Below are 72,089 nucleotides of genomic sequence, written 5' to 3' on the forward strand. Positions count from 1 at the left end.
GTGTGTGTGTGTGTGTGTGTGTGTGTGTGTGTGTGTGTGTGTGAGCGTGCAGACACAAGGGGGCGTGTCTCCATTCCACCTGCTGCTTCCAGTCCAGATGATTTGGTGCATTTCAAGCTTATTTCTGTTGTTTCTGTTCTGTTATTGCAACCCTCCCCCCTTCCCCTCCCTGTCACTTGCACTCGGCTCATGTGTGTGTGTGTGTGTGTGTGTCTGTGTGTGTGTGTGTGTGTGTGTTGTGTTCACTAGGCCCCCTCCCCAGTGAACCCCAGTGCGCTGGACCGCACAGCAGCCTGGCTATTGAATATGAATGTGCAGTATTTAGACCATGAGGGGACGGAGCGCGAGTCACTGAGAAACAGAGGGGATCTGACTCAGGTGGAGAAGGTAACCGGCCTCTTCATCCGACCTCTGACCTTTACCAACACCTCCTTTCACAACCCACCTCAAGCTTCAGCCCTGATGCTCCCACTCTCCTCTCCTTCCTCCCTGTCCCACCATGAGCTCCCGCACACACCTCCCTCCCCTCTGCACCTAATCGTCTGCTAAATTTATTGCCACTTTCTGCCTTTTCCTCCAAGCCCGACGTCCTTAGACGTATCCAAATTTTCACTTAGTCATAATATGCACATTTATGACATAAATTGAGGTAAATAGGATATATTGTGCGTCAGTCTGGCTCTGCATGTGACCCCATATTGCCTCAATCTCAACCCACTTTCCTGAAATTGCCTTTTTTTTTGTGATGTTCGGGCTTTTTTTGTTTTGTTTCTGGGATGTTTGTTTCCTGCAGTGAACCAATCCGCTGCAGGAAAGTCGCAGCAACAGCAACGTTGGCAGAGAGTCGGCAACGCAGTCAAGATAATTGCCGAACACAAAGAAGAATACCGGCGTGGTCGTGAAGCGAATATCAGGATCGTTTTCACCGTCGATTCATCTGCTGATTATCTTTAACTATTGGTCTCCAGAACTGAGATATCATCCGTCATTTAAAAAAATAACTGCAGCTCTCGATCAATTAATCCACGAGTCATTACATCCGGACGTCTCGGCTAACGATGCACTTCCTGTCCCGTCTCCTGCAGAGAGGAGTGAGGCTCATTTAGAGAGACGAGCTTTAACCCTTTTACTTCATTAAAAAGGAAAATGTCCCTCGGGCTTGAATAACTCGGCACGCCCTCGCAGCGATCCCTCGTCTTCCTCGCCATCTTTGGAATGAACTTAAAGCCCAGAGTGTGTGTGTGTGTGTGTGTGTGTGTGTGTGTGTGTGTGTGTGTGTGTGTGTGAGCTGCATTGATGTGAGAGATGAAGACAGAAAGAGTTCCTTCGCTGCTTCCTCCTTTCCTTCCTCCTCTACAACCGTTCACCCTCAGCTTCGCTTCCTTGCTTTTGATTGGCTGCCAAATGCACGCCATTTTTTTTTCATCCATAATGAATACAAGCCTGTCATGCTAACATATCTTATGCTGTATGGGAGCCAGCAGCCAGAGAAGGCAATGACTTCTTAACAGAGAAGCCTTTACAGCCGTCCTCAAATAGCAGAGCAGCGACCAGAGAAGGACTGGGAACCAGTCCGCCTCCCACTGGGAACCAGTACGTCTCTACGTCTCCCACTGGGAACCAGTCCGTCTCCCACTAGGAACCAGTACGCCTCCCACTGGGAACCAGTACATCTCCCACTGGGAACCAGAACGCCTCCCACTGGGAACCAGTACATCTCCCACTGGGAACCAGAACGCCTCCCACTGGGAACCAGTCCGTCGCCCACTGGGAACCAGTACGCCTCCCACTGGGAACCAGTCCGTCTCTACGTCTCCCACTGGGAACCAGTACGCCTCCCACTAGGAACCAGTACGCCTCCCACTGGGAACCAGTACATCTCCCACTGGGAACCAGAACGCCTCCCACTGGGAACCAGTCCGTCACCCACTGGGAACCAGAACGTCTCCTACTGGGAACCAGTCCGTCTCCCACTGGGAACCAGAACGCCTCCCACTGGGAACCAGAACGCCTCCCACTGGGAACCAGTCCGTCGCCCACTGGGAACCAGAACGTCTCCCACTGGGAACCAGTACATCTCCCACTGGGAACCAGAACGCCTCCCACTGGGAACCAGTACATCTCCCACTGGGAACCAGAACGCCTCCCACTGGGAACCAGTCCGTCTCCAACTGGGAACCAGAACGTCTCCTACTGGGAACCAGTCCGTCTCCTACTTTGAACCAGTCCGTCTCCCACTGGGAACCAGAACGCCTCCCACTGGGAACCAGTACATCTCCTACTGGGAACCAGTACGTCTCCCACTGGGAACCAGTACATCTCCTACTGGGAACCAGTACGCCTCCCACTGGGAACCAGTCCGTCTCCTACTTTGAACCAGTCCGTCTCCCACTGGGAACCAGAACGCCTCCCACTGGGAACCAGTACATCTCCTACTGGGAACCAGAACGTCTCCCACTGGGAACCAGAACGCCTCCCACTGGGAACCAGTACGCCTCCCACTGGGAACCAGTACGCCTCCCACTGGGAACCAGAACGTCTCCTACTGGGAACCAGTACGTCTCCCACTGGGAACCAGTACATCTCCCAATGGGAACCAGAACGTCTCCCACTGGGAACCAGTACGCCTCCGACTGGGAACCAGTCCGGCTCAGACGCAGGCTGCAGGAGCTTGTACATGTATTCTCCATGTATTCAGGGCTCATGTGTCTTATAGGAAGGAGGAGGAGTCATGTGGCTGAACAAGAACAAGAATAAGACTATTTTAATTTATTATAATAAAAAGAAAATCCCATATGCTGTTTTCCAGTTGGATGCCACTGAATATAAAAGAGCTTCATTGCATAGCATGAAACATGCATGAAACACAGCCAGGCAAGGTTGTTGGGCCATGACCTTTTATTCACGTTTTTTTTTTAGGATTAATGTCATTCTTTCGGGAAAAGATGTGTGATTTTTATCTATACTTTATTGCGAAATAATACAAGGTTTATAATTGCACAATAATATTGTATTGCAGAAAAACATTTATTTATTTGGAAAAGAAACAAAACACCCTATAAACCAATAAAATGATTAATGCTTATAATACAAATGTGATTAACGGAGCATCCATGTAATGATCATGGCTTCAGAAGGAGGCAGAGGTTACGTGGTTTAGACGCCTCTCTTCAACACTACATGGCGTTAGGTCATATATAGACATTTAAATGATCTACATTCAATAGTTTTATAGTTATTTGTTTTACGTGACCTCCTGCAGGCCGCCATCTGGCTGCAGACTGAGAGGTATTGTGCGTTAGAGAGAGAGAGAGAGAGAGAGAGACAAAGGCGGTTACAAATCCAGTAAATGTCATTTCCTTCTCCAGAGATGTGGTGACAAGAGGAGAGCGTTATTAGAGAAAGACGGAGGAGTCGGGCAGAGAGGAGAGGAGCCGATAACAAATGTGTTTGAGGTCGCCGCTCTAAAGACGGGAGGAAAAACAGATGTCCTAGTGGTGAGCGGGAGAATGACGGGGAGGGAATAAGTGGTAGGAGACGAGGAAAGATGGACGAGCCCGGCAGCACCCTGGATGTGAGGGACTGAGTCTGACTCCTCAGGGTGCTCTGATGCTCCCCATCAGGTGTAGCGCTCAGAGAAACAGGCCACAGTTTAGACAATATATATATTAATACAACATCAGTCTGGACTACTGATTGAATGATTCATACTTTATATATAATATAATAACGGAGGCTATTGACACGCTCCAGAAATCAGCCAGAAATAGGAAGAAACTATCAGGTCAGGATGAAGCTGAATGGGATGCGGCCTTTTTCTCCCAGACCACGGGGATGTGATCACACCTCACACACCTTGAGATTTCAGTGGATCCTTAAGAAGCATCATCAGTCTCTAAACTAAAGTCCTTACCCTCCGCCACCCTCTGTGTTCGGTGTTGATTAGCGTATCCAGACGTGCTAAACGTTGTTAGCGTTGTCTTTGTTAGCATGTTGTTGTCTTTTAGCTCAAGGCACGCAGCTCTAGCGACACGCTGACTCAGCACAGGATCCCTCGCCGCTATCAGAATCAGGTTTTTTATCCCGAAGAGATTCGATTTCCGCTGAAGAGAAAGTCCTCCAGAGGCTCTCAGAGGTCAGATCAGAGTCCTTCTTCACTGGATGCATCCCTCCCTTCTCTCTTCTCCCTCCTCTTTGACTCCTCTCTCCATCCTGAACTTCCTCTCTTTTCTTTCTTTCTGCCAGTTTAACCTCTCAGCCCAAAAACAGCTGGACTTCTATTTCTACCATTTGCAATGAAACCGTTGATAGAAATGTTTGATTGGAAAGAAAACATATATATTTTTTATAGGGCAGCTGCACAGGTCTAGTATGAAAGTGCCGTAATAAAGACGGCGTGTAAATGAAGCGTGTGATTCCCTTCGATACTGGAGACAGAAACGAGCCTCTCAGGAACAACGGGACCTAATCTAAGGAGAGATTTCCTTCTAGTTCTTGTCAGCGCCGGTAATGGATGAGGGGACCCTGCTGATGGGGTCGATGATGATGATGATGATGGTGGTGATGGCGGCGATGTCTCCTCACCTCTCGCCGTCTCTTTGTTCAGTACCAGCAGGAGATCGCCGTGCTGCAGGAGAAGCTGCGGGCGTCGGTGCAGAAGCTGGAGGAGTACGAGGCCCGGCTGAAGGGCCAGGACGACCAGGCCCAGAAGGTGCTGATGGAGTACCAGGCCCGGCTGGAGGAGTCGGAGGAGCGCCTGCGCCGACAGCAGGACGACAAGGACCTGCAGATGAAGGGCATCATCAGCAGGTGAGGGGAGGCGGAGGAGGAGCAGAGGGGGCGGGTCGAGGTGGTTCCGTCCTTCAGAGTTTGACTGACAGCTCCTGTCTGCAGGTTGATGTCGGTGGAGGAGGAGCTGAAGAAGGATCACTCGGACATGCAGGCCGTGGTCGACTCCAAGCAGAAGATCATCGACGCGCAGGTCAGCTCGCTCTTCCTCATTTACACCGAACATCCGCGCTTTGTCTGAGCGTGCAAATGTGCGTTTGCTGTCACTTGCTTGAGGAAACAAAGGGTCAAAGAAATGTTTAATTCATAGCGTCTCAGCTCTGGCATTGACGAGCTTGAATGGCTCTCTCTCTCTTATGAAACATACATTTACAAATGTGTCATGTAGTTCTCTGTTGACGTGCAGCTCTTCAGTAATCCACGCAGTTCTTATTCATATAAAACTGTGTTTTAAGAAACAAAAAATGTTTTGCAAGGAATTCTGAATGTTGAGAGCACTTCTAAACTCGTGGGAGTAATTGTTGAAGTCAAAATGTACATTATATGCATGCAAACCCACAATTAAGACGCGTGCATCTCCAGAGGTTATCGTCAACACGACGGTGCTGCAGCAGCACGGTGACACAAACAGACTCAGGTGATTAATCTCCCTCACGCCGTCATTAATGAGGCTTTGCTTCTGCAAACAAACACAGCGGCCGACACGTCGTGGCTTTCAGAGGGAAGCAGAAAGCTCATTATGAAGACGGGTTATATGATTAACACAGTGAGCCTCCTGCAGGAAGCACTGGCTCTAATAATGAGATATCATATATAACAATAAGAGACTTCAGACGGCACATCGCTTGTTTTTCTCTTTGGTTCGGAAATGTAGGCGTGGCCACGGACGTCTTTGTGTAAAACACTTCTTTGACTTCTAGAGATTAAAATAAACGTACGTTTAATGTATGTTCAGTTCAAACATAAATGTCCCCATGTACCAGATTATAGTTTGAACTAATTTGCATCTGTAGTCCCTTGGCAGGTCATAACAAACATAATACAATATGCATATAATAATATGTTATATTCTGCCTTTTGGTGTGAAAACGTAGAATGTGTCGCCATGTCTTCGTCTTCCAGCATCATCATCATCAGAGTGTTTTAGAGAAGTTGCTGTTAAAGGAACGCGGCAACACTACGTGAAATTCTTCTTTTGTTTACTTCCTGGTGACATTTTTATGAATGAAACTTGCCGTATATGGTCATTTGGGGGCGGGGCTGACAATGTTGAGTCCCGACCTCGAGACCAGGTGAGGATTTCAGGTTGAAGCGAGCGACTTACAACAAGTTTTTAAGTTAAAAAAGTACAAGAGGTTCAGGATAAGAACACAAATATGTTCCTATGGATTCTAAAGTGTGTTTCTCTTAATGTGTGTGTGTGTGTGTGTGTGTGTGTGTGTGTGCAGGAGAAGCGCATCGCCTCCCTGGACGCGGCCAACGCCCGGCTGATGAGCGCCCTGACGCAGCTGAAGGAGCGCTACAGCATGCAGACCCGCAACGGCATCTCTCCCACCAACCCCACCAAGCTGCAGATCACGGAGAACGGCGAGTTCAGGAACAGCAGCAACTGCTAGGCGCGCTCGCCGCTCGCCGCCCGGCCCGGCGTGCAGAGGCTCGGCGGGGAGGACGCTCACGCGCCCGGTGGCGTGCGTTTTTTTAAAAAGCCGACGTAGGACTTTGTTTTTTGGGAAGACATTTTCAAGTTTTTGTTTCTTTCTGGGACACCGGTGCAGGAGCGGGGCCAACCGGAAGAGGCGGGACTTAAGCGTGACAGACGGGGATCACCAGATGGCCTTCGTTACGAGAGCTTGTACATATGAAACTCAGAGCTGTCCGTCAAGTCACAAGCCCCGCCCACGCCCGACAAACCGCCGCATAACCACACAGTGACTCTTCTCCCTCTTGACCACCGGGTGGACGTGGACCCACGTAAACAACAACAACAACAACCAGAGGATTACTTTGCTTTATTTGAAAGTCATTGTTTATAAAGAACCAAATAGGAGCTAAAAGAAAATAGATATTTTTTTGTCCCACATGATCTTTACGTCCCTCCTCCTCGGGTGTGTTCCCGATAAGCCCCGCCCCCCCTGACCTCCATCCCTATGTCGTGCACTTTGAGAGAAGCTATTGGTACATGAATCGCCTTAAGGAAGGAACACACCTGGACTTTACCCCGCAGCTCCCCGATTTCTGCAAAAACAAAAGAAGAAAAAAAAAGGCACAACTTATACTGTGGATTTGTAAAGGATACAAACATAAAAATTGTACACACATAAATGTATTATGAACACTAAAGTAAAAAGATTCTACGTGATGCTATATTAATGAGATTTAATATAGATGTATGCATTTCTTTTTCTTCTATAGAGTGTACACACATATCTATATTTGATAGTCTCAAATATAAAAGCAGCCCTTTATTTAGTGAGTGAGATCTCGTTTTTATTTTTTAAGACTGGCGCGTGCCGCTTGCTTCAGAGCCGATCCCGCCGCCATTACCCATGATGCTCAGCTCTTTCCGCGCAGCAACCATTACCCAAGATGCACCGCGTGAGAGAAACCTCTGTCCGCTCGTTCTCAGCTTGCACAACTTGCACAAGTCAAGTGATCTGCTGTTCTCCCGAAAGACACCGATCAACTACACCCAGATTTTACTTTTGAGTCGTGCGCGCGTGTGCGTGTGCGTGTGTGTGTGTGTGTATGCGTGCGTGTGTGATCTTCACTCTAGTAGCACAATAGTTATTGAGAGGCGTGCGCTCACTCATCCTTTACACTGGACTGGTGAGCCGTTTTAAAAATGGCCTCCTTTGGTTGCAACATCTTCTCTCTCCCCTGCTCTGTGTTGCCGCGGTGATGAAGCTGCATCCAGACTGTGACTCTGCTAAAGCTAGTGGCATCATCTCTCTCTCTTTTAACTCGCCTTCATCCCTCGTTACTTTCCCGAATGTGAAGGCGCCAGCCGGCCGATCTCCCCCTCGCGTCGCTCCCGCCTCGGCATCTGTATTTTGTATATTTTTGTATTTGTTTTGTTCTTAATGCATCAAAGTGTGAGGCTCTGCATGCTCCATCCTCGCTCGTGTCCTTAACGCCTTTTGTTTTCATTTTGCTTCCAATGCGAAGGTGACGATGATGATGATGAATGCTTTGCTGCAGACATATATATATATATATATACGTATATATATATACATATATATACGTATATATATATACAGTAAAATATATGATAACCGAGTGCATCAAGAGGCTGGACAGCCTGGGAACGTGTAAATAAAATGCTCACACTATTTTTACCTAATGTTAACAGAGCTTTTTGTAAATGTATCTCGTGCTCAAACTCTGCTGTATCATTATGGATATTGTAAATACAAAAATAGCTCAGTCGGTCATCTGTCCTCATTGGGTAGAACTATACAATTAAATGAACCTTTCAGTGTTCTCCCGGTTACAGATATTGTTTGTTTATTTGTATTTAGAGTGTAATATCACGAGCCCCCCAAAAAAATGTCCGTCGGAGTTGTGAAGTTGAGGAGACGCCAGCGGCCGGCGCTCCGTCCGTCTGCGGCGCTTTGCACTTTCACGTCCGGCGGTCGGTGTTCTTCATCCGCTCCTTCTGCTTTTAGCCGCTTTCAGGTGTTAATATTTGGCGTTGCTCTCTCAGATGAACGCAGCTGTTTATCTTTCTCTCCTGCTGGAAAAGAGAGGAGAATTATAGATATAGATATCGATATATGACTCCTCCTCTTATCGAGGCGTTCGGTCCTGAAACAATATCGTACGACTGCAGAGATTCAAGTGAGGCGGTGTCACTTTTGACAGAGAAATAATACAAGAATTTGTTCTTAATAGGCAATAAAACAGACTATTGCTCAACTCAAGAGGCTGCGGCCTTAGCTTCTGGTGGCTACTGTAAGCTAGTGCTAGCTTCTGGTGGCTACTGTAAGCTAATGCTAGCTTCTTGTGGCTACTGTTAACTAATGCTAGCTTCTGGTGGCTATTGTTAGCTAATGCTAGCTTCTGGTGGCTACTGATAACTAATGCTAGCTTCTGGTGGCTACTGTTAGCTAATGCTAGCTTCTGGGGACTACTTTTAGCTAACGCTAGCTTCTGGTGGCTACTGTTAACTAATGCTAGCTTCTGGTGGCTACTGTTAGCTAATGCTAGCTTCTGGGGACTACTTTTAGCTAATCCTAGCTTCTGGTGACTACTGTTAACTAATGTTAGCTTCTGGTGACTACTGTTAGCTAATGCTAGCTTATGGTGACTACTGTTAGCTAATGCTAGCTTCTGGTGACTACTGTTAACTAATGCTAGCTTCTGGTGACTACTGTTAACTAATGTTAGCTTCTGGAGGCTACTGTTAGATCATGCTAGCTCAAAAGCTACTTTACTCTCTTTTGTGCTATTGTTCCACATTTAGTTTGAACATTTAGTGATGGATTGTTCATCAAAGGTTTCATCGTCTCGCTTCCAGCTTCAGTGCGACAGTAAACTGACGACGTCGTCATGAATGTGTTCGTCAAGAGGAAGTCGATTTCTCCCACATCCGTTTTTTGTTTTTATTTTTTACCAGTCAGAAAAACCAGGAGCTCACTTTCCAAACCGTCAAGACAAAAGATCAATCAAAAATATAAATCTATAAATAAAGTAAAAGATGTTGTATGTTTTCTATTATCTTGTAGAAAAAATACTTTTGTAAGTATGTTGAAAGTATAAAGTATTTGCTGGATTCTGCTTCCTTTGACGACAGTGACAAAACAATAATGTACAGAGGAACTTGTGTTGACAAAATGTGGCTGTGCAATTTATGTACATTTGCAACTAGACCTATTAAAGTTTTATTTAGCTATTTTAAAACCCTGTGTCGTCTCGTGTCCGTCTCTCCGGGACGTTTAGCTGTGATGAAACGTGAACGAAGCATGAGGATGAATCACACGTTCATCGAGAGAGACCGTGTGCTCAGACTCGGGGTCCAAAGGGTGTGATGGAGGGATGTGATGGAGCCTGGCCTACATACTGGTCCTTTGTTACTCCCCAAAATGTCTCTCTCACATCGCTGGAGCTGCATTGAGATAAAACAGAAGTTGTATACGATCAAATGGAGGCGGACCCTCGTGTGTGTGGTTTTAAAGGAGACGCTCCTGCGCTGCTAATTGCTCCCTGTGAGGCGCTCTTATTTATTTAGCCGAGGGGAACCGGCTCCCTGGCGCTTTTAGGACGTCGGCTCTCCGAGGCTTCCACACGTGACTCCGACAGCTTGTAAACAAAGCCACGTATTTAAGGAACAGCGTGTGACATTCAGGGGGATTTAATTGTCAGCGATGGAATACAATATTCATGTTTTAATCAGTGCATAATCACCTGAAACTAAGGATCGCAGTGTTTTCGTTATTTAAAAAAAAGCCATTTATACCTTCCTAAGGAGCATTGAGGATTATTACGCTACAGTAGACTTGAGAGGATTACTTTGCTTTATTTTAAAGTCATTGTTTGTAAAGAACCAAACCGGAACTGAAGGAAATATATATTTTTAGACCCAAATTATCTCTTTTGACTCACATGCACATGTGCAGGAGCGACTCGAGAGAAGACCCACTACTCGGCCTCTGATTGGCTACAGCCTGCTACGCGCTAACATTAGCCTAGATGCTACAGCTAATACAGGCGCGTGCTGGCAGATAGTGTCCACAAAAATATCATATTATGTATGTCAAACAATGTAATGCATATTATTCCACAAAAATAGTCCTAGCAAAGTATAACATAAAAATGTCATACAAAACTTTGTAAAAAAAAAGCTATGACAGTATGTCAACAAGTCGTAAAATATAATAATAGCTTAGTACGTCATCCAAAAAGTCATAAAAATTAATTACAAAGTATAAGTATGCCATAAAATATCACACAATCTAATAACAAACTTGGAGCTTTCCAAGTCCCAGTGGGTCTAAAGTCTAACTTTTATATTGGATGAAGCCTTCTTTGTTTCAGATAAGATTCTCAACTGTGGCTGAAATTACAGCAAACACAACGACGTCCGTCAACATAACACCACAATATTTCATTTGTGTTTGTCACACCTGTGCCATCATGTCATCTTTAATACTCTTCAGAAGCGCTGCATTAAATGTAGACGTGTTCAACACGTCACAGTAAACTAATTATGGAAATGTGTTCGAGTTCGTCGGCGTACTTCTCAAGTGTTCACCTCTCTTCTATGTAACAATAATAATAATAATAATTTAGTGGACTAAACTTGTGACTGTAAACAGAAGTGTTTTCTACGAACATGCAGAACAACAAGAGGAACAAAGTGCCTCTAATGAGGAGACGAGTTGGTCCTGTAATGAGTCCACAGGGATCCGTGAGACTCAGTGACGCTACACACACACACACACACACACACACACACACACACACACACACTTACAGGATGAACGGTACAACACACACATGTATGAAAGAAGAACATAGAAAGTAAAAAGAATCAACAAATGCCTTCAGTTCAAAGAGCAAGAGATCTTTTATTTTTTTGCAGTGCGATCAATACATTAAAATATAAATGTACTTTATATTAACGAATGCATCCTGCAGAACATGTTGGATTGTTTATTTTTGTGTAACACACCACACTTAATGATTGGTCTGCATGAGACGCATTAGTTTATTAATCTTGGTGTAAAAACAAAACAAACGACACAATTTAAACATCGTTCAGCGAGTGAGTGCGGCGTAAATAATGAGCCGACAGTGTGGATGAGTTTATTATTACAAACGCTGTCTGGACCACGGTTATAGAAACAATGCATCTGATTGAATTGTGCCATGCAATGTCATTTCCCCCCAAAAAAACACGATCGCAATGATGGCCACGAAGTAAACGCCTAAAAATGTGATCGCTGGAGGTCTGAGGGCATCCAACGCTTGTCCACTTAGCTCGTCGCTAACGGGTGGAAGGAGGTGCTAACACAAATAAATAAATAAATACGGTACAGCACACACACACACACACTCACACGACTACGCCGATGATGTCACCCTCGTGTCCGATTCTGTGCAAATGTAACAGTTCAGAGAGCGCAGACACTGAGGAGTGAGGACACACTCGCTGAGGAAGGACACACTCGCTGAGGAAGGACACACTCGCTGAGGAAGGACACACTCGCTGAGGAAGGACACACTCGCTGAGGAAGGACACACTCGCTGAGGAAGGACACACTCACTGAGGAAGGACACACTCACTGAGGAAGGACACACTCACTGAGGTCACACTCACTGAGGAAGGACACACTCACTGAGGAAGGACACACTCACTGAGGAAGGACACACTCACTGAGGAAGGACACACTCTCTGAGGAAGGACACACTCACTGAGGAAGGACACACTCACTGAGGAAGGACACACTCACTGAGGAAGGACACACTCTCTGAGGAAGGACACACTCACTGAGGTCACACTCACTGAGGAAGGACACACTCACTGAGGAAGGACACACTCACTGAGGTCACACACTCTGAGGAAGGACACACTCACTGAGGTCACACTCACTGAGGAAGGACACACTCACTGAGGAAGGACACACTCACTGAGGAAGGACACACTCACTGAGGACACACTCACACTCCCGTAGACTCGTTCTCTGATGTGTGTAACCGCGTTGAAAGTGAAGCGTCTTACATTATCCCTAAAAGAGAAAAGCGTAAGTGTGACGTGTCGCCAAGAAGAGAAAGGTGAAGAGAAGCAAATAGCTGCCCTGAAGAATCAGTAAGTATTAAAGCCGCCATATCTTCCTCCTGACTGGACCGCGTTGCTCTTATAAGACCGACCTCCTCACAGCTCATGTTCTATCCTCCTCCTGCAAGTCAGCCAGCAGGGCTAAACGAGCCCCGCTCTCCTCCTGCAGAGGAGCGATGGCCGTCGAACCCCCGCTCCCGTGGAGACGGCTGAAGGCAGAGCTCGGGTGAGCGCTCGCTCCTCAGTTCTCCAGGTTGGCCCTGAGCGTGCGGGGCTTGAGTCTCTGGTGCAGCCGGTAGTCCTGGCTGCTCGCCCTGCGCGGGCCGGCCGGCGAGCCCAGCGGAGGGTTGGCGTTGGCGTTGGCGTTGGCGAGGCCGGGCGTCTGGGTCTTGGCTCCTCGCGGCATGGCCCGGCTGCAGCTCACGGAGCGCCTCTCCTCCACGCCCGACGTCTGGGCCTCCAGCTGGGCCTCGCACAGCGCCAGCAGGGACGCGACCTGCTCCCTGTGCGGCTGGGATTTGAACCGCCGACGGGCCAGGTGGAAAAAGGATTCCACGAATGCTTGCAGTCCCATACCTGCAAAGCAGAGAGAGGGAGCGTGAGGAAGGACATTTAAATGGAAATAGTTTGTCAGGCTCCTGTTTCCAGAGTTTGAGCTCACTGGTGATGTCGCTTAAACCTAGCAGACAAAAAGGAGGGGTTACTATTCTCATCTGGAGCCGCGACTCCTCAACAGGTTCTCAGGGTCCCGGGTTATTCAAAACAACTCAGATATTGATATGCTGCAAATACACATTAATAACTGGATGCTTTTGCCACCAAGAGAAGAAGAGTTTCCTCCAGAAAAGCCATTGAACTGCTGCCGCTATAGAAGGGTAAAGAAAAGGATTTAATAGTTTTACTTATCTTAATTTCATAACTTTCAGATCTCGGCTGAATACGAAAAGGTCAGAGTGACTGAAGGTCAAAGAATGAAATAAGAAAGTGTTCAGAAAACAACAAAAGCTGAGTTTTTCCCTCAAAAGGTCTCCTCCATATCTTCCGCTCTGTTATTGTCGTGCAGAAGACTAATGGAAGGAGGACCGACATCCATCACCGGCCTGCAGATTAAAACCCAACGGCGTTATAATCAGCTGGTGTCTGAGTCGCTCGCCGGTTCGACAGTTTTAGTCCCTTTTTAAATGTTTGATGTCTTCGTGACGGACGATACGGTTCATCTCCTCTTATCAAAAACAGATCACAGGACAGCAACCACCCGTAAAAACATAATCATTTGATAATGCGCGTCCCTACAGATCATAACAGACCCGTTCTCCCTGAATACGTTTGAGCTCTAAATTCGGCCCCCGGCCTCCTCAGTGCAGACCCTTCCATCGCGGCCCATGTGATCTCCATCCTCCCAAACATTCCTCACGAGGTGCAGCGTCTGAATAATTCACGCCGGACGCTCTCCTCCGCTGCCACGTTGTGATCTCGACTCACTTCAGAGGGAATCTGACAAAGTGACAAGCAATTATCTCCAAGCACGTCGCTCACAGTCTCAAGGATACCCGGCTGTCTGTGCTCCACATGCAGTGTGTGTGTGTGTGTGTGTGTGTGTGTGTGTGTGTGTGTGTGTGTGTGTGTGTGTGTGTGTGTTACCTGCTTCTCGAGACTCGGGCGTCGTTCCTGACCAACGGCGTGTGATGTCTATGTAGAGGATGTCCACTGACGCCATGGAGAAGTTGCTGTTGCTCAGCTTACAGGTCCTGAAAGCAACCAGAAGGTCCCGTCAGTCAATATGTCAACATGCTTTATTAAAAAGGTATTCTGTATTGTTTTTTACTAAAAAGGAAGGGGGAATACGTCTTTTACGCTGGTGAGACGTCATGATGATTGACAGCTGGATCGGGAATTGAACGTAAGGAAATGTAACTTTAACTTTCCCAACTTTGATCGTCTGTTTCAAACATGTACTGTGTATAAAATATATGTATACACCGGATATATACACAGTATATAAAATATATCTAGACACCGTTTATATACAGTATATAAAAGATCTTTATGCACCGTTTATATACAGTATATAAAAGATCTTTATGTCTATTTATATATGATATATAGATCTTTATACACCGTTTATATACAGTATATAAAAGATCTTTATGTCTATTTATATATGATATATAGATCTTTATGCACCGTTTATATACAGTATATAAAAGATCTTTATGTCTATTTATATATGATATATAGATCTTTATACACCGTTTATATACAGTATATAAAAGGTCTTTATGTACTATTTATATGTAGAAATATAGATCTTTATACACCGTTTATATACAGTATATAAAAGATATTTATGTACTGTTTGTATACTGTATATAAAAGATCTTTATGTACTATTTGCATACTGTATATAAAAGATCTTTATGTACTATTTATATATGATATATAGATCTTTATCTACTATTTAATAGATATATAGATCTTTATACACTGTTTATATACAGTATATACAAATATTTGTATACACCGTATATATACACAGTATATAAAAGACTATGTACCATTTGTATACTGCATGTAAAAGATATTTATGTACTGTTTATAGACTGTATGAAGATCTTTTATATACAGTACATATACTGTATATAAAGATCTGTATGTACTGTATATCAAATATATTTAGGTACCGTTTATATACAGTATATAATAGTGCAGTTTTAAAACCATGAATCACGCGTCCGTGTCATAAAATATGTAAATTTGATCATCAATGTATTTTCTGTTGGTGTTTAAAAAGTGCGTTCCCCTTTAAGAGCATTGAATGAGCTCTGATGTCGTCCTTCTTCTTCGTGAATTGGTTCTTTGGCCGCTTGGTGAAGCGTGTTCACCAGGAAGTGAAGGCGACCGCGTACCTGATGAAGGTGCGGAAGGCCGTGGGGCCGAGCCGCATGTTGCCCTTGACCCCGAGGAAGCGGATGAACAGGGCGGCGATGCGCTCCACCAGCCGCAGGTGGTTGAACTGCTTGTTGTACTTGGGGTAGACCTGCTTCAGGCACAGCGAGGGCAGCGCGCCGTCGTCCGGGTTCCTCTCCTGAGGCTCCGCCTCCATGGGGATCTCCTCTCCGTGGTCCAGCCCACCCGGCCTCAGATGGGACCTACGTCCAGGAAACGACGGGACAAGAATACATGATCCGAGTTTGGATACTTGGATGTGCAGAGTTTAGGATTTAGTGCCATCTAGAGGTGAGATTGTAGACTGCAAACAAACTGAAACACAAAAGGCCCTCTTCCATTTCCTTCCCACGGATCCACCTAAATCCTACACACCTTTAAGTAAAACAAAGGAGCAGCACTGGGACTCTCTATTGAAAAGCTCCACTGGATCTCTGCAGTTTTTCTTCCGTAAAGGACGTTATTATTTAATGGAGAAAAGAGCCGCGTTGCCAACTCCACTGCGACTGCTGATGCAGGCGAACGCTCTGCTTTTAGAGGTTAATTGTCGACGTCACGTTTGATGCTCTGAATGCCGATGAGGCAGAAATTCAAAAGCACTCATATCAGGTGCTTAAATCGGCCCAAAGGTGGTCGAGAGAGTTCAGCTCGGTTTCTGAATATTCAACGCAAAGGGTCGGACTGTGATGCCCTCTGGAGCGACGGCACTTTTACCTCATTCACAATCATTACAAAAGCAACAGCTGGGGGAAGAAAAAGAAAGCATGAATACATACAGTATGTTTTCTGAATTTGAATCATTCCGTATATATAAAAAAAAAAAAAAGGTACTTAAAGCAGTTTCAGTCTTCACAAAATGTTTCCAAAGACGACGGAAACAACTACTTGAAACGTACGCTTGTTAACTTGCACATTGCTCCATCTCTCCCTGCAGGTTCATGTGTGTTGTTGTTGTTGTTGTTGTTGTTGTGGGCGTGCACACACTGAGCTTGACTGACATCTCCCTCCCTCTCCTGCAAGCGTTGTTTCACACAACCGAGGACGCCTTCATCGTTTCTATTACTTCCCCGACGGGCCGCGACCTGAAATGATTCCCGACCCCAGAGCGGAGGCCTCATCAGCGGGAACGAGTGACAGCAGCCGAGTGTGTGTCTGTGTGTGTGTGTGTGTGTGTGTGGGGCCTTTAAAAAGACACACAAAGCAGCAAGTCGAGGGGATTCAGTGCGGCTGACGTTTACGAGGCAGTTTCTTCCTCCGTGAATTAGTAAGCAGTGTGAATGTTTAACACAATCAATCACCGGCCAGCAGCCAGCAGGACGCCGCCCACGTGCGCTCAGACGGGACGGGCCCGGCTGAGAACGGACAGCTGACAGCCAGGCAGACGCTGACGGGAACGCCGGCAGACATTCCCAGCAGAGAGAAGCGAGAGAGAGAATGATGAGGGGGTAAAAGGTGAAGACTGGCAGGTTATTAAAAAGACACACAGAGGCCTGGTGCCAAATGTTAGCGGAGTGAGGCCTAATTTAGCTGTCGTTACCCGGCGTAAAGGCAATGCCTGTCCTCCTGGTGAAGCTTCTGCACACAGACAGGCTTCGAGACGTGTCAACCAAAAGAAATCAAAAAGGCGTCTGCACATTTATCTCCATTTCAGAAATCTGAATTCATTGCCAGAGCTTTTCCTCCCACAGAAACACACACGAGTCTCCCACGGGTAACAACACACATGTTTCATTCTGTGTGTTTACATGATTTAAAAGCTAAACTTGTCTCTCTTGTTCCTCACCGCTCGACCACAAGATAGCGGAGCATTCAATAAATAAGAGACCAATATCTTCAGAGACCAAAAGAGAGCGGATATTGACCTTATAGTCACCAGAAACACGATCATAATGATAAGTAACTCTCCATATCCCCTTAAAAAGATGTTTCCACGGCCTCAAAGTGTGTCAAAGCTTCCTCCCCTTCCTCCTCCTCAGCATGCATGGTTTTCTTTATGCAGACGATGCTTCAGTAATCATTTCCCTCGCACCCTATTTTAAGGAAGCGGTCGCCGGTGAGCATCATCTCTGTGTCGACGCCCCGCTCACAGCTCTCATGATGGCTCAAAAATCACCGCAGAGGCATCGTGCTCAGGATTAATGAGCCGGGAGCGACACTCGCTTCACACTCCTCCTAATTCCCCGTTTACCTCGATCCCCACGTTGTGTTTACTTATCTCTCTTGTGGAAGTCTCATTGTAACACATAGAATATAATAGCATATTGTGTTGTGCGTCTGGTCCGTCCTCAGCTTCTTAGCGGCGGGTATCTGCCATCAGAGCGCTGAACACATGACTGAACTGAAACTGAATCTGTACATGCATGGCAGCGGACATCATGTCCTCTCTGCTTCTGATGCTGAATGGTTCATAATGTTCGTCTCCGTTTCTTATTTCCATTCATCAGCGGCTGGAGTTTGACTTTGAGCAGCGATCACATTAATCTGAGCTTTCTTCTCTTTTTACGTTTTCACGCTGAAACCTTTAGCTTCGGCTTCGCGTACATGTACACAAGTACTACAAGGAAGTACTCTGACTGGAGTATTACCATGTATGCTTTTACTCCACTGCATCCAGGGGAATATTGTATGTTCAATAATATTTTGTATTGTCCGAAGATTGTCCAAAGATTAGAGAAAATAAACACATAAGTATAGCTGAACATCTTCAGAAGTATCCATGTATATTCTCTACTGGACTAAACTACCAAACTGATTATTTTAATTACATTACAGCAAATAGTTCAAACTACAACAGAATAATCTGAATTAATCGAATAATTCCATAAATAATACTATATCAGTAAGTTTTGATGCTTCAAAATAAACCTCCTGATATTTGTATTTGACTTTTACTCCTAACAGAGTATTTCCCTTGTTGTGGTCTTGCTGCCACGTACTTTACACACAAACGGCTTCACTTCAACCGGATCAGATCCAACATGGCAGCCGGGGCGTCAACATGCGTGTCTTCCAGCGCCGGCCTTTGTGTTCGTGTAAACACGCCGTGGAGCTCAATGATTAATGAGATCCGCCGTCGTCGGCTACAGTGATGATTGCATTTTTTGGAGCATATCCAATCTAACGGCTAATTCAATAAATATTAGCACTAGCTCGTTGGGACGTAATTAGCATATCACACACCCTGAAGCCACAAAACTCCCTATCTGCAAAGCTAGCAGCAAACTTCCTGCCAATGAATACTGAAGCTGTGTGTTGGCGCTGCAGTTTGATTGCATCTGTCTATAGTGTGTGTGTGTGTGTGTGTGTGTGTGTGTGTGTGTGTGTGTGTGTGTGTGTGTGTGTGTGTTCATACCACGGGACTGTTCTGTGATAATGTGTGTTCTCTAGGAAGTTTAGAAGTTTAGCAGACGCTGATTGAGTTTCACCTCGAGCCTGAAACCGTTTTCTATCTGCAGCCATTGATGCTTATTAATAATAATCAGTGTTTATTATTATTTAAAAGTCTTACCATCAGTAACCACACATACATACACTTGCTATTTAGCTCAATGTAATCTAAATGACCACCTTGCTATTCATTGTATATCAAATAAACTTCCTATTATGCAATGTTAGGACTAATAGCTGATTAACATTGTTTCCTTAAATGTTTACTTTATGGTTACGTCACTGTAGCTCAACTTATACTGATATTTTGTGCCTAAATGTAGATGTTGAAAAGTATTTATCCGTCCATACAAGAACACAAAAGGATCTTTCTATTATTATTATTATCGTGAAAATTTACTTTTCAGTGCTTTCTGGTAACAATTTATTTAATGCAGACGCTGTTTCAACTTATCGTTATGGATTTTTTATTTTATTTCATCATTAATACCTACATTTCTGTAATAACCTAATAATAGCACCAGTGATTTATTGTCCTAGCATTAATTTTCATTGTGAATTAAAAATTCTGAAAGGTGCCCATCGCAAATGTTGTGATATCTTAAGAATTGTATAAAATATAGATATTTGTGATAAAAAATTTTAAAAAAAAAATCACATGAATGATTAATTGGTTAATTATTAACAAAAATATTTAAAACTTAACTTTTCTGCTTATCGACTAATTCAAGCTATACAACTGTGTACAAATGCAAGAATACAGATATATAAAAAGTACGAGGGACATTAGATTAAAGGATTAGGGATCTCTAAAAGAACATAGATGGGAATTAGCGTTGAGAATTCTAAATGCGTGCACTGCATTACACGGCGTTGTCTTTCATGTACGAGATGTGGGTCTGCCGATTCCAGCCGGATGGAAACACAGCATGGCGGGAGGCACGAGGATTAAACGCATTACACCGACGTGCTACCGGTCATGAATGAAACCGCTAAGTGGGTATTATCCCCGAGAAGATATCCCCGTCACTCGCAGAACAAAGCAGATCAAATATCTGATAAAGAAGATAATCTGGAGAGGGAAGACGTGAGGGAAGGAGGGGAGACATGCGGAATAGAAACAGTAAATCCTCTTGTCATGGAAGAAAAACAGATTAAAGAGGCCCTGAATGGCGGAGGAGATTTACCGCCAGGCGCCACACCGGGCCGGTCGGCCAGAGAGAGGGAGCCACTCGCACAAGTGAGTTTCCACTTCGAGCTCAGCCGAATTATATTTTTCCCATTTACCCGGCTTATGGAGAGCCGTGGAGTGGTGAGGAGGGGACGGGCAGAGTGAGCTATCATGTCCTTAAAAGTGGACTCTTAAGCCCAGCAGACAAAGAGAGGACGGTGCGAGAGCTTCACACTGTTTAAATGTGTGTGTGTGTGTAAGTGTGTGTGTGTGTGTGTGTTTACATTGAAGGTTTCTTGCGGCCGGGGTCCATGAGGCGCAGCGTGTCTCTGATCACGCCCACTTTCACCTCCTCGTCCACCGGGCTGGGAACGTATTCAAAGACTCCTGGTGCCATCTGAGACAAACACATGTACATTACAGCACTGCAGTAATAATAATAATAAAAATAACAATAATAAAACTATGGCATTACTGGTGTTGACGTTCACTCGTACCTCTTGTTCGTGCTCTATTTTCATACTGGGGTTGGAGTTGACCTCTAGTAACACTGGCTTCAGGTTTTTCATCAGCAGGATGTCAAAACCTAATATCTAAGACACAAACACGTCCTTATTACACACTTTGTGCTGATATTTTAGAAGAAAGCAGACTGTGTAACAAAAAGCTATTATCTTTATCTGTTCATGCCACAAATGTTTATGAATTAGTATCTGATTTATGCAGAAAGAGGTCGCCTTTCTCTTTTGACATTCATTTATTTATATAAATACATATTTAAACAGTTTAATGTCTGGTTGGTTTTATCAATGCATAAAACATGATTGGACAATAAATAAAAGTCTGAAATGCGACTCGACGATTCAGATTTTCAGGTGATTATACGAAAAAGAAAATAGTTATTATTATGATCCATTTCTGCCAATGGATCCCCCAAAATGAGACATGCTGTTCTTTTTGTACGTGCAGAAGGAGCTCGAGATAAAAAATACTATCAGTTCCTGTTTAGCACCGACAACAAGGATCCATTTAAAAAGTAGAAAAGTGTGTTGAACAAGTCAAAAGTCAGCTTTAATGTCAATTCTTCCACATGTGCAAACATAGAGAAGATAATAAAGTGCAAATAGGTCAAAAAAGAACACACAGACAACATATATATATTTTTTAAACGGTCACCGGCGACCCACCTGGAAGCACGTGGGTCCCGGTTTCCCGGGTGGGATGTCCGCCTGATAGTGGACTCTCAGTTCCGGCACCACGGCGATGGCGGTCTTGATCACGAGAGCGATGATGTCCGACCACACCTTCTTGATGTCCACGCCTTTGGCCGCCAGCCGGTACAGCACGCTGGACAGGGTGCGCTTGCTGCCGGTGCTCTGGCTGTCCGAGTGGACGAAGTTGCCGCTGTGCACGTTGAGGGAGTAGTTGGTCAGGTGCATGAAGACGTGGCTCAGATTCTTCTGGCTCGGCTCCTGCAGTCAGGTGAGATGAAATCATCCTTTATTAGTCCCGCGGTGGGGAAGTACAGCCGGTAAAGTGCACACAAGATACACGTAATATAAGAAACAAGTAATATCAATATAAATAAACGGTAATACAACAGTAAATAATCCACAATAGCTATATTATATATACAGACAGAATAAAGAAGTATTTCAAAATATATTTATATTGCACCAGTCAGGGTTCAGACACATTCTGACCAAATTTCCATGACTTTTCCCCAAATTTCCATGACTTTTAGCCAAATTTCCATGACTTTTAGCCAAATGTCCATGACTTTTAGCCAAATGTCCATGACTTTTAGCCAAATGTCCATGACTTTAGGCCAAATTTTCATGACTTTTGACCAAATTTCCATGACTTTTAGCCAAATTTCCATGACTTTTAGCCAAATTTTCATGACTTTTGACCAAATTTTCATGACTTTTAGCCAAATTTCCATGACTTTTCCCCAAATTTCCATGACTTTTGACCAAATTTTCATGACTTTTGACCACATTTCCATGAGCGTAAGAACCCTGACCAGTAAACCTGCATGCTAAAATACTGCATGCTATGAAGGTACAGGTACATGTTTCACATCGCCGCGGCTACCTGGTAGGGCTCGGTGCAAAAGCGTGTCAGGCCCTCCTTGGCAATGTAGATCTCCAGCGGCTCCAGGGACTTCAGCAGCACATAGAGGCGGATGTCAAACTTCAGCTTGTCAATGAGCAGCGGCTTCTGGATGTACTCCTGGACCACGGCCTGCTTGGCCTGAGAACCCACCATGGGCTTCAGGTCCCCGGGGTCACGGATGAGGTAGATGCCGTCGCCCTGAGAGCCGCCGTCCGGCTTCACGATGAAGGTGGGGTTCAACGTTGCATTGCTCTCCTTCACCATGCGGATCTACAGCAGTGGAGGGAGAGAGAGAGAGGAGGATGATGATGATGATGACGATGATGGGAACAAAAAGATCACGGACTTATCGGCAGGGTTCATGCACATTCTGACCCGTGGATTCCATGACTTTTCCATGACTTTAAACCAAATGTCCATGACAAACATTTAGTGAAATCTGGGTGTAAACAGTAAAAAGTGAGTAAATGTAGTATTTAAACTAACAATGAGAACACAAAGCATACAGTAAACCTTAAATGACACAAATGAATGAGACAATAGTTTGATGAACACATGATGTTCACATGATATAACACATTTACATGACTTTTACTAAACTTTTGGGGTTTTATGTATTTTCAAGGACTTTTCCAGGCCTGGAAATAACCATTTTAAAACCAACCAACGCGGCTATTCTTCATACTCATAGCTGTCAAAGCTATCATCATTTTACAAAGGCCGAATTAAATGATTGATCTGGATTATTACAGTCCCACAAGCGTTTGATTTATTGATCCCTGTCAGGGTGCGAAAAGAGAATTTTAAATAATATGGGAAGGAAAGAAAATGTGCCGACCCCAGCTTTAACAATTCATCAAAGGTCCTTAAAAAAAGATCAGATTCTTCTTTTACAGGTGTTATATAATGCAGTCGATGTTTGAAATAGTTCATCTTGTGAATTTACACATTGCACATTAATGTGTTCACAGCAGATTGGCGAGAGAGAAGAACATGAAACGAAACTGTGTCTTCCATTATTAGTTGAACCATTGAGGAGTCACTGATGTGCAATACGGCTAAAAAGTAGTTTAGTTTGATTTCCTGTAACACTCATTTGTGTTGCCTGCTGTAAACTAGATTGGACCGTTAGCAGTGACATTCTGGCGCCCCCTGCTGGACATCATACATTACTGTATACATGATTTACTTAAATATAATTTCTTCACCATCTGCCCTTTTGATTGCATTAGAAAGTTGATTTAATGATCCCAATAAAAGCGCACTGACATGCCAGTGACTATATTTGACAGTAAATATTTATCTACCTGCCAAAATTGATTAAAAAATTAACCAACATACATTTTAAACAGTGAATTCCTTGTCCTCCTAAATTGATAAAGAAAGCGTTCATCCATTTGTGCATTTTCCGTTCATTTAAGACTTAAATGGCCCATTTGGGAACTGACTAACATGCTTTAGCCCATCAGGGAAAAGCAGCTGAGGGATTCCTCAAGACTTCCCAGGCGTATGTGCCGGCACTGAGTCGCGTCTTTTCTTTCCAAGTGAATCCTACTAGATTCACCCATGTGTTAAGAGCGTTAGATGACCATAAAGGGTCATATTCATGAACACGGCACAGTCTGTTGTTTCCCCTCAAGGAGAGCGAGCAATGGAGCGAGCGCATGAATGACAAGTTACAGGCGACCCTTTTAAACACCGTGAGCAGCTATAGAGAGGAAACAAGAGCGCTGGAGCTGAAAGACACCTCTGTGTTGTTATTGCTCAAATGTGAAAATTAAGAGGAAGCAAGATAGCAAACAGACACACTGGCTTTACTTTTCAGAGCCGTCTTTACCACCAATAGACATAGTGGAGACACAATCTGCTGAAAAGGGAAAAGGAAAGACCGGTGCTGGTTTGTGATAGCAGGAAAACTACAGATAGCGATGAAAACTGCCTCCTATTTAGGAGTTACAGGTCCAGGACCAGACTGTAATGCATGTTGATTTACTAGCATGGCCGACTGGGGCACTTAAATGTTATCAGTAACACCTGCTCTCACGCTGCTGTGTCTTTTTAAGCTCACGTTAGCCTTCTTAGTGTTGTTATCTTTTCTTAGTATCGTTTTATCCGTTGCATGATTTATGTGTTTTTTTGTCTGCAACTTTTTTACGCTGCCGTCCCGACCTCCATTTATCATGTCAATGAAAAAGTTAAACCATTTCTCCTCTTATGCTTTTATACAACGGCTTTTTTTTTCCAGGCATACACTGAAATCTAATCTTTTGTCATCTTATTCTTATGACCCATGCAACATTTTCTGAACGGCATATAGTATTGAATGTTTGGAAGATCTCCTGGTATCAAAACGCTTCTGTTACCTGGGTGGAAAACTGCTGGCACTCCTCCGGCAGGATCCAGGAGCGGGGGTAGAAGTCGTACTCCTCTGGGAACAGCTCCTGCATCGTCCTCACGGCCCGACTCAGGTTGATCTTCCTCAGCATTTCAATCATACCTGCGAATGCACGACGCACCGTTTCAGGCACAATGAATAAAAGATATATAAGATATCAATAAAAACGCACTTGGGAGACAGTCAAAGGAAGGTTTATTGCTATGGAGAAGCAAATAATCTGTAGACGGACTAGAAGGAAAGCAAATATACACAACCTTATAAGGAGATATTACTCAATATGACATATAATATGCACGTGGACTGATAGTGCAAGATAAATGCAAGACAGGAGACTCCAGGATGTGCATTTCTTACTAGTGCAATAATCTCTAGAGTCTTCAAAGTAATGATCATTGCCACGGCATGAAAAGGTTAGCGCTGGAGCGATGAGGATCAGTGAGGGTTTAGCTAAATCCCTCCCGCTGCGATTACAGAATACTGAATACACAAGTGCTGCGAGATGAAATGAAGCCATCTCTCCAACTGCAGTTGAAGCGAGCGCTGCCGAGGCGCGCCGTAACTCAACGGGAGGTCGCAGGAGGAGGAGAGCGGCGAAAGCGGCGAGATACCTGGGAACTTGTTCACCTGCCCTGAGACGACATGCTCGTTGTCGTGGAAGGAGACGCCGTGCCAGTAGATATCGCAGGGCGCTCGTCTTCCCAGAGGGAACTGGAGAAAGGCGAGAGAGAACAGGGACAAAGAGGATTTTTAACTAAATAAAAAGCAAGAAATACATTTGTTTTATATGCAGATGCAAAAGAAAAAAAGCATCTGTCAGTGAGAGAAGGCTTATTTAGCTCATGTGACTCAGGGCATGAGCAGGTTTGTCCTCGTGGTGATCCTAGAGTGCAGGATAATCTTTCCTAAAGATGGCACTCGTGCGTGCTCTGATGTGATGAGCTGGAGAAAGACGAGGTGATACTATAAAAAGGGTTTAGAGGGCTGTGAAATCCAACTGCCAGAAGGCACGGCTTTTACCTTCCACACCTCTGCTCTTTGTCCACACTCCCACAATGCAACTCTGCTAAAAGGAAGTCAAAGGGATAGGATAGTACAGTCGCGTGTGATGTACAGATATCTCCAAATGACACGTCTGCACATTGATCCTGTAGCAGCGCATGACCACCTGCTAAGACAGCGTCTGCTATGACATTACATTTCTAGATCTCTTCTATGCAGCAACACATAATCCACCGTTTATTCTTTTAAACCCTCGATCTTCAGCTGTTGAGCTGTTTTCAAATGTCCATTCGAAGTCTCAGCTATTTTATCAAACTAACTTGATTCTGTATTTACACACCGCTTTCAATTAATGGTCATCCTTTGGGTTTTATTGAAATGCAATTTGTGGATGCATCACAAATGCTGGTGTGGTCTATTTTCAGTGGTTGCGGTGCAGCTCCTAAAAAGGAGAAGAGATTAAATCTATTTCCAGAGGGAAGCTTTCTCTCTGAAAATCAGCAAAAACAGCAAATCCCAATTGTGCTTATTCATAAAGTCATCTGCCTCCACTGCAAACAAGCAGGACAGCAACCTGGCATGTTTTGTAGTGTCTTTCTGTATTTATACTATTTGGTCTTCATCCTTGTTACCCACTGAAATGTTTTGTCGTGAGTCCATCTTTAAATGTATGAATCTATATTAAGTTGCATTGGAAGGCCAACATTAACTAACTTCCCCCACAGCTATAAGATCGATCTCCGACAGAGTTGCATCCCATTAACGAGTTAGAACGAGAGAGTGCGAGAGAAAGGGAAACCCGGCTCTGCAGCCAAGACCTGCTATCACTACTGCCAACGCGCAAGGAAGTCCAATTAATCGCAGTAGTTTCTAGGAATCAGGCCCCAAAAAACAGCCGTCTTGACTTTGTATGAAGAGATTGGACAGAGGAATCCTTTCAACCCATTGTTGTGGACACAAACACCAGTGGCTCAGTCCGTTTTTCGAGCCACTTAGTGAATGAAAATAAGCCCGGCCGATGGACAACGTCTTCCATTTTAGCTAATGTTGCACAAACGCAGCCGTATATAGGATACTTTAAGTTGCAGCGAAGTAAATACCACTTATAATCCTATTTATACCGGTTATAATCTCCTAAATATGCTAGCCTCCAGGTGGCAGGCCTTTTAAAAATGTCAGTTTAGTCTATAATCCAAATCGAAATGCCAAAACCCAATGATTAAATAGAGTTATTGGTCCTATTTTTCTGAAGCCGTCACTCAGACAATTCTCTCTGCCTCCAGGACTGGAGGTCTATTGGATTAGAGGCGCTTAAGGCTAATCATTTCCCACTGTGTAGGGAGAATGCCATATGTTTAAAGCCAGCTGACAGCTGGGCCAGAAAACACTGCAGATGTAGAGGCGTAGTGATTTGGATGTAAATTGACCAAATTAACAACGCATCACTCACTGACGCGTCTTCACAAAATGTCCAGTATTCTATTTTGTAAACCCACATGTTCATTTCATAATTGACAAACGGGCCGACTGGAGTTTCGACCCCTTCAAAGATGCTGACAGATACTTTCAAAAAAACAGCACGGGATCTATGGCGCCCTTGACTTTTTGTCGGGGGTTGCGCCGGCAGGACAAAGCGCGGTAATGTATAGGCCTTCTGTCTCCTGATTCCGATACCAGACCTGGAAGGGTTTAAGTGTCACCGCCTGGTCACTGTGATAAGTAGAGTCTTTACTCCAGCGGTCTCATCGCGATGCCCTCCTTTGCTTCTCCTGCATAATGGAGACCATGTTAATAATAGCCGACAGCAGCCATTACCTGCGTCGCATTCAAATTGAGCAGGTGGCGTTTGTGGCTCGGAGAAAGAAGAACTGGATGACTTAGTCGTCTCATAAATGTTTTAATGTGATTGCGTTTCATTTGGAGTAACTTTGATCCACACCCCCTCCTCTGTAATGTTATACATTAGAGGCACGCAAACCGGCGTTGTCAGGTCGTGACCCCGGGTTAAAGGTGGCCGTGTCATCTAATTAATAATGGGCCAAGTTTTCAATCAATGACTTCTTCAATCATTCATATAAATGCTTGAATGAATAAATCAATCAGAAAAGATAACTAGTCTTATTAGAGCTGCAACAAAGGATAATCTAATTCAAAAATAATGTACTCAAAATCTATTAATGCCTCAAAATAGACTCAAATAGAGGTGACGAGACCACACTGATCTATTTCTACTGTCCGTACTATTTCAATGGATGGACGGGTTCATCGACATCTTATGTTTAGAGAAGTGGAAACGATCCCACATCCCTTTCCGTATCCTCGTCAAATCTTCTGTGTGTTTTCTGACAGATCTGTTTGGCCACCTTTCGGTAGAGTATCGTCCTTGTGTATATTTTATGACGGGTACATGAATATGTTTTAAAGCTGGAACGTTGTGCATAAGGTTAAAGTATTTATAACCCATTTTCTTAGATTGCACTTTGTGTTTAAATGTGCCAAACTCCTGCTGAGACTCAACTTCCAGTCCTAACTTCTGAAAAGCTTTGTATTTTACATTTTGTCAGAGAAACGTCAGGCTATTACATAATCTAATATAAGGCCCTAAACAGACAGAAGGGGTTATATTATAGTATTGTCCAGGACATTATGTGTATGGGCTGCAACAGTTAAGATTACATTGTATTTTACCAACTGTTAGATGCCCAGTAAAAGCTGTCTCACGTTATGTAGAGCTGTGCAGATCGATATCCTCGCAAGCTATAAGAAATGTGCAAGGTTAGGCTTTTCTTATAGTGCTTTGCCTCCCACACACACACACACACACACACACACACACACACGCTAACGTGTGACCTCTCCAGCTCATCACACCCTGTGTGACCCATCGCAGTGGCACATAGTCGAGACCTTGAATAAGGAAAGTAGCACCATAGTAGCACTTTTAATAGCACTTTGTAGTTCAACTTTCTTGAAGAAATAGTACTTTCTTGATTTTCTGAGTTTGTACTAATGGTACGTGTGTGTGTGTGTGTGTGTGTGTGTGTGTGTGTGTGTGTGTGTGTGTGTGTGTGTGTGTGTACTAGAAGAAAAGCCCAACAATGCACATTTCTAATAGCTTGCGAGGATATCGATCAGACGTTAGGACTGGAAGTTGAGTCTCAGCAGGAGTTTGGCATATTTAAAACACAAAGTGCAATCTAAGAAAAGTGGCTTTGGATAAAAGCGTCAGCTAAATGTAATGAGAGCAGCAAGACAGAGACATTGGTCGAAGAACATTTTCTCCAAGACAAACAAACAAAGAGAGAAATAAACTCATGTTGCACACCTCTTTCCACTTCAGCTGCCTGATGCTCAACTTGAGCGCCTCCAAGGAGGTTTTGGCTTTGGAGATGTCCACCGTCACTGGCCTCCTCTTCCTCTTCCCGTCCTCGCACCGCGTCTCCTGGTTGTTTTTGGATGGATGGGTGTTCACGTAATTCCCATTAGTCTCCAACTTGCCCTGCAGGATTTTCCCAGTCCCTTTGATGTGAAGCGTCCGCTCGTGCCCGAGTCTATTCAGGTTTGTCCCAACGTGGGCAGCGACCACCGAGCCGTGCATTGACATGTCAGAGGTGCGTTTGCCGCAAGAGTTCTTAGCATCCTTCCCCAGCTTACTTCGACTTTTAACCCGGTGCTTGCAGCGGATGGAGGTCGCATCTCTGCCGGCGGCTCTGGTGACGCTGGCCGGGTCAGGTGAGACAGGAGCGGTGGGAGAGCACCCCGGCACCCGCTCCTCCTCCTCCTCCTCCTCCTCCTCCTCGGCACCCACGCCCTCCTTGTCCGCACCCTCCTCCTCCTCCTCCTCGCCCAGTGACTTCATGTCCTCGACTTCAATCTTGACTTTTACATAAATGTCACTCATTGTGGGAAACGCCACGAGCGACGCCAGCCGGGCGTGGGCGCGGTGGTCCCGCTGACGTTATTCTGAAATAACGCGGAACGCATCGCTAGCTTAAACACGGCTAATTAAAATGGGACGAGCGTGTGTTTATCCGTCAAAACAGCGCGAGCGAGCAGAGCGTGAACATATGCGCGCGCAGGCCATTACCGTTAGCGGTCACTATATTCAATGGCAGCCATGAAAAAAGGCTAGCGGGAGCTCTTAAGACAAGCTGACGCTGACTTAACCTGGAGCCACCGGAGCTAGCTAACCTAGCTAGCTGTTAGCTAAACCCGACGTTAGTCAACACGTATGGCTGCGTGCCGTTGGCGAAACTACCCTTTAACCTGTAACTCATGACAGACTTTACCTTCCGCGTACGGTTATCTACTTGTCTAGCGTTTACCAGCGTTGTAATGATGGCCACGGTCCCCTGCGCTCCCTGTGTGTGTGTGTGTGTGTGTGTGTGTTATCGTCGCCGTGTTGTCAAGCGGCAGCAGCTGCAGAAGGCAGAGCAGCCCGTTGCCCAGCTGATGCTGCGTTCAGGGGTCCTCGTAACCACCAGCTTTTAGAAGGCGCATTGACTCCATTACTGATCGCCAGGCTTATCGCACCTTAACTATAAATAGAAACGGGCCTGAAATAACCAAACCAATACCACACAGAGCACGATGCTAACAACGTGTATGTATTGATGTGTTGATTTTACGGGTTGATTGTTAGGAACGGAATCTTTTGAAGCCGTATTACTTACCCTTTAAATTGGTATCTGCTTTGAAATAGTGTATTGTTTCCGACAGCACTTGAAGGCAATAAAGGGATGTCATGTTTCAGGGGCGGTGTCCCTCTTTAGAGCAAAAGAATTCATCAATATCCTCAACCAAATACCAATATTCACACTGACCAAACAGGTGCATGCACCTGCCGTCTGACTGACCACATTAAGCCCAAAGCTGACGAGGTATCAGGGCCAGTCAGGACCAGCAGAGGGCCTGCAGTAAAAAGGGATCAAGGGCTGCAAGAGGTCCTTGCAGGGCCTGGATCACTTGAGTTGCATGCTGCATGCAGACCCAAGAGAGGGCCCATTGTAGACCCAGAAGAGAATCAGGGCCGGACCTGTGGCCAACAGGACAACAGGTGTGGAAAGCACCTTTCATAATGGGGAGACAGGGCAATGCCTGCTGTGTAGACGAGGACCAGAGGACACACACACACAGCTCAGAGCTGTCACAAGTGTCTCAGCTGTTGGCATGTTGCATTATTTCTGTAGATGTGTCTCAACACAAATGTAACTCTCACCTTTTATATAGTTTAAACAAATAACACAATCAAGGGTATGTACTCTGAATTAATCAGCAACAACGAACGTCTCTCCACTGATATAGTTAAACTAAAATAAGTTATACACTTCTTTATCGTACAATGCAAACAGATGTTTTAAATTTCAGGTTGATGAGTGTAAACAGGAGACTTAGTGGACTTAGTGCCTGATATCAAGAAAGACCTTTGACAATAAGATAAAATAAAATAATCCTTTATTCGTCCCGCAGTGGAGAATTACAGCAGCAGTGCACACAAGAGACACATAAATACAAATAAATCGAGTAATATAAATAAACATTATTAAAAACAGTAAAGAAGAATACAATAGCAATATTAAATATACAGACAGAATTTTAAAAGTATATTGCACCAGATGGACGTGATTAAAGTGACCAAAAGTGATTAAAGTGTGTGTTACATTTAAATTAAATAGCCCTGACATATTTTTTTACACACACACGCACACGCACACACACACACACACACGCACAGCTTTGTGTCGGCGGTATAAAAACACGCACAGCTGAGATCCCGCCCCTTCCCCTTTAAAGGAGCAGTGATGAGTCGCTCGGGACTCTTCGGGAGACCCACCGGCTGTTTATTATGTGTCACGTTTTTGTGTTGTCCGGTTTAATCTGATGAGATGGTAGAAGAAGATATTATGTATATGTTTCGTTATCGCTGCTAATCGGATTTGCCTCGACCCTGAGGAGGAGGTCCTTCATTCTGGGATGGCCCATTTGGAGCTGAAATGTGAAAATCCTCGATTTCAAGGACGCGTTTCCTTTTCTTTCATTTTTTTTTCCCGACTAATGATTGATGTTGAAACATAGGATTACGAAGCCATCGGCTCAGATCCCGTGTCGTGTCAGACTCGTGGCATTTTATTGCGTGTTTTGTCGTTGAAGAAGCGGGAGGGATGAATGCATATTTTGGGTTCTTTGCAGTAACGATGTGAGGAGATCGGGGTTCCTGGTTTCTCCCGTCAGAGTCGCTCATGATGCCGCGCGCTCTGCGGAGGCTGGTCCATCTGGTGCTGTTCTGTCCTCTGTCCAAAGGGCTGCAGGTATGTGTGCACATGCACGGTGCCAGTCTGCTGCTGGCTATTAGCAATGTCTCATGCATCAGAAGATGTCGTGAGCAATACAAAGGAGGGAATCAGAGGGTGCAGACCGACATCATCTTCCTTTTATCCTAAAAAAAAAAAATGGAGTGGGCAGCATCGTTTATACCCTGCATGGAAACTAGGATCAGATTCCCTGGATGTGTGTGTGGGCCGATGCTCTGTGTAAAGCCGATGCAGCTGATTCTGATTCTGGGCCTCAGTGTGGAAAGTAGCCCAAATTCATTGGGATAGGCTACTGTGCTTGAGTACAGTTGTTATGTAGTCTACATGTACTGTATTTGAGTATATGTGCATATCCCTTATGCTTCAACTGTATGTGACCCGGTGATAAACCCCACACAACGTCACTGTGTCACCGCCTGTCTTGGGGAGATAAAGGCGTGGATGAGCAACAACTTTCTCCAGTTAAACAGCAGCAAAACTGAAGCCCTCCTTGTTGGCACTCCACACCAGGTTCAGACATCCTCCATAACTCCTCTCACCTTTGACAGTCAGGTCATACCCCTCTCCTCCACAGTCGGGTCCCCAACACCAAGCTCAACTCCAAGCTCCACCGTGGGCGACCGGGCCTTTTGCTCGGCGGCGCCACGCTTGTGGAACGGGCAACTCAGACACTGAACTCTTTTAAGACTGGCCTAAAAACGTTTTTATTCAGGAAGGCATTTTTTTACCTTGAGTTAATTTATTGTCAGCTATTACATTCTTATTTTTTATTTTTATGAGTTGCTTTAACTATGTTTTAATCGGTTTTATTTGTTTTTACTATACATGTGGCACTCTGAGATTCTTTTGAAGGAAGAGTGCGATAAAAATTAAATGCATTATTATTATTATTAGTAGTAGTACACTGGAGCCTGAGACTAATTCAAGTAAACTATACCTAAATAGAAAGTAAAGGGGAAACAGTGGTCGCTCCTTCAAGGACTCTTTAAAAACACTTTTTTGAAAGTAGGGCTTTGACCTGTAATGGTGTTTTTTTATAGTCAAGTCTACTTGTACTTCAGTAAAGGACCTGAGCACTAACTGCACATCAGATATTGGTTGCATCCCGAGGTCAAGTGATCAGCTGCTCCTTCAATCATTGTGGTGTCGGCTGGTTTTCTGATCAGCAGTCTTTATGATCTGTAGGTTAACTGTGTTTCTCTTCTCCTTCCGGTCCATCCTCCCCTCCTCCCTCCTCCCTCCTCCTTCCTCCACAGAGTCGCCTCCCGGCCATCAAGGTGAAGTACCTTCTCCTGGCATGGCTGGGCATCCTGGTTGCCAGCTGGGTGGTCTACATGCAGTACGCCTCGTACTCTGAGCTGTGCCGCGGGCACGTCTGCCACATGGTCATCGTGAGTAGAGAATCAGTCAATGCAGTGACAGCGACTGTTCACAGCTGCATCAGCGTGGTCGTTAAAGGTGACCGTGTCATCTGATTCATAATGGGCCAATGACTTCTTCAATCATTAGTATAAATGCTGGAATGAATAAATCAAGAGGAAAAGATAACTAGGCTTATTAGAGCTGCAACCCAGGATATTTTACGCGTGCTCACAGTCTGCTGCACGGCCATTAAGAGGCTCATTTGCGGGAAATCATTTTAATAATATGGTCAGATTTCTAAATGTAGGGTTCACATAACTAGTGCATTACAGGAACAACTATAAAGGCAGTAAGCAGCACAGGTGTGATGTTTGTAAAATGTTGGCGGGGGGAAGAAGATGCAAGGCCGGATGTTTCATGAGTTACTGGTGGAAACAGGAACTGTTATTATATGAAATGGTACATTTTGTAATAATTGTGGCTTTTCTTGGGATAGATTTGAAAGTAGCGTATTCGTTGTTTCTCCAGCTGTGTCACAAAACTCCTAAATGAACACGCAAGTACTCAAAACAAGAGGAAACACGGCAGGAGCACTGGGCGGGAGGAAGAGGAGGCACAGCTGTGGGCCTCTTCCTCCACACGTGGCCTCAGACTGCGTACGGATGCAGCCGATAGAAGGCCGCTCTCCTGCTGACACCAGCTGTTCTCTGACCCGTCGGCCGAAGGGAACCCAACAGGCCGGCTGACATTTGACGGTTGATGTCAATGACATCATCTGTTTGAACATGAACACGTTTTAGTGTAAACTCAAAAAACAAGTATGCACCTAAAAAGGACGACGATATGTCTCCTTTAGACTTACCGAACAGATTACCTCATAGTTTGTTTGTTCTTTAAATAATTTTAAGCACTCTCAAACCTCCACTGAAGTGTTTCCTGTGTTTATTGTGATGCACTTCCTGTTTGCGTCTGCAGTGCGATCACTACAGGAGGGGCATCATATCGGGCTCGTCCTGCAAGGCCTTCTGTGATCAGAGAACTCTGACGCTGCAGCACTGCAGGTCCACCTCCTCCACTCATCAGGTAACACACACACACACACACACACACACACACACACACACACACACACACACACACACACACACACACACACACACACACACCTCTGAAACCGATTTTTCTTCCCCTGCTAATTATTTTCCCGGAGGAAAACCCAACTTAATTGTTATCTACAAAAGTAATAGAAAATATATTATATCAAACTTTGGGGACACCGGCAAAATGTTTGGACTACATTTACACATGATTGATGTCAGTTTTACTGCATGTTTTTCCTTCCAATGTTAAAGCGAAGTCTGTGCGAAAAACAATCCCAAAGAGTTCTGAGCACCTTTTCAGTAAAAAAACAGATATTTGCATCACACTCATGAAAGCCTACAGACATAATGATGTCATCTCTTGTTGTGTATTTGACTTGCAGGTGTACGGCGGCCTGTGGAAGGAGAGACTCGTCGTGATCAAGTGTGGGATCGAGGACCCGCTGAAGATGGACGGGGCTCCAGACTCCGTGCTGCAGCCGGAGATGAGCTTATTCGACAAACCCACCCGAGGAACCTCCATGGACGAATTCAAAGAAATGCTGCACAGTTTCCTCAAGGTCCTTTTTTCAGCAATCACACCATATGATGTAATATCATATATGCAGTAATAATCATATATGTCCTCACCTCCTTCTTGCAGGCTAACCTTGGGGAGCAGCCATCTTTGGCCACCTTGGTGGACCGGGTCATCGCCCTCGCTGACGTCAACCAGGATGGCAAAGTGTCTCTGGCGGAGGCCAAGTCCATCTGGGCTCTGCTCCAGATCAACGAGTTCCTCCTGATGGTGGCGCTGCAGGAGAAGGAGCACACCCCCAAGCTGCTGGGCTTCTGCGGCGACCTGTACGTGACGGAGCACGTGGGCCACAGCTCCCTCTACAGGCTGGAGGTCCCCCACTACCTGCAGGCTGTGGTCCCGGAGGCCCTGAGCTCCAGCCTGAACCACTGGCTGGCGCCGTCCTGGCCCCGGAGGGCCCGCATCACCATCGGCCTGCTGGAGTTCGTGGAGGAGGTCTTCCACGGGTCCTACGGCAGTTTCCTCATATGCGACGCCAGCCACCGCCACGTGGGCTACAACGCCAAGTACGACTGCAAGATGGCCGACCTGCGCAGCGTGGCGTCGGAGGCGGTGGTGCGGGGGTTCATGAAGGGCCGGCGGTGCGAGACCAACGCCGACTGCACCTTCGGCCGGGACTGCACGGCCACCTGCGACCGGCTGGTGAAGCAGTGCAACACGGAGGTGGTGCTGCCCAATCTGGCCAAGGTGTGCGTGCTGCTGCAGGACTACCTGCTCTTCGGGGCCCCGGCGGACCTCCGGGGCGACCTGGAGAAGCAGCTGCGCACCTGCGTGACGCTCAGCGGCCTGGCCAGCCAGATGGAGGTGCACCACTCGCTCGTCCTGAACAACCTGAAGACCTTACTGTGGAAGAAGATCTCCAACACGCAGTACTCTTGAAAGCGGGTGGAGATCGTCCTTATTAATGCGTTTTTTCACTCTGCATTGACTGTGAAATACTGATTATACAATGTGAAGCAGCTGAAGAAGAAGAAGACTTTATTTTTTTGTCTTTTGTTTTCCAACGCATTATTTTGAGAAGCACATGTATTTGTTTAGACGTAATATTCTCAGGGCACTGCCTACGACTGTCTTTGTAAAATGATCTGAGTAAATTTAGCTTTTAAAATAGTTTCATAAAAACCCTCTTTTGTCTTTTCCCGATAGGCAGAATGTCAAAATTTGACTTTTTTTTTTTTTTGTACAACTGTAAATATTGGTGGAGCTTTCTTGTTTCCTGTGTGTAAATGACTGTGTGAAGCAAATGTGAGACTCAAATAATGGATAGAATAATGCATATGAACTGTCCTTCCATGGTTATTGATCATAATCGGTTATGTATTCAATCAGACACTGAACTGGAATGAACTTTTAACCCATAAATAAACGTTAGATGGTTTCGAACAATTGATTTTCAGCTGTTGTGAATAACATTGATCTGATGACGCCACAAAAGCCATGATGGCATTTTTTGCACATAACAATAACACAACAAAGCCCTCTGGACTGTTTTTGGGACCATAACATGTCAAAATATTCCATCATTTTAGTGGCAAAAGCTGACAAATAAATGGTTTTGCTACTGTAGGCGGTACGTTGTTGTGCTATGTAACAAGTTTAAATGTACCTTTTTATTGAGTAGGCATTCATAGATAAAAGTCGACTTTACGTGGCGTTTTCCTTGTAATAAGTTAAAAAAATAAGCCAACAGGATAAGTGAGAAATAACAACATACTCAAAATGCATTACAAACAAGTCCAATATATTAGTGTAGTAAAAAAGACAATTAAAACTTTATTTCAGACTCACTCAAGGGTTCATTGCAATAATAATAATTCAAAAAAAGGAAAAACAAGATTAAGAAAAGCACAGCAATTCCACATTCAATTAAAAATAAACCCCTCAGTGTTTTCTGAGCCTGTAGAGGACAGAGAGCAGCGCTTCCTCTTCTTATGTCTATTGAATATCTGGTCAGCAACAGATCAGAAGGTCTGCCATCTTGAGACATACATATTATGAGCCATCATGTTCTTGTCTTGAAACATTTACTTTCAGGTGTTCAGATGCAAAATGTCTGTCTCTCATATCCGCGGTACGACGCTGCAAAGACAAACCACAATGAAATGTTCGGTAATGCTCCTTCCAAATATTCTTTTTTATTATAATTATGGATGTACTGCAGATTTACTCTATTAATCACTCATGAGTTTACTGATGGCAAAGTGGAAGAAAAAAGAACATTTTACACAGAGCTGCAGTGGTTAAATGATTGTTCGTTAATTCCTAATGAAATATTATTAAATACTTCCTGGTTCCATTTTCTCAAATGGGATTTTTATATTGTACAGTTCTATAATAGACTAGTTGATTGAATATATATATATATATATATATATATTTTTTTTTTTTCCAATTACTCAACCCAGTCTTCATAGAGTTTGATACACTGCCCGTGTTTTAATGATTAATTAATGATGTAACTCTTCTTTTTGTCGTTACTCTTATAAAACACATTTAAAGACCTCCTCCCTACTTTGACGTTTATATTATATAAGTTTATACTATATAAGTTTATACTAAAACCAGAGACACTTTGAGCTTCCTCCTCAATGTTACCATCACAGAATAGTGACCCCGGTTATTATAGGCACAGACATCTGAATGAGTTGTTTACTAGTAAGGCAACGCAGGAAGCCTCCAGCCAAACACGAGAAACACGCTATTTGCATTTAAATGAAAGTAAACTTTGACTGTGATGTAAACTGCATGCATTATTATCATTAAACAGAACTCAGACATTAATTAAAAAGTGGGTATTTGCCAATAAACGTGTCACACTGTTGTTCGCAGTAATATTTAATATTGGCTACTACTCGAAGTACAATACAACGGTTATGCATTTATGCATCTTCCCACTCACCATGTTGTCCTTGCAGCACTTCCCAACACACACACACACACACATGTATATATATATATACACACACTGCATATCAGTGTTATGTCCAGACTGCAGGATACAAACTGCCGCAGCAACGACTAGTCGAATAAAAATCTATCTGCTTCTACTTTGACAAGTCGATTCATCTGTTCAATCATTTTTCAAGCAACAATGTTTATTAATAATTGTCATATTGAAAAGCATTGGGGATGATTAGGCGTACATGTCTCTCCACAAGAGGCTTCATGACATTCTACTCCCACGTGCTGCTGTAAACTTACTGGGATTGAGCAGAATTTGTTGGTATAAGGTGAACGTGAAAGACAGAAAAGTAATGATTCTGCTTATCGTCTACAACACGTGAACGTGGATATGAACGCAACACCGAGTGCGGTTTGAGTTAGAAGGTCAATAGAGCTTTACCACCATTCATGTTTGGGAAAACTTCACCACTGTAAGAACTAGAATTACCGCCTTGTGGTTGCATGTTTCAATTCATCACTTTAGCCTATTCAATATGTGAGACAGTCATAATTAGCATACGAGTTAAGGCCACCAAATATGTTCATTATTGTCTACAAAAGGATGTGAAATCCATTTATTCATATCGCTTTCACAGGAGCGGTACGGACGGACAACATAACGCCAAGCATGGAGGTATGAAAACATTAGAATAATTTAAATTAGAACCAGAAGACGACGATGTCACAGGAACTAGATTCATTAAAGAGGGAGATACTTCAGTCTCAACACAAGACAACATCACGTCAGCCCAGAACACCAGCTTCACGTTTCTTCTTCTAAATGCGGATGAACGGGAGGCAGCAGACGAATTTTTAAATGTCTCATTTCAAAATGCATTCTGTCACGAGCTTGTGGTGGGCGCTGCAGACGGGGTGGGCGCTGCAGACGGGGCCGTCAGGCCGTGCAGCAGCTCCATCCGCCTCCGCGTGTCCTTGGCGCGGTTGATGGTCATCTTGAACAAGCGACAGTACGTCTCCATGGCGGCCGGCGTGTCGTCGTTCCCCGGCACCGGGTAGGTCAGCAGGCTGGGGTTGCAGTTCGAGTCCACCACGCCGACCGTGGGGATGTTCATCTTCGCCGCGTCCCGGATCCCCACGTGCGGCTGAAACACGTTGTTGAGCGTGGAGAGGAAGACGATGAGGTCCGGCAGGCGGACGCCCGGGCCGTACTGGACGGGGGCGTTGGTGAGGAGGCCGCCCTGCCAGTACCGCGTGTGCGCGTATTCGCCGCAGCTCTGCGCCGCGCTCTCCACCAGGTGGACGAACTGCCGCTGGCGGCTGACGAACAGGACGACGCCCCCGCGGTACGCCACGTGGGCGGTGAAGTTCAGGGCTTGCTGAAGGTGCTCCACCGTCTGGTCGAGGTCGATTATATCTTGGTCCAAGCGGCAGCCGTAGAGGTACGGCTCCATGAGCCTACAACAACAAGGACGAGGGGAGAGGATTCGATTTAGGTTTAAAAATAGAGCGTTCAATGCAGCAGACTGGGCTTTAATTTTCCGGGTCACAGCTATCCCTCGAGCGTAATATTGACTTATTGATTGGACCGCAGTCGACTCCATGAAACCTTTTTCTGTTCGGCTTAGTTTCCATGTTGAGGTCATATTATGTTAACGGTCAAAACAACTCTTGCATGTGCTTTAATGCAAGGAGAACATTACTCACATCATATTACTCTAGTGTGTGACATGGACTGGTCTCCAAAGGCTCTTGTAGAAGTTATAATTTGATTCCATTTTTATTTTACATTATCTACTTACAGTCCTGGTTCTGCTTCACCAACAACCGCATTTCTTATATATTTAGGAGTGACATTTTGGACTGAACAAAAATAGAATATGGTATCTGTATGAATCAGTAGTTTACATGCATTGCATAAAGTCATTGATTTTGAAAAAATGTGTTGACTTATTGATTAGTTGCAGAATATTCACCAGCAACTATTTGTATTATAATTATTTGGCTTTGTTTGTTTTCAACACAAATGCAACACGTTCTTATTGTTGCATTCTGGATTGTTAGGATATACTGCTTTACATAGTTTTTTTATTTATCGTAAATTAAATATCTTTGAGTTTTGGACAATATGAGCTTTGTTGGAGGGAACCTAGAGCAAAACTAATTATAAGTTCCTACGACTCATCACTGGAATCTTTACACATATGAGAAATAAAGAACTGGAAAGCATGTTGGGCTTTTAGACATTTTGATTGTAAAAGAATACAATCTCAAAGTAGTTTGACTATTAAAAATCAAGAAAAGATTTCTCAATAATGAAAATAACCATTAGTTGCAGCCATCACCCTCCAATGGACGGATCAATAGAATTGCATCATGCATTTCCCTCTGCATTAACGTTACTGAATACATATCTAGGTGTGAAAGTGTGTGCATATGTGCCTGACTTAACAAGGTTCATCTACACGTGACGATGAGCAGAAATGCATGACGGGACCATGCAGGGTATAGTTAGTACATCAGAGTATCCATGGAGACAGACCTGTGTCTGCAGACTTTCTTATGGCCAAGATGCACTCTGGCGTCGAACAGGTCTTTCAGCGAGAAGAGCTCAGACACCCGGAAGAAGTCCGGCTTCTCCAGGGGGAGGCTCATCACTTTGTCTGCACGGAGGAGAAACACTTTATATTTATATGAAAAGACTCAAACATGGGGACACTTTGCTCACATGCACTCCTGCATGTTGTGCATCAGTTTGCTAGCTAGCTAGCTAGCTCACCTGATACGTCGTCGGGTTTGAGTTGGGTGGATTTGATGGACGCTGCAGTGGCATACTGGGGTCCGCGTCGCAGTCCCCAAAGCCCTAAATATAACAGACACAAGGTGCATCAGGGAACCGGACATGTAACCTGGAAGAGAGGGAGTAACTGCTAGCTAGCTGCTAGCTACACCGGTTAGCTGTGAAATAAACCTAATATTCCCAAACAATGGCACAAACTGGTCTGGAGATATGACTCTTAACATACGGCCAACATATTCAGATAAATAATTACCATGTCGGACAATTAAAAAGTACTTTATGTGTAGATACCTTTCGTAAGCGCCCGGGTAGCCATGCTTGCTTGAAGAGTACCACAGAAGGTCAGGGATCTGCGCATGCGCGTTTGTGGTTCATGGACTGCCGTAAAGTTGTGGTTCTGTCGTGACGGTTTTAGGTAATAGACTACGATACCCATGACGTAAAGTCGATTTTCCTTTAACTTCACAACTTTATTGAAAAACAACTTTGTGGAAAAACCAGTGCAACACAATGCCCTCGTGTTATATACACAAATACAAGTTTTAAAAGAACATAAACCAATGGTAATGTTAAGAAATCACACCTGATATGTAAACACATGTTTAGATTGTGACACTTCCAACAAAAAGAGATGCATTAGTATGATAAACAAAGTATTGCATCCATCTGGTGCAGGACAACCCAGTGACATTTATAAATTAGCAACTAACTAATAACCGCCCACCAGTAAACTCAAATTATTTTTAGTGCCAAAATGGAAAAAAATAAAACAAATGCCCTTCATTTGCTGCATTAACAAGTTAACTGAATATTGAACCTGCAACATTACAAAAAAAAAAAAAAGTGCTGTGTAAACACGCTAAATAAAATCCAACGCCTGCGAAACTAAGCGCAAACCTGACATAACAAATGTACGCCGTTGATGAAGTGCAAAAATATTATGATGCATTAAATACTTAACAACCCACATACACTGTCAAATCAAACATGATCTGCATGCGTCTTTCAAATGCAGAATTAAGTTTTATTTTCTTATGCTGTGGTGGCTGGGAACTTCAATTTTCCTGAAAAAAGAGACAAAAATACATGTTTATGTGTTTGTGTGACAGTCACTCAATGTGGAGACCACACACACCCCCACACACACACACACACACACCTGTTGACTGGAATGAACTGAAGCCTTCTCTTGACGCATTGCACAACGTTGCTCTTCCCCGGAGCACGACTGCGAGAAGGAACCCCCTGCAAGCATCGTGTAATACAGGTTTCACACTCTCTGGATATGGAGAACTACAAAACAGACAAAGCTCCTTGCCATTGGTGTGGCTAGTGAGTTTTGCAAAAGTGCTACTGAAGCTCTAATTTCATCATGAAAGGGTTTCAAATAATGGAGCAAAGTAAAACTGCACTGTCTCTAACTGTACCTTCTTGCATTTCTCAGCTCGGTAACTCCTGTGGAACATCCTGCTTCTCTCCTCTGTGGTAAGAGCTATGCAAGGTCTGAAGGTGATGCCAGGGTCAATGGCGCTGGACAAAGACCTGGGCAAGGCAAAGCAGGACACACGTCAGACCACTTCCCATCGGTGACTCCAATAACTCAACCCAAAGTCCATCTCAAAGCCAGTGAAATACAGTCGTTGTTCCATCAGCCAGGAGTCATGCAATCATAGCATTCGTATCACACATTATTAATGAGGATGAGGAAGACCCATTGTATCTCGGATTCCACTCTTTATTACACAGATGCATTTAAAAGACACAGCAAAAGGTTGTTTTTTGTTGATTTTTTTCTGAAATAGTCAAAGAAAAAGAAAACACTTCTTACAAAATATTTACAAAAACCTGGCAATGCACAGCATGTTCAGTAACTTCTTTTTTTTCTTTCTTTTTTATAAACAAAAATAAATAGGCTTTTTTTCACATAGGAAAAAAAACAACAAAAAAAAACACTAAATATCAAGTTTTAGCAAGACAGAGGGGAGTAACCATGTTGTTTCTGTGGAATCTAGAGCAACACTTGAGTCATAGAGGTGTAATAAGTCCAAGAGTGTTTTAGTGGCTTTCATCAACAACGGAGCTGTGAGTTTAAACCATGAAGTAAGAGCACCGAGTCTGGGGAAGAACGATATGCCATCTCCTCGCTGGTCTGGAAAGGATACGGAGAAAATACTGCAGTACCGAGTGGTGTTCTAAAAATTATGCCTTTTAAGGGTCAAGGGTATAATCTGTTTTTAGTTAGAAAGTTAGAAAGGACTCACTCAATCTGTGGGTCATTTTCTGGAATTATTATTGAGAGCTTTAGCAGTGTGGGGCGACGACATAAAGACACGGGTTAGGGTGGGATAATGTGAGGGGTGGTACAATATATAGTAAAGTCATAGTAAAATGACTTTTTTTAAATTATAAATCTGACAAATAAGCATTTAGGAGAATCGGCATTGATTTTGATATATGCAGTTGCGCGTTATAGAAAATGTAATTATAACATTTTAGCCATATTGCTGCATTTTTGATTGACTGTACACCAGAACGTGAAAGGATCCAATCATATACGATATGTTTTGGACTTAAAAGTATTAAGATATGTCATAATAAACCATGTATTTCTATTACCTTGGCTGATCTGCGTCGTCTCTGGTAAATTAAAAACAATACATTGAAATCTTGAATCTTTATTTTGTCATTACGGTTATTTTTCTTGGCCACTTTTTAAAAACAATTTTTTTTTAAATACATGAAATCTGAAAGATATTTGAGATGATAATCATTTTCTGCAAATAAATACTCTGCATTGTGACGGCGGTACAACTCATGCATTCTGCCTCTTGTGCCATCATGTCGCTGTATTGCTTCTCAAAGGTTCAATAATGATATGATATGAATTAACCTCAGAGCACGCGCACAAAATAAGTCGTCGTCGTCATGATAGTGTCATTGTGTAACATAGCCGTATAAATGTACAAACACATTTTTTTATCAAACTTTCCCTTCAAGCCTATAAATGAATGAGCTTGACCTACATTATGTTCATCAGCATCCAAGAAATTAACTCGTAGAAAATTGGCTTATGATGCTATGGGACACAGAGGCCAACGGAGATACTTACAACATGGGAAAGCCCTGCTTCGTCTCTGGGTTTCTCCTGTTGCCTGACTCACAATCTGCCTCATCTATAAACTCTTCCTCTGTTCTTCCTAGATGCACTTGCTTATCGTCTATCTCCACGCTCTCGCTTTCTCTTTTTATCTCGCTTAGCAAGTCCGTCCTCTCCCTTCCCTCGCTCCTTTCCCTGCTTCGGACCTGGACGTGGTTGGTCCTGTTAGATTCCAGTTCGACAAACACGCTCTTGTCCTTCGACATGTGCACCATGCTCTCCGTCTCTCCTTCTATAGGGCACTGGGATCTGTGGCCGGGCGCAAGGCTCCGTGCAAAGGGCGTCCTTGGATTCGGATGCCTGGCAGCGGAAAAATGAGTCAAAACGGGGGACCTGAACGTGGCGTTGACGTTCGTCTCTGCAGAGCAGGGGAAAGGTGCTCTGCTGGTTCTCGCGGCGGACCAAACGGTGACCGGCGTCTGTGATTTGTGGCCCCCGCTTAGATATGGAGGAGCTCCTGACGCGGTCTTGGAGGAAGTGATGTGGAACGGCGGTCGACCGGTAGTCCTGGCGTCAGTCGCGGGGAGCCCGAGGCTCTGGCGCCACTTGATCGACTCCGCGAGGTTCGGACTCGCGACCGGCCGAACCCTCTCCGGCTGCGGGGCGACCTCCCGGCCGTCCCCTCTCCCGAAGCTGGGCCTCCATTGCTCGGTTCTGGCGGCCCCCGCCCCGTCGGCCGGCTCCAAAAGACTGCAGGACTGGACCGATGACAGGCGTGACCGCGCACCGTCGGGGGAGGTGTCCGGCGTCGGAAGAGGTTGACTCCTCGGAGGCGATTGGACCGAGAGAGAACTGAAACTTGGAATCTCAGCCAGCTGATTTTCCTGTTTGATGTCTTCTTCTCGAAGTGCTGTACGAACCACGGCGGTGCCGTTCCTCGCGGCGTCCGCGGTGGAAACTTTGGCCTTTTCAGCCAGAAACCTTCTAATCTCCAGCTCAATGCTATCGTCGCTGTCCACTGAACTGCTGTCTTCCTTCGTCTCAAGAGCCGTCTGAGTATTGAGCGGCAACGGGAGGACCTGACCCCCTTCACCTCTATCGTCGTGCTCTTTACTCTTACTTGGAAGTCTATATTGTGAAATACTCTTTTTACTCAGTCCAGCCTTGTCTTTCATGTCATCCTTATCTAGTTTTTTCAAAGGACTGCGCTTGAGAAGAGGATCCGGTTTCAACTTTTTGGTCTCTAAAGCGTTTCCCTGGTTTGGTTCTTCCTCCCTGGGGGACAACCTTGATTTCCGCTTCAAGTCTCTAGTCTTCTTCTTTGACTTCTTTTTTGTTTTCAGCAGGTCTTTGATAGCGCTGTCGAGGTCCTCGTCACTGTCAAGCGAGCTGCTTTTGTCTCCACTCTGCTCCACCTTGCATACTCTAGCTACTGGGTGTGTTTGACATCCCTGGGAAATTCCCAGTGGGCTGGACTCTTGTCCAGGTTTAGGAGACGTCTCTTTGACGTCACCATCAGTGCCTGACGTGACGGAAACGCTGCAGTTTCCCTCTTTGGCTCTTCTTCTCTGCGTCAAGGACAATCGCGACGGTTTCTTTAGAGTTTCCACTTTTGCCGGTTGAGGCTCTTGAGTCGTAGCGGCGGGCAGCAGTTTTTGCATTTGGGCCTTCTGCTCGAGAAAATTTCGGATTTCTTGCTCGATCCCGTCTTCGCTGTCAATGGAACTGCCGTCGCTTTCTTCCTCGGGGCAGATGTCGGGAGGCGAGGATTGCAAGGAAGATTCGGTCGGAGTGCAACTGCTGAGGCTAACGCTATGATGGAAGGCCTCGGGCATGACCGTTTTTGAAATGTCCAGTATGGCCTCGGCGCACATGAGCTCCGCCGCGGTCGTATTAACCTTTGGAGCGGCGGGGGTAGGTTGCTCCTTCGAACCATCTTCCTCAAACAAAAGCAATCCATTTCCTTTCACAGTCGAGCTCTCTAAAAGGGTCCTCTTGGGCAGGAAAAGAGGAGGCGGAGGATGCTGAACAGATTTAGCTTCTTTCTCTGCTCTGGTCTTTTTCTTTCTCAGTCTATGTTTCTTCATGTTTTCCGTGCTCGTACTTCCAACAGCATGCACGAACGACTTGGTAAAGGGTTTTTGCTTGTGCAAGAATGGAGTCAGGACACTCTTCTCCCTGAGTTGCTCCAGCTGGTAGCAACGAATAGCTTCCTCGATCCCATCGTCGCTGGTGGAGTCGGACTCTTCTTTGAGCGCGTGCGGACTGGCGGTTTCCGTCTGGTTCTGCTGCCCTTTTTTCTCCAGCTGGTATCTTTGAATGGCTTCCTCGATGCCGTCGTCACTGCTGGAGTCGCTCGACTCTTCATCTGCCTCAACTGTGACTTTGTCGATTGTTTTAGAGAGGCGCTTCGTCTGCTCTGTGGTCGAGACGAAACTTTTGTTTGTTTTGTTTGAATCCAATTTCTTCTCAACTGTGTTGTCGTTGAGGAAGGCCCTGTTTTTGAAATGCTTTTTTACGGGTATGAGGGCCGGTGATGTGGAAGTCTCAGCTTTGATGCTTTTCGGAAGCTGGCTACTGGCAATCAAAAATGTTTCGCTGTCAGAAACCGGTTTGGAATCCTCAGGCGCAGGTGGGCTTTTCCTGGGGATTTTGGACGATTGGAGAAAGTCTAAGCACGGTTCTGCCTTGCGTTTGTGATCGTCCTTTTCCTTCAGGTATTCCAGTATGGCCTCCTCTATTCCTCGGTCCACAGAATCGTCGCTGTCAGAGTCGCTGCTCTCACGGTCGATCGGGGAGGCCACGTCTTCCGGTTGGTTTTCCGTAGATTGGGGGCCCACGTAAGAACCCATTGCAACCTTGCAGACTTGGGGATGACCTTCGTGTCCCGATGGCACATGTTCCTCGATCTCGTCGCCCATCTCGAGTGAGGACTGGGTGCTCCGAAGGCTCTCTATGATCATCTGGACCTTATTGGAGATAGGTGTGCCTCTGGTGGACAACTCGGTGTCAGAGTCATTGAAGCAGATTGGAAGGCTATAGCCTCCGGGCGGGCCACATGTTCTCCATTTTGTTTGCGTCGCTGCGACAGGAGGTACGTTCATCAAGTACATTCTAATGAAGAGAGGTGAGGTCCTCGACCATTGGAGTGCAGCTGCCTCCGATCACAATCACATTGTTCAAGCTGAGAAGAAAACAGAAGCAGAGAATCAGCGGCAGGCAAGTCACACAACCCAGTGGTCAAGAGAGAGTCTCTTACCAAGTCATATATATTTAGATATCGGCCAATCGGCTTCATTTCCTTCTTTTCTCTATTAACATAAATATACGCTTTCGATATGCACTTTCATACAAGTACATACATGAAATGTTGCGTCTGAATTTAGCCCATCATAAACATTAGGAGCAGTGGGCTAAAATCGACCCACTTTATGTCTACTAATTAATATTATCTCAGATGTTTACTTTCACACATCTACCTGTTGTTGATCTCTTATCCTGACAGACAAAAACATGAGATAATAATGTGGAAAAAGTACTTCTAGCAATTGCTACTGAACATTTCACTTTGCCAAGAATTTGATTTAAACATCAGGATCAAGAAGATAATATTTATTTCCCCTCTATGCAAGTAAAGTCAGCTTCCACTAAATCTATGAATATCTGTTGATTTCCTTTCCTCTCCTTCACTCACCCTAGTCTCTCAGAGTGGACAATACTGATGGAGACAGAAAACATAGATGCATCAGAAGAAGCCCCTTAAGTGCTCTGCTGCCATCATGTGGAGGAACTCGTTGAGACCATTCTGCAGTACTTTATTGTTATTGTGTTAAATGCAACTTCTGAGAGATCTGAGTTAGTGCTTATTTGTGTGTGATTTGAAGACTACTTGAGAGACGACTGAGTGTAAGTATGCACAATGTCTGCAGCTTCTTCACAGTGAAAGCCTTCAGTCTCTCAGTCCTGTTTGGGTCACATGACCAAACAGCTCACCTAATAGCCAAGTCATTAATTGTAGGCGACGTCAAGTGCGTAAAAGTAATTTCTCACTGCCTTGGAATCTGATAAAAGTGAAAGGAGGCGGTGAAACTGGAAGACTTGAACTGTGAAATCCCAGAAGAACGTGTTCAGGTACATTCTGTCCCAACGAGGGAAAGAACACACTGATGGATTATGGCAAAATAACCTCAGGTCTTTCAGCTATTGCCACAATTTAGGAGCATGTCAAAAGACCCAGGGCGGCCCATGGCCACGTCAAACTGCAAAACTAATTAGTGGGGTCCAGCTCTATAGTTGCTTCTAGTTGATTTAAAGTAAATGTATTGTCTTTTAGTTGAGCTTCAATCATGAAATGTAAAAATACTCCTTATGGAGGAATGACACCTTCCTTATTAGAGGAATGAAGTATTATAATTGATGCATGTGCAGCCTATACAATGTGTATACCTTTTTGTAACAATGCACCGTATTTCATAAACAAGATTTAAATAAAATATATTTGCAACGTAACTGTTAACATCAAACGTATATTCAAGTACAAGTATATTAAACTGTCCCTCAATAATATTTGACTAAATGGGGTTAATATATATCGCTTTTGAACAGTTAGGTGGATGGATTTAAAGTTCTGTCCATTAAAAACAGATCTACACTGTCCGTTAAAGTTAAACACACTTTTTTTGCATGTTTTTTTGCGCACGATTCGAAAGCTACGGGTGCCCGGAAGGGCTCCTCCGACGATATGGAACTGTAACGTCGCACCTGAACCGAATACTCCACCGATACTCGTCCAATTAACAAGGTGTAAAACAGCCGGTGTTGTACCTCCACGAACAGCGTTGCTTTCGGGACATTAAACCCGTTAAAAAGTCGCCATGCAACCGCCTTCGCTAGCCCCCCAAACCCGCAACGTGAACCCGACTACCGGCACAACATGTCCAACTCTTAACCACGGCCTCCCCTCAATGATAAAAACCTGATAAACCGGGTAAAAAAGTGCGACTAACTACAGGAAACCAGGATGGCTCACGAGGGACGCCCAAACTGGGAAAAAAAAAAAAAAAAAAACCCCCGCCGAGAAGCACATAAAGCGAGCTAAAGAAACGTAGCATAACGTAGTCGGATGCCAACTTTGTTTGACATATCACACGAATAAAGTTTCACCAGACATGCCAATATTAGTCGGTAGCATTATTTTTTTGTTTTGCATTACAGAAGCATCGGTGTAATTGCGCGTGTTTTTCCCTTCCTGGTTGCAGGAGAGAAAGCCCGGCTGTCCTCGTAAGCCTCTAGCGGCGCGGACTGCACCGATGCCCGGCGTGCAGCGCTAGGAGACTCCGCAGAGCAACCATGTTTCTTCGGTTCCGGCCATGGTTGTCAAAAAAAAAAAAATACCTCGGATGTTCACTCGGGAACCAGACAAAACGCAGAGAATATTCATAAACACTGCGACATACAATAGCGTGGTTGCATTTGCGTGTGTGTGTGTGTGTGGCATGAATGGATGAGGCGGTTGCGAAACATCCGAGGCTAGCAGTCGGTGCCTTGAAAGACACAAGGCGGGCCTCTCGGCTGCTGCAGCCCCGGCATTTTCTCCGGCACAGAAAGCCTTTGTATTTAGCCGAGGCTCAGCGTCCTGGCCTCGGCTGTTCCAGCCACCAAACGCGGCGTAACTCACCCAGATATGGCGCGGAAGACACTCTACGGGAAATGCGTGTCCATTGCCGCGTTGGTGGATTGTTTTTGGGGAGGATGTTAGGATAGCCGTCGTGGAGATAATTCGGTGTCCGTCGCCAGCCTTCTATCTCGCTCTCTCACACACACACTCACACACACCGCCGCCTGCAGCCCTCGCGTCGAGTCCCCCTCCGCTGCGCTCCGACAGCCGGGCGCGCCGGCGCGCTTCCTTAAACCCAAAGTCCGGCCCCATGGTCCAGGCAAGCGAGGACCTTTTCTAATGTGACACCGGCATTTATTTTTCTTCCTTTGTACGCTTACATCTTCTTTATAATAATACTATTACTTTAATTTTATGAAGCGCTTTTCTAAGTACTCAAAGACGCTTTACATTGGGCAGACACAAACAGAACAAGACAACAAATATAAAGACAAAGGAGCAAATAAAACAAACATTCATTTATGTTTTACATTTAAAAAATGCTTAAGCAATTTAACACACTGATGCGTCTAATTTAGACAAGTTCATGCTTGCATTCATAAATGAAAACAGTTGTTTTTCTTACAATAACCCTAACAATACTTGTAATAGTATCCCAGCTATTGTATATTATTCCATATAACCCAAAGTCCAGCCCCATGGTCCAGGCAAACGAGGACCTTTTCTAATGTGACACCGGCATTTATTTTTCTTCATTTGTAGGCTTAAATCTTCTTTATAATAATACTTTAATTTTATATACGTACTCAAATACGCAGAGACAAACAGAATAACCCCCCAAAAAAGAAAGACAAAGAAGCAAACAAAACAAATCGAACATTAATTTATGTTTTACATTTAAAAATGCTTAAACAATTTAACATAAACAAACACACACTGATGCGTCTAATTTAGACACGTTCATGCTTGCATTCATACATGAAAACAGGGTTTTCCATGAACAATTAAGTGTCCAATAATACTTTTAATAATATCCCAGTGTTGCCTTCTAATTAGATAGTTAGTTGTATTTTCCATATGGGAAAATACAACTATGCAACTCCCAGTAACAGATCAGCTATGTGTAATACATACCATACATATTTTTCAGTGGTATTTACTTATTGACTTAATAAATGCATATTAAAGTTTTCCCCCCCTGTAATATCTGTATTATACTTCTAAAACAGGCCAGATGTGCCACTGTGTTACAGGCAAACAACTCAAGACAAAGCATTATTTGTTTTAATTTAATTGCAGACATTGAAATATCGTTGAAGATCCAGGAAAATAGATTTATTTTTCATTCAGTTGGGGTTTGCACCCTTGTGACTTAATGTTTATGGATATTGGTGTTCTATGCAAGGTTTACAAAAGCATATAAACCGCAAGCCTAAAATTTAGAGAAAATTGAAGTCACATATATGTTACTCGTACAATATATATTTAATTAAAAAGGCATCTTTTGGTTGGTCAGATAACTCAATGCAACTCCTTTCTGAAGGTTGCTCTACATATGGGGGTTAAGCACCTGTGTACTATTTTACATTAAGTATCTAAGTGTTGACATGACCAACCATTAGGCCATGCCAGCCTTAGCCTCAACAACAAAAGTAAAACACAGATTTAAAAACACATTGGCTCTAGGTTAAAAAATAGTTTTAATAAACTGATAATCACATTCACAGGAGAAGTTCTTCTAGAGGCAACATCTGCTTGACATTAATCCAACCCTCTTTAAATACTTCACAGAAGGACTTCTAAACTAAACAATCTTTTGATTTCATAGGTGCATACGCAAATGTGATTACTTAAAAATCCCCCCAAACTGCAATCAAAGTTTGTGCTTCTTGTTTTCTCTTAACTCATGTCTTTTATCTAACATGTTGAGACTCATCTCACCGTCTTTTCTTATTGACCCTGAATGCAGCGGCCAGGTAAGCCTTCTCTGCTGGCCTAAACAGAATCACAAAGTTATAGCTATTTTATAATTTACTTGTTTTTCAGAAATACACTACATGTATTATAAATATTTTTTCCCTATTAGCTTATTTTCTCATTACACAGCTCCTGTCTTCCTCTGTTGCTCTGCTTCCAGCCTGCAGCGCTGCTTCCATTGCAGCTTCTTTTAAGGAGAGCTCTTATCCAATCAGATTTCACCTCCTATGTCTCTATGGAAGCAGAGCGGCTTCAAGCTGGCCTTTGCAGATTAAAGTACACGGGACGTTGTCTTTATTGTCATAGTCTTCAACCAATCAGATCTTTAGTTTGACATGCTGAGTGTATTCTTTGATGCGCTCTCCCTACACCTCCACAGCGCTAGCGGCGCAAGCTAGCGGCATGATCTAGCGCACGATCTAGCGGCGCGAGCTAGCGGCACGATCTAGCGGCACGATCTAGCGGCACGATCTAGCAGCATGATCTAGCGGCGCGAGCTAGCGACGTGAGCTAGCGGCGTGAGCTAGCGGCGTGAGCTAGCGGCGCGAGTTAGCGGCACGAGTTAGCTGTGGAGGTGGTGGGAGAGCAGGGAGTTTGGCTGAGATGACCCTGCTTTACAGTGAGATCACTTGTGAAAGGCATTTGGCAATATGTCCCATGGATTTTGTACCTTATGTCTCTGCAACCACTGCTACATTTAGAATCAGAAAAATCCACAAATGTTTTGTCATGTTTTGTTATAACTAAATGTGACTGTTTCTAATACATTTGTTCTTGTTGATGTGGACTACATGCGTTGTCCGTTAATGACGCAGCATCGCGTCATGAGCGTATTTATGTATGCCCAGGTCGAAAAAGCACGACTCGCCACAGCTAAACTTGTGCATACTACAATTTTAACTCTTGCGTTGCAATATCTTAACGTGTACAAAAAATATTCAAATAAAGAAAATATTTATATTTAAGAACAGGTCCAGCACATCTAACCCAAAGACTCTGGTTCTATTAGGAACATATTTTAGATCTTTGTCAGAGTCTTTGGAAATAAACTCTTGAAACACATCATATTGGGATACGGGAATACAATAGAGAGTACTAAGTATTGTTGATTCAGAATGCAGACATGATGTACTTCACATGCTTTTATGATGTACCTGTTAATTAGGACCGTTGACATTGTGTGTAGAGTGTGCCACAGTTTGATGGGTTTCTTTTCCGGGGTTGTTCGTCTAATCCCAAAAAGCGGAGAGGCAACTCATCCGTCAAAGTGTCCGGCTGTTAGCCTTCCGTTAAGCGTCCTCTTCTGTTTGACCTTGAGTCGGACGGCAGAGTGTACTTAATATTTTGACTCAAATTCAACCAACTCTTGTTTTCTTTATCTATATTTGATGAATTGATGAAGCCTTTTGTCTATTAACTATTCAACAACAGTGAAACAATCGCCATTCCAACTTCCAACGTCTTCAAATGTAATTTTTTTTGTCCAAAATCTGAAGAAAACACACAGTTTCAAGGCAAGGCAAGTTTATTTGTATAGCACATTTCAACAACAAGGCGATTCAAAATGCTTCACATGAAACCATTAAAAGCATCAAAACATTATGCAGAAGAAAATAATTTTTTAAAACAATCAAGAACATTCATTAAAACATAACAAAAACAGTCAAAAAGCAAAGAAGTTGCAGTGCAATTTAAGAAATAAAATGCAATTGTGAATTATGACAATGAAAAGCAGCAAATTCTGTCATTTGAGAGACTGAAACCAGAGAACGTTTGAAATGAATTTGACTATTTTTGCTTGAAAACCTTCGTGAAATGACCGATCAAACAGCTCCACAGGATTTAGTTTCTGTCTGTCAACATTACCGTAAAAGTTGGGTTACAAGCCGCTTCTACTTCTACCGGTGGGTGTAGCAAGCTATCAACAGTGCAAGCTAGCAGCAGCGCAAGCTAGCAGCAGCGCTTGCTGCTGCTAGCTTGCGCGGGGAGCTAACGGGGACACTGACCGAAGGTAGTAGCGGCTTGTAACCCGACTTTTACGATACATGTTTTGTTGTATTTTCCCTTCTCTTAATTTTTGACAAAGATGATTTATAATTCAACACGAGGCTATAATAATATACACATGGATAAACATAATATACGTCCCTTGGCTGATTTACACAAGTTCCTAAAACTGTAGATTAAGGTCAGTTGGAATCAACTGCAGCAAACTAGTTAAAGTGAGAGAAGGACTCACTCCCACTGTGACTTTTGTCATGCTGAGCAATGATCCACACAATCCCAATTCTCAGGCCTCAGTTCACCTCTTGACATCTCGCTGCACTTCTCCAGGATGAATTTAAACTTTCTTAAATCCATAATTTTAACATTCTCTGCTCATCCTCACCCTGCATGCGCCTTGACTTGCTACTTGGCTCATGCGGGTTTTTCTCACTTTAAAAAATAAAATCATCTTTTTTCCTAAAGATAGGGATATAAGAAAATAGATTTTTTTTTAAAAGATAGGTCAACAATGGAATACATGTAATTTATTAATTCCCTGGATCTGATGTTGTGTTTAATATGATTTAAAAAAACAAACAGGCATTTACGTTTACCGTAAAAGCCGGGTTACAAGTCGCTACTACCTTCGGTGGTTGTCCCCGCTGTAGCAAGCTAGTGGTGCTGCTAGCTCCCCGCTGCTGCTAGCCCCCCGCTGCTGCTAGCCCCCCGCTGCTGCTAGCTCCCCGCTGCTGCTAGCCCCCCGCTGCTGCTAGCTCCCCGCTGCTGCTGCTACTGCCCGCGTCCCCTCTGCCCGAGTCGGTGTCGAGCCGGGGCTGGTCTCGCTACCTTCGGTGGTTGTCGGGGAACTAGCGAGAGCTAGCGGAAGTTAGCGGGGAACTAGCAGCAGCGCTAGCTGGCTACAGCGGGGAACTAGCGGGAACACCCACCAAACGTAGTAGCGGCTTGTAACCTGACTTTTTTACGGTAGTTTAATTACACTATATAGTAGCTAGCTGAGAAAACAGATCTGGCAGTTTTGTAAACGTTGTATGAAGTTGTATTGCGAGTGTAAAACGTACTTATAATCACCATTATAGGTGCTAATCAGGTGTGCTATCCTATGCCTACATTGTGTGGCTCTCTGCCAGTTAATTATGATCATACTACATGTCGATAGAGTTATCATATTCAACTTACAAAGCTACTGAGTCAGTATAAAGTCACTTTAATGTCTACTGAATTATATTCACAATAGTGTGAAAAGCTGTCTATAGACATGTAGGTGAGAGTTAGGGAACAGCTGTGGTTTGTTCTTTTTTATTTTAATTTGTTTTCACATGTGGAGCAGAATCAGCCAGCTGGAAACATGAATGAGGAATTCAATTAATTTACTTTATTTATTAATGTTTTCCTCTTTTTGTCATTTACAATGTTTTTTGTCGTTTTTTGACGTTTTTTGTCGTTTTTTGTCGATCACAGATCACAACACAGTTCGTCATGGTTCTCATCTTGCACCTTAACATTCGCTGTCAGTGGTCACATTAATGGTTGAGACTTTTCACTGGAAGAACATTTCTTTGCCTAAATTTAAGTTACGTCTCAGTCTAGAGAAATAGAATTCCGACTGCGACTCTTCTTTAGTCTTTCAACAAGTGACTTGGGGAAAAAATAAATATATGTGAGGCATTTGATGGATTTCAATATTCTCCTCACATTATGTTTTGATCGTTCTTGTCCCTTCAGACACATTTGTGGGACCATAAGAAAGTCTTGAGGACAAGGAGGCGGTACACACCGTGACTTCACTATTCTAAATGCATACTGCGTGGGATCCTCTGCTCCGTTCCGATGCCAGAAACGAGGTGATTTGAGTTGCCCTAATGGAAATGTGACTGAACAAATTGGCCCCATTTTATGTCGGTGAAAAGACACGGCACACACGCAGCACTGCAGCACACCGGCATACGTCCATGACCTTGAAATGCACTTTGCCTCGTTCCTTTTGGTGTTTTCATTTGCATGCAAACGAGGGAGGTGATGAGCTACTTCTTGGTACTCGGTGATAATTGAATTGGGGAGACGTCAAAGGACCATGTCAGTTCTCAGACCGACATCATTTATTTGCTCATAAAACAAAGGGCATGATGGAAATACAAAGCAGTCTCTCTGCGTATCTCTTTTCCCAAAAAAAACCTGCTGCGTGCCGTGGGAGCTCAGCCGTGCAGGCACACAAGTCACCAAAGGGAAAAGAGAGGTTCAGCACCATGGACAGCAACCCTACTCACATGTGAGAATATAATATGAGAATATGGTACTTTATAATAACTACACACTATTAGCATTAGTTAAGCATGAGTAAACACTTAATTCATCATTTATAAAGACATGAACACTCTTAGTAACTTATTAGTATGCAATTCATAAACACAGTTATACATGTGTTATTCTTGATTAATATCATTGGGTTTCCATACTTTATAAATGATGGATTCCCCATTTGTAAATTAAGTAATATATATTGCAAACCAATTAAGTAATATATATTGCAAACCAATTATTAAGGACTTATAGATGATGCACTAATGGTTAACATGTGCGTTATAAACGTGTTCTAATACTGCAATTCATGATTCATTCAGGTAGTTACTAGTCGTTAGTTAAGTATTAGTTAAGTATGTTCTGTTACCTTATCTAAAGTGATGACTATCTGCTTTACAAAGCATTAATAAATGACATTGAAAGGCCAGCAGTGCCTCAAAGATAACAAAAGTCTCAGTTATCTTCTCAACAGAAAAGGGAAATAGACACAACACACTCAGAAATGCTTTATAAATGATGAATGAAGTGTTTACTAATGCTAAATAGTGTGTAGTTATTATAGTAAGTGCTACAGAGAATATGAGAACATTTAAGTTGACCAGATTAGTTCAATTAAACTTTTACCAACAAAAAGCATTATATATATATATATATATATATATATATATATATATATATATATATATATATATATATATATATATATATATATATTCAACACCTTGCAAACATGTTGAGGCAACTGCTGCTGGAAATCAGATTCATATTATTACAATACATGCATAATCTATTTTAGAGGAAGATGGTGGGAGTGTCTATACATCTAGAGCCTGGATGTTTTCCTGGACATTAAAAGCATTGTCAATATTAATCTAGAATAGTTAATGCTGCTCTAACACTGACATTATTATTAGATTAGTTAAACGACGTCTATTTGACCGCCTCTCAGCGGACTCATTAGCAAGTGAGCCTGGGAGTGCTCATATCAGCTTGATGCAATTAAGGACATCATAGTGGAATTTGAGGTGTAAAAACTCTACTAATTCCCATGTTACACAAAGTAAAACGGGGAAATACCGGAAGCAGTCTGCATAAAGCTTTCTACATAACACACAGGTTTTCTCTGTACTCTGTAGGTCTTCCAAATTAGAGTCCAAAATTCAAGTTATTGTCCATACTGCCAAATAAAGTATAACTTATGTTCCTGCTATGTACACCACCAGATGGCGGTGTCGTCCTGTAAATACAGAAACAATGTACTTCCTCTATTTATTAATTGTTTTTACACAGTCAGAGAATAAGAGGATGGGTCAAATAAAATAAAAAAAATAAAAATAAAACATTAATATATAATACAACAAAATAATCGTACTTACAAAACCAAAGAATAACGCCTTGATTAAAGTCACATATCAATAAGTCTGGGCGCTGGGGATCATACACATATTTAAAAAAGGGTATTCTTTGCTTCAGATTACATTCACATTACATTCTTATATTCTGTAAAACAACAGTGAGATTTTGCATTTTCTTGCCAGCCATAATGAACTCTTAAAACCAGAATGCTCTTTATGTTCTACAGAGTGGATCAGAGGGTCAATAAAACTTTTCTTTATTACATGAAAACATTCCCATCTTCCGTGTTTTAATTATTTAAACATGAAGTCAGACATTCAGAGATATGTTAGTTACAGCTCATAGCGTTGCTCCTGCAGGGGGCAGCAGAGACCCACTGTGGCGCTGCAGGATCTGTGGTGTTCACATGAGAGAAAGGTAGTAAAGTAACCGCCTTAATTACAACACAAAGCTCAATCTTAATTTGTCTGTTCTCATCCTGCCATCATCTCCTCAGAGGGGCTTGACAACCTGACATGATGGCTGATAAAACCGAGCCAGACCTCAAAATGCTCTTAATGCGCCTGTCAGATACCAAAGGTGCACACTTCTCATGTGCATCTTGAGCTGGTGGTCTGGGAAAGGCAGACTCTGCAAGTGCAAATGTATGCAGACAGGCATTTTCCGCCAGGTTAACTGTTCAGACGAGGGTGCGGGTATCTGCTCCAGTTTGTTAGTAGAGCTGTCATGTGTGCTGTTTCCTTCATGGTTAACCTTTTAGAAACCAACCAACCCTAGGGTGAGCGATTGTTATATAAAACTGTAAATCATAGCTTGTTTAATGAAAAAAAAGCCCCAAACTGCTGTATTTGGATGTATTGAACAACATAAGTAATATACAAGTGAAATATAAGGTTTGGTTCATGACAAAATTCAAATGGCATTCAAATAGCCCCAATGGGCCCCAATAAGTCCTCGCCTGAATGTTCTTTGTACTAAACCCTCTCTAACTTTGTTCTGCTTCACTTTATCAAAGTCAACCTTTGCAGAGAGAATGTTCACATATTGTGTTATGATTTGGGTTAGAGAATGTTCACATGTTGAGCTATGATTTGGGTTAGAGAATGTTCACATATTGTGTTATGATTTGGGTTAGATAATGTTCACATATTGAGCTATGATTTGGGTTAGTGAATGTTCACATATTGAGTTATGATTTGGGTTAGAGAATGTTCACATATTGAGTTATGATTTGGGTTAGTGAATGTTCACATATTGAGTTATGATTTGGGTTAGTGAATGTTCACATATTGAGTTATGATTTGGGTTAGTGAATGTTCACATATTGAGCTATGATTTGGGTTAGAGAATGTTCACATATTGAGCTATGATTTGGGTTAGAGAATGTTCACATATTGAGCTATGATTTGGGTTAGTGAATGTTCACATATTGAGTTATGATTTGGGTTAGAGAATGTTCACATATTGAGTTATGATTTGGGTTAGTGAATGTTCACATATTGAGCTATGATTTGGGTTAGAGAATGTTCACATATTGAGCTATGATTTGGGTTAGAGAATGTTCACATATTGAGCTATGATTTGGATTAGAGTTGGACCTTACAGCTGCATCATTTCAAAGAAATAATCATCCTGAAAGTGATTTTTTTATAGGTGGACCTGAAACCTTTTCATTGTTTGCTGTGTGTCATCTTCATTTACTCTTAACCAGAAACATATAGACTGATATTTACACATCTCAACAAAATCTCACATGTGTACCTTTTATTATAACACCAACATTATTCAAATAGCCCTAGTGGTTGCAGAGAAACACCCTTTTTAGTTTGGGTATGACATTTTCTAGGCCTACAAATAGGTTGTTTTTCTATTGTCAAGCCAACACCAAATGCAATAATCGTATAGAAGGTGTAGAGGGGGTGGGAGAGGGAGGGTGGAACATCTGCAGACACAAACAACACACACAACAGTGATAGAGAGAAGCAAAGCGGAGGTTTCACAATGAGATATGTGAAAAGGCTTGAAGATGGTGTTCAGTGAGAAAGCCAAGACCCGAGCGGTGCCCTCGCTCCCACTCAGCACACATGTATGCACATATGCAGGACCACCCACACACAAACACAGTGGGCCGGCAATGGTTTGTGTTGGGGGGGGAAATGAAGAGAAAAGAAATGGCTGCATGTTTAAACCACAAAGCAGATACACCAGGAATACTTCTGCATGCGTAAACAGCAGATGCGTCAAACTCAATCACAATCATTTTACTCAAATTTGCATTATGTCCAGATTCAGAATTAGCCGCCATAACTCAACGGAGAGTAGTAATATTGGAACAAGCACATAGGAGGAGAGGTCGGGCTTCTCCAGCTAACCGGCAGAGGCGTGACACCCTGTGAGTGTACGTTGCATTTCAATTGGCGACATAATACATATTCAAGTGGAATACTTTGATGCCCCGTTGGCTGAATGTGTAATTAATGTAGCCGCATTAACACATAATTAAGATGAAGACCATATAGATTCAGTTTTTTTGCAGTTCCCCCCGAAGCGTCAATCATAACCCATAATGTCGTTTACCGACTGATTTACGTCCTGGCAGCTCTCATTGTCTCCTGTGGTGTTTTATTCTTAGAGTGAATGCAAGTCTGGAAGAAAGGAAACTGTCAGGTTTGACATGTGGGCAGACTCCAGCCCGACGGCACAGCCGGGGCCATCTTGTTTTGGGATGAAAAAGCTCTCCGTCACCCTCAGAAAATTAAACTTTCACAAGCTAGTATTCCGCGACATCCTCCGCAGCAACTCACAAACGACTTTGTAAAGACGCCAACGTAATCACGGAGAGAAATCTGCTTAATTCAGCTTGAGTTTCGTGCCGTGTTTAATTTGTTCTCCTATCCCACTTCGGGGAGATGGTGTTTGTCGGCGTGTTTGCTGTCGACCAACAACCCAACATGAGCGCTTGTCCTGTTGCGTTTGGCTTCCCTGCCGTCACCACACGCTCATTCGTTATTACAAGTTCATGTCCCTTTTTCCCGGCAGGCGCATTGTGAAGCTCTGCAATGTCGCTCAGAGGCCATGTTGCGTAACCACTGTTCACTCTCAACCTCGGAGACGGCCTGTGTGTTGATGCAACACAACATGCTGTTTTTACTCACAAAAAAAAAACTCACATTCCATTGTCTGTTTTTGGATCAGACTTCAGTTTCAGTGTATTTTGTGCAGCTCTCCATGCACACGATGGCATGTAGAGTATGGCGATGTGAGGATCGTGTGTGCCGTGGTTGAACATGCGGGCGAGGAGATGATTCCTGTTACTGTAAAGGTAAACCACAGTGTTTCCACTGGGGAGAGAGAACCAGAATAACATGACATTGCAAATGCGTACGGAAGAAAGAGAGCAGCATGGAAAGGCATGTTGATGGTGGCCAAAGGAATCATAAAATATGTATTGGAGGTCACCCAGAGACAGAAGAGAGAAAGGCTGATTTACCAAACACATAATGCTGTATCTCTCTCATATACTGTGTATATAATATATAGTCACAGCTCTGCGTGATGACCCTCAGAGCTGTGAGGACAATGCCACATAAACACTCTTATTCTAACCCCAAACGCCCTCTATCATCCCCACACGGCGGGGTATTGATTGCTATAGAAAGTACATAACATTTTTCTCAGCAGGTTGGCTGTGCCCAGCTGTCCTTCAGCCCCTTTTTCTCTGCTTAATGGACTCTTCCACTGAGAGAGAGAGAGAGAGAGAGTAGATGTGTGCCTTCAACGCCTCCACTCCATAGGGAATGCTGATTTGATGAGTTCCTGTCATGGAATATCACATGGCAGTAATGCACTTGGGAGTTTTTCCACGACTCATTCATCCTGTCATCTGAATATGATTAATCCTCCGTGTGGTTCGGTGCTTCAATGGTCGCTCATCTGCATTTCTGCGTTTAGCAAGAGGAGTTTCTCCTCTGCACAATGGAAACGATTTTTAAAAAGCTCAACACAACGTTGCATCAAAGAAACGTAGAAAAGGAAATGCTGTTCCTTTCCTCAACATGCACCGGCACCCTTTGCTGTCGAGGTGTTTTCCATGCAGAAAGAATGGAATGCATACTAAATATATATGGGTTTAAGTCAGTATTGTGCTATGAATAAATGATTCAGAGTGTTAAAAAAGACATATCTATTGGTGTCTATACATGCATTCACAGATGGGTGACAAATCAAAAGAAAACCCAGAATAAATGAGTGGAAAAATGTCTACATCTCTTCCTGTGAAGTGGAAGTGTGGAACATTGTCGTGCATGAAGCCATTTGTGGCTCCAGAAGATGCTTTGGGAAGTCAGATGAAATGCCTCAAGTGATGTCTCTTGGGGCGAAGGCGCTTGCGAACCAAATACTAGAGCTTTGCATCCACGCATCTCATGGAGTTAGAGGAGCCTGACTCCTCTGGCATCGGGACATTAAACAGACCTTTCTCGAGCCAAAAACTAATCGAGTGTCGCCGAGGGTCTGGCCATCGTCCAATCACGATCAGGGGCCGGATGTGTCGAGCTTTGTCTGTGCGTCGTAGAAGGCAAAACATTTTGTCCCTCGTTACAATGAAGCGGGTCGATTCCAGGACTGTTTGGGTTTTTTGCCGCGATATAATTGTCTGTAATATAACTGGTGTTACAGGAGGAACCCTCAGTTGTTTGAAATAAGTGGCATTCACCCCAGGAAGGGTGTTTGTTCCTGAAGTGAAAATGGAGTTTTAGATCTTCTGGGCTTTTAGCAGTCGACACCTGTCGTGCCTCTGGGAGTGTTTTTTGAATTTCAAACTATAACCGTGTGTCTCCTCGAGGGATGCTGTCCCTGCGTGTGCTTTGTTTTTGTTCCTGCTAACTCATCTTCTGGGGGGTTTTACAAGCAACATCCAACCTCATTATAAGAGAGGATGACATCATGTGCAATCCTTCCCCGTGTGGAACGGGGTTGCTAGAGGATCATTGATGAACACACACACACACACACACACACACACACACACACACACACACACACACACACACACACACACACACACACACACACACACACACACACTGTGCACATCTCTTTGGAGGAGAGATTACATCATGTAACTCACAGCCGGCACGTTATGTTGAGTCTTTATATTTGCAAATTAAATGAATGATCTTTATTTTTATTTTGAGCAAACCCGAGGATGCTACTTTTGTTATCACTTAACAATATACCTAAAATGCATGAGAAACGTACAAGTATAGCTGCATTGTCTGAAGCAGTATGAAGATATGTTTAGTGATATATTTCTATGTTCTTTTATAACATAGAAAAGGGGTTCAGTGATAGAAAAACTATCTAATACACAGCGCTGTGCCATCAGTGTCTGATTTAATATGGAGAATATACAATTCAGTTTATTTGATTGAATATTTATTAAATGATCATTTTTAAAGGATTTTTAAATGGATGCTAATTAAAAAAAAATCACGTAGCCCCATTTGAGAACCAGTGATATAGACAATATACAATATATACAATATATATCGTCATCGTGATTAAACATATTGCCTGAAATGCTTCCATGCTGATGCAATGATCCAATAAAACAACACGATTGACGCGAGTGGAAGCGACCACACGTCCTGCTGAGTTCCTGGCAGCCGGTAAGAAAATGTTTGCCTAGTCGATGTGACTTTTAACCGAAATGCTCCCCCGGGTTCAGGACCGGGATTGGAGTGAAAGGTTGTCTATAAAATATGCATGTCGCACTAGGGGCTAGTGGTGGAGTGAGTGTGAGTGTGTGTGAGAGTGTGAGTGTGTGTTCTCTCTCTCTGTGTGTCTGTGGAGTGCTCAGGGATTACTTGAGAGCCGGAGAGGTGTGGAGGTGTAGTTTAAAATACACTCACAGTCTGCCAGTAGATTTATGCCGTGACTCTTTGTAAAACATAGCCATAATTCAAAAGGAAAATGTGAAGCCTTAATATAATTTCAAGCACAAAATAACAGGACGTGAAAGCCCACCGCTTTTTATTTTTGCATTATTTACATGCCAGTTCTTATAGCTCCCCTCAGTTTGGCTTTTATGGTAAATAATATGTTTCCTGACCGTGTTCTTGAACCCAGACTGTGAATCTGAATGCATATTTAACGCAGCGGTGACGGCGAAGACTTCTTTGTAGACGTGCAGGACGAGCCGTACTCACTGCAGGCCCAGTTAGAAAACACACGGCCCGCCACTGATCTACACATACATGTATATACACATATATAGTACATGATGCATACGCACATACAGTACATATATCCTCAAGTATATATTAATTTGCATACTACTGCCAGCAGGTACATTTAAATAAATATAATCTGATTGATTTGGGTGATGAGGCACTTAGAATTAGTTGATACATTTTCCCAACACTGACGCAACTGATGCTTATGTCTCTCTCATTTTAACTCTATCCACCATGGATGTTTTAAAAAATAGGGCTTTAAAACGTAAATGGTGGCAGGGACGTCCAGAAGAGAACGTCTATCTATGAAACTTCCAAAATGAAAAAGATGGACGTTCTCTTTTTACAAGAAACGCACAGTGATTTTAACAACGAGCCTGACTGGAGAAGGGAGTGGGAAGGGGAAGTCGTTTTAAGCCACAACACCTCCCTCAGCGCAGGAGTGGGCTTCCTCTTCTCACGGGCTTTTAAACCCAACACACTGGAGGTCCAGCATTTTATCGAGCGGAGGCTTCTTTTAGTCAAAGCTCGGTTCGACACATTTTCTGCTGTTTTTATCAACGTGTATGCTCCAACATCCGGCGCAGAGAGGAAGCAGTTTTTACTCAAAGTAGATGAAGTTTTAAATGGCTGCTCAACGGAGGATTTTTTATTCTTGGGAGGGGATTTTAACTGCACAGAGGATGCAGTTTTAGACCGTAATCACACAGAGCCTCATCCAGCCTCTCAGCACGCCTTGAAGCAGCTGGTCCGCTCTCACGGCCTGGTGGACGTGTGGAGGAGGATGCACCCAGACTCCAGGCAGTACACCTGGTCCCACCTCAGAGAGAGCAGGGTCTCCTCAGCTAGGCTAGATCGTATTTATTGTTTTAAGCATCATTTCAGCACCTTTAGGAGTTGTGCCATTATGCCGGCTGGTTTTAGTGATCACTCTCTTGTTTTGTCTCATGTTTTTATCAGAAACATCTTACACAGAAGTGCTTATTGGCATTTTAATTCTGTTTTAACATTTGATAAGAGTTTTAGAGAGGTTTTTATTTATTTCTGGGGTGTTTTTAGACAGAGGAAGGGTGATTTTAGTAGTCTTAAGCAGTGGTGGGACCACGGTAAGACACAAATAAGACTACTGTGTCAACAGCACACTTTGAACGTCACACGAGACAGCACCAGATCTATGGAAGATCTAGAGACCGATATAGTGGAACTAGAACGTTTAAGTGAGTCCACAGGAAATCGAGGTTATATTGAAAACCTCAAAGGGAAAAAAATGGCTTTAGCCGACCTGCTGGGTAGTAAAGTGCAGGGCGCCCTGGTCAGGTCCCGGTTCCAGAGCATCACCGAGATGGATGCTCCGTCTCACTATTTCTTCAGTCTGGAGAGGAAGAATGGGCAGGGGAAGGTAATCCAGGTTTCTGCGGGGGACTACCCCAGGTCTCCGCAGAGACCAACTCACAGCTCAACGCCCCCCTCCAGATGCAGGAGCTGCTGACCGCCCTGCAGGGCATGCAGGGACGGCGGGCTCCTGGCATCGATGGGCTCACAGTGGAGTTTTACAAGGCCTACTGGGAAGTGCATCCACCTGGTCGGACTGAGCGGCAGACCCCCCACTGTGTGGGCAAAGAAGTGGGGACAAGATGGCCCCAGCCCGCAGTGGAGGCTCCTATACAAAGCCCCCCTCAAAAAAAGGACAGGCGACCTCCAGTGGAGGATCCTCCACGGTGCCGTCGCTACGAACGCTTTTATCTCTGTTCTTAACCCAGCTGTTTTTAGCGGATGCCCGTTTTGCGGAGTACGTGAGACAGTTTATCACGTTTTTACTGAGTGTAAGAGACTCACCAGTCTCTTCTCTCTTTTAACATCGGTTTTTACTGCTTCGGCGTTGTTTTTACTGAGAGGATTTTTATTATAGAAGCGGGCTACAACAAAAGTTTTAAAAACAAGTGGCAGCTCCTCAATTTCATCTCAGGCCAGGCTGAACTGGCAATTTACACAAGCAGAAAGAGGCAGGTCGAGCATGGGGATGGGCAGGAAGCGGCGGCAGTGTGGAGGACAAACCTCCGGTCAAGACTCTGGCTCCAGTTTTGTTTTTATCACCACATCTCCGACCTTGAGTCGTTCGTAGAGCGGTGGTGTTTTAAGAACACACTGTGCAAGGTTTCGGACGGTCAACTGTCTTTTACACATTTTTTAACTGACTGATGGAAAAAAAAGGGAAACGGTAGAACAAGGATTCTATTGTATTTATTGTTATTTATTACATTAACACTGATTGTATTTGTAAAACTTTGAAAATATGTAAATAAAGTGTTTTGTAAAAATCAAATCTCTCTCTCTCTCTCTCTCTGGATCATGAGTCCCCCAGCTGAGTTTCGTTGCCCCTCCTTGTTTCCAACTCCAACGCAAGGCAAAACAGAAAAGCATGAAATATAAATTCATCTGCTGTAGCAGGTAAACATATGTGCTCCATCCCCGCTTCTTCTATGTCAAGCCATGTATGAACACATCCTTTACCCAGAAGGCCTCTGGCTATTGAAGGAACAGAATACAACCACACTGAACCGTTTATGTTCAGATGGTAAACGCTTATCACATCAGCTCTTATGCACCGTCGGGTTCGGGCCACACAAACATTGAATCTAGCTTGTGGTTTTTTTTGGGATCACAGTTGAGGAAAATAAACCTCTGATGTTTTTTGTGTTGTTTTGTTTTGTCCAGATCTTGCATTTATCCCAAAAAGAGAAGAATGGCCGCCCAGTGGGCCTCGACCTAATGCTTCTTTTAATAATAAAAGAAGCACACGCCACACAGATGGAATCACTGGATGCCGGTTTGGGATAATGTCACCTCTCGCTGCACTACCAACCCTTTTTGTTGGTTGCTAGGAGACAACACTGGAGCGCCTAAAGGTTTTCACAGATAGCGTAATGTTCCAGTGCCCTACTTTCCTTCTGCTCAAGTGGGAGAAACATGTTTGCAGAGATGGGAGGGCTTGTGGGTAAACCAGTCGAAGCCGTGAGAACTGCCAACATGTGAGAATGTGTATCACAGGTGTGGGCTGCCGAAAGCATGCGGCAGAAATATTGTTTTGACTATTTAGGATTAAAGCGCTGCAGCAACGCTCTGCGATACGGCAACAGAAAGATTAGAAATCAAACTGGAGAACATCATGATTACATAAACTGCTTGATCATATCCAGGGATTAAAAAAAGAAGTTGATCTTTCTGTCAGTGTTTGATTGTAAATGACTTGTCTCTCTCCACCAGTAGGGGGCAGTAAAGGTCTGCATCAGGTTGGCACGCATTCATTGGCAACTTTATTGTTCTTTTCCCCCTTGCCTGTCTCCTCGTTATGTTTCAATTTTCTGTCAATCCACTTCAACTCTGCGCTCCCACAGCACGAGAGTGGAGGCAGGCCAGGCAGCGTGTTGGAGACGACGCATTCCAAACACCAATTTGAACAAAGGGGAATTTCCCAGGAGGCCTTTTTGTGCTCATGAAATCACACACAAATACATACAATCATATGTGGAAAATATACTGTTGGTTCTGGAGATATTAAGACATGTATCCACCAGGCACGTGCCGCCCAGACACCCTTTAAGAAAATGAACCAAATGAGCCAACCAGTGCGGCGCGCTCACGGCCGCTAGCATGCACAACATACGCTAGCAGGCACAACATACACTAGCAGGCACAACATACGCTAGCATGCACAACATGTGCTAGCATGCACAACATATGCTAGCATACACAACATACGCTAGCATACACAACATACGCTAGCATGCACAACATACAATAGCATGCACCACATACGCTAGCATGCACAACATACGCTAGCATGCACAGCATACGCTAGCATGCACAACATGCGCTAGCATGCACAACATGCGCTAGAACGCACAACATACACTAGCATGCACAACATACGCTAACATGCACAACATATTCTAGCATGCACAACATACACTAGCATGCACAACATACACTAGCATGCACAACATACAATAGCATGCACAACATACAATAGCATGCACCACATGCGCTAAAAGCACGACTATGTCAACGGAGCAAAGAGATCGGATAACAGCACACACAGAGAGACAGTGACTTCATTCTCTGCCGAGTAGACGTTTCTCCACCATATCTTTAAATAGCAATTAGTGTTTTTTTCAGAATGTTTAAGCTCCAATTTTAAGCTCCCCAAAAAATATCCACAATGCATTTGCGCACCCATAACCTTTCTTATATTGGGTTCTTCTACCATTTATAGTAAATTAAATGATTAAATTGGAGTGGCATTGAATTGAACTGGGATTGCGAACTGCAATTTCTGTCTGATAATAATAATATTATATATTATTATATTATAATATATTATATAATAATAATAATCCAAATAACAATGATAATGTGATTTCCTATGCTGCCAACCTTTGTTCAAGCCACTCTTATGAAACATTCAGTGACTGCTAAGGATCGTTTTTTGATTTCAGACGAGCTACAGCTAGCGAGCGTGGTTGCATAGTAATGGAATAATTTAATATGCAGGAAGAAAACCTTCTTTATATGCATGTTTTCCCCCACATCACATGCATCAAAGGCAACTCCATTGTAGTCTATTTCCAGTGTTTATCTGAGAAAATAAAAGATGCCCGGAAATAAGCATCAGAAGTACAATTTAGTATCAGCTCCTGGTACTATATATTTCTATTGAATAATAAGTACAGTTGTCAAGCTGTATATTTAGTCATTTGGTCAAATTTTTGGAGAGAATGGAGGTTCATATCGGGCTCTTCATCTATCATCTTTTAACTTCAATAGCTCTGATCGATCCCAGACGTTATACCCTTCAGATGTGGCATTTGCAACAGTCAACCTTCCTAAGTGGCAATATTGGTTTAATTTGTTCTGGTTGTAATGGCTTTCTAGCTGCATTTGATGGAAAGCGTTTAGTGTCGACATGAGAAAGAAAAGAAGAACAAATAAATTCCTGGCTGCCGTTCACCACTAAAATGTTGCTATAAGCCTGGATTTTGGAATATGTTCCTTCCTTTTGCTGTTGGCTGCCATTTTGTTTGAAGAACATGCTCACCTATATCCGCCGTCTGTCTCAGTGGAAGAGAAAGAGAAACAGACACGCCTGCAGCTACAGAGAATGAGAAGAGGGAGTTTGGTTCATTTCACCGAGACATGAGCTCATTTATAACGAACACGAGTCTTTTATAACCCTTAAAGTTCAATAATCCCAGTTACCACGGCGTGCAAATAATATCTCATGCATACTATAACTGAAGGCAAACTTGATATTCCAACCGTATGATGGAACTAGATGAAAAGTGACGGGATCACCAGTATTACATTTCATTCTGAGGGGGAATGGATCACATTTTATAACAATCCACTCAATAGTTATTTTAAAAAACAACACAAAAATCAACCCTGAGTCAGGGGATCACCACATTCATCAGGTTCATGGTCTGGGAACTTCAAACGTACAAGATCCTTCGGTACTTGAAGGCACTCCAAAGGGGGTTCTTGAGATTTAAATGTTCAATAATATAAATTCTTAACTGAATTGTCTATATTCTATATTAAATCAGACACTGATGGCCCAGCGCGGTGTATTGCATTGTTTTATCAACCAGAAATGCTTTGCGCTGGTTAGCGTTTACATCACTGGAAAAAGCTTGAGAACCACTGTATTAGATAATGGAAATGCACGTTGATATAAATACACTTAACCAGCTGGTGGCGCTGCAGGAAAGTTCGGAGGATTTCTAACCTCGGTACATAAATGTCTTTACAAAGTTGCGTGGCGTAATGGAGTCCTTGTTTCCGTATTTCAGGCTGGAAGCGGTGCCCCGCCTGACATCGCCGCCCCGAGAGCAACGAGTGCAGCTAAACAATAATAATTATGGAATAGGAAACTTTAGAAAGTGCACCCTGCAGCAGGAAGCATGGTGAACACCACAGAGGTGCAATGTACCAATGCGGTCGCTTATGTGGTCGCCATAACAACTTGATAAGCAGACAATATTTAGACTTATTAATACAAATTCCTATTGGAATACTTTCTCCTCCCACGCAGTTGAAAACAGTTAAAGCTTTAATATCACCGCTAAAAGATATACAAGGGGAGAACTTTATAAGTTCCACACAACAGCTCAGTAAAATCCTCGACCACAAACAAAACACATTTCATAATTAGACACAAAGATGGAGCCAAATTATAGCCCGGCTTCGAGGATTACATTTTTTTCTGCATCCTTTTTTATTCCAAGGTTTAGCGTTGGTCTTGAATGTGTTATTAGTCTGGCTGACAGATAAATGCTGCTAATGACATCATAGCTTTAAAAGCATCATTCATTGCTTTTATTGGCAAATAGTGTGTTACTGTAATGAGAGATTTAGGACCGGAGGAGTGACAGTGTCTATTTGAGCCGACTTTGAGAAGACAAGCAGCTGTTTCTGTGCTTGGTATCTTCTCCTGTGAGCTCTGTGGATGCAGGGTATTACCTCTACCTACCTGCCTATCTGTGATCCTCGTCTTCGGGGATCGCAGCAGAGCACTGTACCCTCAGCTGAGAAAGGCTTAGCATGCCTGGAGGCCCGTGCACCTGAGGTGATGAGGGATTTGTATGGAGAGACTGTGCTGCGGTGGTGAAAAAGCTGCTCTGAGCTAATGGCCCATTCATTTACGTTGACAGAACGCTGCTGAATCTGGACCCGGTCCATGTGCCGAGGGTTTTGTGTGGTCGTCTACAGCAGCCAGACTTCCAGGGATGCATGTAGTTTAATCCTCAGCGAAGGCAGAAGGCGGAAAATGTATGTGTTTGAAAAGAGCAATTTGTTTAGTGGTGTGCCGGCTCTCCTGAGGAAACTCAGCGGTGGAAAAACGTGTAATGGAAGTCGGCACTCGGAGTAAAAGGCGGGAGAAGCTGTTGTAAATTACAGCAGGCGACAGGTAGCGGGATGCTCAATAACAAAAGACCCCCGAAGGGTTGTTGTCAAAGCCGAGTAATTGAAAAAGAATGAGTCAGATACATTCAAGTCATCATCAATTTTTGGGATGAGCAGCATCTTAACGTCAGCAAATAAATAGTCGACTACACCAGTTCCCTGGATTGAAGTGATAAACTAAGCTTTATGGGTAAAGTGGACATTTTGGTTGACAGGCGTTTGGCAGGAAACCTCGGGATGCTTTTTACAAGTTATACTGACCTGCAGGCCTCGTGCTCTTATGCTAAATGTTCATTGTGCGCATTAAAATAAAGAAAAAGCAGCACATTGAAAAATGGTTTTACACTCATAATACAAAATATGAAATATAAATCAGGATAAAAAGGAACAGTGAGAAGGATTCAGGGAGATGCATCGGCAGAAATGGAATATAATGTTAATAACTATGACATGTAAGTACGAATAGTTGTAATATTCGTTAACTTAGAATGAGACTTTTATATCACATCGTCTGCCATGTTGCACCTCCGTGTTTCTACGGGAGCCCAGAACGGACAAACCAAACGCTGGAGCACCTTTTTGCATTTTTAGGTTCTCTCAAGGAAACTGTGGGAAATAAAACATGCATCAAGCTTATAAGGCCGGTTTCCTTCAGTATTCAGTATTTTGTAAATATTCAAGTTACACTGGTCTGTATGAGCAACGTTAGCCTTTTGCACTGGACAATAAATGCCTCTGATGGTTGCAAGTAGGAGACAAGACTTCAAGCCAGATGAACCGAACAGCAAGCAACCGAACAAAACTGCAGCTGAATTATTAATGTACATTTGTAAGCTTGGATAGACAGCATGCCGTGCTGTGATCTTATGAAAGTCAACGCCGATGTCTTTAAACTTGCACTTTTTAATGATAGTTCATGAGCAATCCTTTTTAAATTGCATGACCTGTGTGTGTGTGTGTGTGTGTGTGTGTGTGTGTGTATGTGTGTGTGTGTGTGTGTGTGTGTGTGTGTACGAATAGCAACACGAAAATGTGAAATACTCACCTGCATGCAGCATTATATGTGATGGGCTTTTATTGTGAAAGGAAAGAACAGATGGGGTGGATCGGGGTCGCACTGAAGGAGTAATAAAGTTAGTTTTTTCCAGAGGAATGAACTCTTGACAAAGACAGAGGTCCAAAGACTTCACCTTTAGATAATATAGTAATTATAATATAATACTATTATATCAGTATTATATTATATTACTAATATAATAGATTATAATATATAATGTATGCGGTACTTGTGAAAAATGGAGACGATGACATAAAACCACAGTTGGTGCATTGTGAACAAAAATAAATAAATAAAAGAAATGTGTTGGTAGCTTTTCTTATTGTCAACAACAAGTATTAAATTGTCTGTGTAGACAAAGTGTGATATTGCTTATTCCTCTGTGCCAAAAAAAGATCCTTTTGTTGTCCAAAAAGTATTAAAAAGACTTCAATGAGCTTCACTGCTTTCTTCACCACACGAGGAACCTGCAGCTTCTTTCACTCAATCCGAACATCTCGAGGTTAATACACATGTGTGTTCATCTGCAGCTGAAAATAGTCCCAACAAATACATTTATAATAATAATAATATAATAACTTTATTTACATAGCACCTTTAGAAGGAGCTTTTACAAAGTGCTCTCCGGAGAGCAAAGCATAGACATACATAACAGAGAAACATTTCAGAAAACTAAAAGGCAAACAAGAACATGAACACAACTCAAACAACACAAACAACACAAGAGGAAAAGGAAAAGAAAACAAACAAATAAATGAAACAAAATGAGCGAACAAAAGGCCGATGGGACATGATATACTCCTGTTTGAAAGGAGTTTACTAAACACTACAATGTCCTTGTGT

General features: G+C 43.5%; 5 protein-coding genes across 9 annotated transcripts in view; 2 read left to right on the plus strand and 3 right to left on the minus strand.

The window, feature by feature from the left end:
* LOC306751474 (disabled homolog 2-interacting protein-like) overlaps window positions 1–6,544 on the plus strand; it is a gene marked incomplete at its 5' end in the record, with an annotated part of 83,451 nt that extends 76,907 nt beyond the window's left edge. For 3 of the 5 annotated variants that reach the window (XM_079235047.1, XM_079235048.1, XM_079235049.1), the window contains 4 exons: window positions 250–387; window positions 4,607–4,809; window positions 4,894–4,981; window positions 6,237–6,544. In XM_079235047.1, coding sequence (XP_079091173.1) covers window positions 250–387; window positions 4,607–4,809; window positions 4,894–4,981; window positions 6,237–6,404 — 597 coding nt within the window. In that variant the 3' untranslated portion in view covers window positions 6,405–6,544. The remainder of the gene's footprint in view (window positions 1–249; window positions 388–4,606; window positions 4,810–4,893; window positions 4,982–6,236) is intronic. The other 2 variants (XM_079235050.1, XM_079235051.1) reach the window with 2 other exon arrangements.
* A 6,231-nt stretch (window positions 6,545–12,775) lies between these two features.
* ttll11 (tubulin tyrosine ligase-like family, member 11) lies at window positions 12,776–29,488 on the minus strand (the record flags this gene model as incomplete). The annotated part of the gene is made up of 10 exons (XM_079235054.1): window positions 12,776–13,144; window positions 14,210–14,316; window positions 15,475–15,717; window positions 20,357–20,469; window positions 20,570–20,665; window positions 21,260–21,544; window positions 22,170–22,460; window positions 24,554–24,687; window positions 25,197–25,296; window positions 28,913–29,488. The coding sequence occupies 10 exons, from the start codon at window positions 29,486–29,488 to the stop codon at window positions 12,810–12,812; spliced, it is 2,280 nt and encodes a 759-aa protein (XP_079091180.1). The 3' UTR covers window positions 12,776–12,809.
* Window positions 29,489–31,480: 1,992 nt separating this feature from the next.
* Window positions 31,481–36,269, plus strand: dipk1b (divergent protein kinase domain 1B). The gene is made up of 5 exons (XM_079235055.1): window positions 31,481–31,895; window positions 33,155–33,289; window positions 34,236–34,343; window positions 34,744–34,920; window positions 35,004–36,269. The coding sequence occupies exons 1-5, from the start codon at window positions 31,827–31,829 to the stop codon at window positions 35,814–35,816; spliced, it is 1,302 nt and encodes a 433-aa protein (XP_079091181.1). The 5' UTR covers window positions 31,481–31,826; the 3' UTR covers window positions 35,817–36,269.
* A 1,539-nt stretch (window positions 36,270–37,808) lies between these two features.
* mrps2 (mitochondrial ribosomal protein S2) lies at window positions 37,809–40,498 on the minus strand. Its single transcript, XM_079235056.1, has 2 exons — window positions 40,381–40,498; window positions 37,809–39,296 (listed from the first exon to the last, which is right to left on the minus strand). The coding sequence occupies exons 1-2, from the start codon at window positions 40,491–40,493 to the stop codon at window positions 38,723–38,725; spliced, it is 687 nt and encodes a 228-aa protein (XP_079091182.1). The 5' UTR covers window positions 40,494–40,498; the 3' UTR covers window positions 37,809–38,722.
* A 2,952-nt stretch (window positions 40,499–43,450) lies between these two features.
* ppp1r26 (protein phosphatase 1, regulatory subunit 26) lies at window positions 43,451–46,848 on the minus strand (the record flags this gene model as incomplete). Its single annotated transcript, XM_079235053.1, has 1 exon — window positions 43,451–46,848. One exon carries the CDS (start codon window positions 46,846–46,848, stop codon window positions 43,744–43,746), a length of 3,105 nt encoding a protein of 1,034 aa, XP_079091179.1. The 3' UTR covers window positions 43,451–43,743.
* Between the last annotated feature and the right edge of the window lie 25,241 nt (window positions 46,849–72,089).

The sequence above is a fragment of the Taurulus bubalis genome (assembly GCF_910589615.1).
Source record: "Taurulus bubalis genome assembly, chromosome: 19".
Taxonomy (NCBI): Eukaryota; Metazoa; Chordata; class Actinopteri; order Perciformes; family Cottidae; genus Taurulus; species Taurulus bubalis.

Coding starts and splice junctions, on each gene's coding strand:
- dipk1b (XM_079235055.1), top strand. CDS start 31,827: ATGATGCCGCGCGCTCTGCGGAGGCTGGTCCATCTGGTGCTGTTCTGT. Junction 33,290..34,235: donor ACGTCTGCCACATGGTCATC/GTGAGTAGAGAA, acceptor TTGCGTCTGCAG/TGCGATCACTACAGGAGGGG. Junction 34,344..34,743: donor CCACCTCCTCCACTCATCAG/GTAACACACACA, acceptor TTTGACTTGCAG/GTGTACGGCGGCCTGTGGAA.
- mrps2 (XM_079235056.1), bottom strand. CDS start 40,493: ATGAGCCTCCCCCTGGAGAAGCCGGACTTCTTCCGGGTGTCTGAGCTC. Junction 39,297..40,380: donor AAGAAAGTCTGCAGACACAG/GTCTGTCTCCAT, acceptor TTGTTGTTGTAG/GCTCATGGAGCCGTACCTCT.